Source organism: Triticum urartu, chromosome 6A, assembly GCF_056163025.1.
Source record: "Triticum urartu cultivar PI428250 chromosome 6A, HENAU_Tu73, whole genome shotgun sequence".
Taxonomy (NCBI): Eukaryota; Viridiplantae; Streptophyta; class Magnoliopsida; order Poales; family Poaceae; genus Triticum; species Triticum urartu.
The window spans coordinates 113,357,295-113,429,383 of NC_141878.1; the positions used below are offsets into that span (position 1 = coordinate 113,357,295).

The 72,089-nt window shown below is 45.2% G+C and overlaps 5 protein-coding genes across 5 annotated transcripts; 2 read left to right on the forward strand and 3 right to left on the reverse strand.

The window, feature by feature from the left end:
• Positions 1–10,486: 10,486 nt before the first annotated feature.
• Positions 10,487–11,365, reverse strand: LOC147964359 (uncharacterized). The gene has a single exon (XM_087529939.1). It carries the CDS (start codon positions 11,363–11,365, stop codon positions 10,487–10,489), a length of 879 nt encoding a protein of 292 aa, XP_087386065.1.
• Positions 11,366–23,016: 11,651 nt separating this feature from the next.
• On the forward strand, positions 23,017–23,916 carry LOC125514003 (uncharacterized). Its single transcript, XM_048679242.2, has one exon. It carries the CDS (start codon positions 23,093–23,095, stop codon positions 23,459–23,461), a length of 369 nt encoding a protein of 122 aa, XP_048535199.2. The 5' UTR covers positions 23,017–23,092; the 3' UTR covers positions 23,462–23,916.
• A 907-nt stretch (positions 23,917–24,823) lies between these two features.
• Positions 24,824–25,390, forward strand: LOC147964360 (uncharacterized). Its single transcript, XM_087529940.1, has one exon. It carries the CDS (start codon positions 24,824–24,826, stop codon positions 25,388–25,390), a length of 567 nt encoding a protein of 188 aa, XP_087386066.1.
• A 13,182-nt stretch (positions 25,391–38,572) lies between these two features.
• Positions 38,573–40,147, reverse strand: LOC125515453 (uncharacterized). The gene has a single exon (XM_048680920.2). It carries the CDS (start codon positions 40,082–40,084, stop codon positions 38,846–38,848), a length of 1,239 nt encoding a protein of 412 aa, XP_048536877.2. The 5' UTR covers positions 40,085–40,147; the 3' UTR covers positions 38,573–38,845.
• A 19,523-nt stretch (positions 40,148–59,670) lies between these two features.
• LOC125515967 (uncharacterized) lies at positions 59,671–66,307 on the reverse strand. Its single transcript, XM_048681442.2, has 6 exons — positions 65,845–66,307; positions 64,366–64,511; positions 61,610–61,778; positions 61,379–61,477; positions 60,631–60,713; positions 59,671–60,266 (listed from the first exon to the last, which is right to left on the reverse strand). Exons 1-6 carry the CDS (start codon positions 66,229–66,231, stop codon positions 60,131–60,133), a joined length of 1,020 nt encoding a protein of 339 aa, XP_048537399.1. The 5' UTR covers positions 66,232–66,307; the 3' UTR covers positions 59,671–60,130.
• Positions 66,308–72,089: the final 5,782 nt, after the last annotated feature.

The window sequence follows — 72,089 nt, forward strand, 5'->3', positions numbered from 1 at the left end:
AGTACTAAACACCATTGTGGATGGCTTTCGGCTTACCAAAGTTCTCATGGACGGCGGCAGTGGGCTAAACCTCATTTACGAGGACACACTCGACAAAATGCAGATAGATAGAACACGCATCGAGCAAAGCAATACCACCTTTCAAGGCATCATCCCCAGTCGAGAAGCATGATGTTTGGGGAGAATTAAACTTGATGTAGTATTCGGCACGCCTAAAAATTACAGGTCGGAAGAGTTGCTCTTTCACGTTGTTCTTCAATAGCGGATATCACGCCCTTCTAGGGCAGAACGCTTTCTCACGCTTCCAAGCAATACCCCATTACGGGTACATGAAGCTTAAAATGCCAGGGCCCAATGGAATAATCACAGTTACGAGTGATCCGGATAAGGCACTCCGCGCCGAAAACAAAACCACATCCTTGGCTCTTGAGTCACTATTTGAAGCCTTTGCGGCCGAAAAACTAACCACCCTACGATCCACGATGGACAAGGATGATGTGATTCTCGACAAGAGACCTAAATCCACCTCTTTCAAGCCAACAAATGAAATAGTTAAATTTCAAGTGCACCCGACGGACCCTAATAAAACAGCGTCCATCGGAGCACATCTGGATCCGACAGTAGATGCTGTTGGAAATATGCCCTAGAGGCAATAATAAAATGGTTATTATTGTATTTCCTTGTTCATGATAATTGTCTATTGTTCATGCTATAATTGTATTAACCGGAAACCGTAATACATGCATGAATACATAGACCACAACATGTCCCTAGTAAGCCTCTAGTTGACTAGCTCGTTGATCAATAGATGGTCATGGTTTCCTGACCATGGACATTGGATGTCATTGATAACGGGATCACACTTTTCTAATGTCAAGTATCATTTCCTTAGACCATGAGATTGTGCAACTCCCGGATACCGTAGGAATGCTTTGGGTGTACCAAACGTCACAACGTAACTGGGTGGAGGTGCCGTTCGTTCGGCGCTAGGATCATCGATGATTTGGATCACGACGAGTACGACTCCATCAACCCCGTTCTCTTGAACGCTTCCGCTTAGCGATCTACAAGGGTATGTAGATACACTCCCCTTCCCCTCGTTGCGAGATTACTCCATAGATTGATCTTGGTGATGCATAGAAAATTTTAAATTTCTGCTACGATCCCCAACAGTGGCATCATGAGCTAGGCCTATGCGTAGATTATGTGCACGAGTAGAACACAAAGTAGTTGTGGGCGATGATTTGTTCAATTTGCTTGCCGTTACTAGTCTTATCTTGATTCGGCGGCATTGTAGGATGAAGCGGCCCGGACCGACCTTACACGTACTCTTACGTGAGACAGGTTCCACCGACTGACATGCACTAGTTGCATAAGGTGGCTAGCGGGTGTCTGTCTCTCCCACTTCAGTTGGATCGGATTCGATGAAAAGGGTCCTTATGAAGGGTAAATAGAAATTGGCATATCACCGTTGTGGTTTTGCGTAGGTAAGAAACGTTCTTGCTAGAAACCCATAGCAGCCACATAAAACATGCAACAACAATTAGAGGACGTCTAACTTGTTTTTGCAGGGTATGCTATGTGATGTGATATGGCCAAAAGGATGTGATGAATGATATATGTGATGTATGAGATTGATCATGTTCTTGTAATAGGAATCACGACTTGGATGTCGATGAGTATGACAACCGGCAGGAGCCATAGGAGTTGTCTTAATTTATTTATGACCCGCGTGTCAATAAAAATGCCATGTAATTACTTTACTTTATTGCTAAACGTTAGCCATAGTAGTAGAAGTAATAGTTGGCGAGGCAACTTCATGAAGACACGATGATGGAGATCATGATGATGGAGATCATGGTGTCATGCCGGTGACGATGGTGTTCATACCGCGCCTCGAAGATGGAGATCAAAGGCGCAAGATGATATTGGCCATATCATGTCACTTTATGATTTGCATGTGATGTTTGTCATGTTTACATCTTATTTGCTTAGAATGACGATAACATAAATAAGATGATCCATCGCAATAATTTCAAGAAAGTGTACCCCCTAACTGTGCACCGTTGCTAAGGTCCGTTGTTCCGAAGCACCACGTGATGATCGGGTGTGATAGGTTCTAACGTTCGCATACAACGGGTGTAAACCAGATTTACACACGCAATACACTTAGGTTAACTTGATGAGCCTAGCATGTACAAACATGGCCTCGGAACACGGAAGACCGAAAGGTCGAACATGAGTCGTATAGTGGATACGATCAACATGAAGATGTTCACCGATGATGACTAGTCCGTCTCACGTGATGATCGGACACGGCCTAGTTGACTCGGATCATGTATCACTTAGATGACTAGAGGGATGTTTATCTAAGTGGGAGTTCATTGAATAATTTGATTAGATGAACTTAATTATCATGAACATAGTCAAAAGGTCTTTGCAAATTATGTCTTAGCTCACGCTTTGGTTCTACTGTTTTAGATATGTTCCTAGAGAAAATTTAGTTGAGAGTTGACAGTAGCAATTATGCGGACTGGGTCCGTGAACTGAGGATTGTCCTCATTGCTACTAAGAAGGGCTATGTCCTTAATGCACCGCTCAGTGTGTTGAACCTCGAGCGTTGTCCGTAGATGTTGGGAAACATCTGACATACACGTTTTGATGACTACATGATAGTTCAGTGCGTAATACTAACGGTTTAGAATTGTGGCACCAAAGACGTTTTTGAAACGTCGCAGAACATATGAGATGTTCCAAAGACTGAAATTGGAATTTCAGACTAGTGCCCACGTCAAGAGGTATGAGACCTCTGACAAGTTTCTTAAGCCTGCAAACTAAGGGAGAAAAGCTCAATCGTAGAGCATGTGCTCAGATTGTCTGAGTACTACAATCGCTTGAATCGAGTGGGAGTTAATCTTCCAGATGAGATAGTGATAGTTCTCCATAGTCACTGCCACCAAGCTATTAGAGCTTAGTGATGAACTATAACATATCAGGGATAGACATGATGATCCTTGTGCAACTCGCGATGTTTGACACCGCGAAAGTAGAAATCAAGTAGGAGCATCAATTGTTGATGGTTAAACCACTAGTTTCAAGAAGGGCAAGGGAAAGAAGGGGTACTTCATGAGACGGCAAATCAGTTACTACTCTATTGAAGAAACCTAAGGTTGAACCAAACCCGAGACTAAGTGCTTCTGTAATAAGGGGAACGGTCACTGAAGCAGAACCACCCTAGATACTTGGTAGATGAGAAGGCTGGCAAGGTTGACAGAAGTATGTATTAGACATACATTATATTAAATGTGTACTTTACTAGTACTCCTAGTAGCAGCATGGTATTAAATACCAGTTCGGTTGCTAAGTGTTAGTAACTCGAAATAAAAGGCTACGGAGACTAGCTAAAGGTGAGATGACGATATGTTGGAAGTGTTTCCAAGGTTGATATGATCAAACATCGCACGCTCCCTCTACCATCGAGATTGGTGTTAAACCTAAATAATTGTTATTTGGTGTTTGCGTTGAGCATAGACATGATTGAATTATGTTTATCGCCATACGGTTATTCATTTAAGGAGAATAATGGTTACTCTGTTTACTTGAATAATACCTTCAATGGTCTTGCACCTAAAATGAATGGTTTATTGAATCTCGATCGTAGTGATACACATGTTTATGCCAAAAGATATAAGATAGTAATGATAGTACCACGTACTTGTGGCACTGCCATTTGAGTCATGTTGGTATAAAACGCATGAAGAAGCTCCATGTTGATGGATCTTTGGTATCACTCGTTTTGAAAAGATTGAGACATGCGGACCGTGTCTATTGGTAGATATGCATGAAGAAACTCCATGCAGATGGATCGTTTGGACTCACTTGATTTTGAATCACTTGAGACATGCAAATCATACCACATGGGCAAGATGACTGAAAGGCCTCGTTTTCAGTAAGATGGAACAAGAAAGCAACTTGTTGGAAGTAATACATTTTGATGTGTGCAGTCCAATGAGTGCTGAGGCATGCAGTGGATATCGTTATGTTCTTACTTCACAGATGATTCGAGTAGATGCTGAGTATATTTACTTGATGAAACACAAGTCTGAATTATTGAAAGGTTCAAGTAATTTCAGAGTGAAGTTGAAGATCGTCGTGACAAGAGGATAAAATGTCTATGATATGATGATAGAGATGAATATCTGAGTTACGAGTTTGGCACACAATTAAGACATTATGGAAATTGTTTCACGACTAATACCGCCTGGACCACCATAGTGTGATGGTGTGTCCGAACATCACAACTGCACCCTATTGGATATGGTGCAAACCATGATGTCTCTTATCGAATTACCACTATCGTTTATGGGTTAGGTATTAGAGACAACCGCACTCACTATAAATAGGGCACCACACAATTCCGTTGAGACGACACGTATGAACTATGGTTTAGAGAAACCTAAGCTGTCGTTTCTTAAAAGTTTGGGGCTGCGATGCTTATGTGAAAAGTTTCAGGATGATAAGCTCGAACCCAAAGCGGATAAATGCATCTTCATAGAATACCCAAAAATAGTTGGGTATACCTCCTATTTCAGATCCGGAAGCAAAAGTGATTGTTTCTAGAAATGGGTCATTTCTTGAGGAAAAGTTTCTGTCGAAAGAATTGAGTGGGAGGATGGTGGAGACTTGATGAGGTTATTGAACCGTCACTTCAACTAGTAGCAGGGCACAGGAAGTTGTTCCTGTGGCACCTACACCAATTGAAGTGGAAGCTTATGATAATGATCATGAAACTTCGGATCAAGTCACTACCAAACCTCATAGGTCGACAAGGATGTGTACTACTTCAGAGTGGTACGTAATCCTATCTTGGAAGTCATGTTGCTAGACAACAATGAACCTACGAGCTATGGAGAAGCGATGGTGGGTCCGGATTCCGACGAATGGCTCGAGGCCATAAAATCCGAGAGAGGATCCATGTATAAAACAAACTATAGATTTGAAAGAACTACTTGATGGTCGTAAGGCTATTGGGTGCAGATGGATTTTAAAAGGAAGACGGACAATGATGGTAAGTGTCACCATTAAGAAAGCTCGACTTGTCGTTAAGATATTTCCCGACAAGTTCAAGGAGTTGACTACGATGAGACTTTCTCACTCGTAGCGATGCTAAGAGTCTGTTGGAATTATGTTAGCAGCTACTGTATTATTTATGAATTCTTGCAGATAGGATGTCAAAACATTGTTTCCTCGACGTTTTTCTTGAGGAAAGGTTGTATGTGATACAACCAGAAGGTTTTGTCAATCCTGAAAGATGCTAACAAGTATGCAAAGCTCCAACAATCCTTCTAAGGACTGGAGTAAGCATCTCAGAATTGGAATGTACGCTTTGATGAGTTGATCAAAGATTTTGGGTTTATACAAAGTTTATGAGAAACTTGTATTTCCAAAGAAGTGAGTGGGAGCACTATAGAATTTTTGATGAGTATATGTTGTTAACATATTGTTGATCAGAAATGATGTAGAATTTCTAGAAAGCATGTAGGGTTATTTGAAAAGTGTTTTTCAATGGAAAACCTGGATTAAGCTACTTGAACATTGAGCATCAAGATCTATAAGGATAGATCAAATACGCTTAATAGTACTTTCAAATGAATACGTACCGTGACAAGATTTTGAAGGAGTTCAAAATAGATCAGCAAAGAAGGAGTTCTTGGCTGTGTTACAAGGTGTGAGTATTGCATAAGACTCAAGACCTGACCACGGCCGAAGAGAGAGAAAGGACGAAGGACGTCCCCTATGCTTTAGACGTAGGCTCTATAGTATGCTATGTTGTGTACCGCACCTGAAGTGTGCCTTGCCATGAGTCAGTCAAGGGGTACAAGAGTGATCCAGGAATGGATCACATGACAGCGGTCGAACTTATCCTTAGTAACTAGTGGACTAAGGAGTTTTCTCGATTATGGAGGTGGTAAAAGAGTTCGTCGTAAAGGGTTACGTCGATGCAAACTTTGACACTAATCCGGATGACTCTGAGTAGTAAACCGGATTCGTATAGTAGAACAGTTATTTGGAATAGCTCCAAGTAGCGCGTGGTAGCTGCATCTACAAGATGGCATAGAGATTTGTAAAGCACACATGGATCTGAAAGGTTCAGACTCATTGACTAATAAATCTCTCTCACAAGCAAGATATGAACAAACCCCATGGGTGTTGGATTCATTGAAATCACATAGTGATGTGAACTAGATTATTGACTCTAGTCCAAGTGGGAGACTGTTGGAAATATGCCCTAGAGGCAATAATAAAATGGTTATTATTGTATTTCCTTGTTCATGATAATTGTCTATTGTTCATGCTATAATTGTATTAACCGGAAACCGTAATACATGTGTGAATACATAGACCACAACATGTCCCTAGTAAGCCTCTAGTTGACTAGCTCGTTGATCAATAGATGGTCATGGTTTCCTGACCATGGACATTGGATGTCATTGATAACGGGATCACATCATTCGGAGAATGATGTGATGGACAAGACCCAATCCTAAGCCTAGCACAAGATCGTGTAGTTCGTATGCTAAAGCTTTTCTAATGTCAAGTATCATTTCCTTAGACCATGAGATTGTGCAACTCCCGGATACCGTAGGAATGCTTTGGGTGTACCAAACGTCACAACGTAACTGGGTGGCTATAAAGGTGCGCTGCGGGTATCTCCGAAAGTGTCTGTTGGGTTGGCATGAATCGAGACTGGGATTTGTCACTCCGTGTAACGGAGAGGTATCTCTGGGCCCACTCGGTAGGACATCATCATAATGTGCACAATGTGACCAAGGAGTTGATCACGGGATGATGTGTTATGGAACGAGTAAAGAGACTTGCCGGTAATGAGATTGAACGAGGTATCGGGATACCGACGATCGAATCTCGGGCAAGTATCGTACCGATAGACAAAGGGAATTGTATACGGGATTGACTGAATCCTTGACATCGTGGTTCATCCGATGAGATCATCGTGGAACATGTGGGAGCCAACATGGGTATCTAGATCCCGCTGTTGGTTATTGACCAGAGAGATTTCTTGGTCATGTCTGCATGGTTCCCGAACCCGTAGGGTCTACACACTTAAGGTTCGATGACGCTAGGGTTATTAGGAAGACTTGTATGTGATTACCGAATGTTGTTCGGAGTCCCGGATGAGATCCCGGACGTCACGAGGAGTTCCGGAATGGTCCGGAGGTAAAGATTTATAGATGGAAAGTTATTGTTCGGGTTCCAGGAAAAGTTTGGTTTTTCCGGTATTCTACCGGGAAGCTTCCGGAAGCTTCCGGAGGATTCCGGAGGTCCGGAAAATGTTCCACCATGTCCAATACAGTGGCATGGGCTGTAGGGGGGCTCCCTAGCCTTAATGGTCCAGGGGCACCAGCCCCCCCAAGGCCCATGCACATGGGAGAGGGGAAACCCTAAGGGGGAGGGCCTCCACTTGACTTGGGAGGCACTCCTCCCCCCCTTGGCCGCCGCCCCCAACTCTAGATGGGATCTAGGGGGGGCCGGCCCCCTCTCTCCCCACCTATAAATAGTGGAGGGGTGGGAGGGCGGCCATACTCTTGCACCTGGCGCAGCCCCTCCCCTCCAATACGTCTCGTCCTCCAGGTGAGCTTGGCGAATCCCTGCCGGAGAACTGCCACTCCATCACCACCACGCCGTCATGCTGCTGTTGGACTCTCTTCCTCAACCTCTCCCTCCTCCTTGCTGGATCAAGGCGCGGGAGACGTCTCCGTTCCGTATGTGTGTTGAACGCAGAGGTGCCGTCCGTTCGGCGCTAGGATCATCGGTGATTTGGATCACGACGAGTACGACTCCATCAATCCCGTTCTCTTGAACGCTTCCGCTTAGCGATCTACAAGGGTATGTAGATGCACTCCCCTTCCCCTCGTTGCTAGATTACTCCATAGATTGATCTTGGTGATGCGTAGAAAATTTTAAATTTCTGCTACGATCCCCAACAGACGCCGCCTTACGTGCGTTCCTACGTGAAAATTGGGATATCTTCGCCTGGCACCCTTCGGACATGCCCGGGGTCCCACGCAGACTGGTCGAACATAGCCTCAACATAATCAAAGGGTTCAAACCAGTCAAAGCAAACGTTGCGGTGATTTTTCAAACCCAAAAGACAAGCTATGGGGGAGGAGCTAGCCAAACTACTTGAGACTGGGTTCATTAGAGAAAGCAAACACCCAGATTGGCTAGCCAACTTGGTCATGGTGCCGAAGAAGGATAAATCTTGGCGCCTTTGTGTCGATTTCAAAGACCTTAATAAGGCTTGACCTAAAGACCCTTTCCCGTTGCCCCGCATTAACCAGATCATTGATGCAACCGCGGGACACGAATCATTGTGTTTTCTCGATGCTTACTCCGGATACCATTCAAGGTTGTTAGAATCGCAATTCTATTATACGATTCTCTACGACTTTACGATCCAAACTTACCTATATGATTCTACGATTTTAGATCATAAAATCTACATTTCTACGATCCTGGTAGTGAAGATTCTACGATTTGCGATTCTACTATCACAGCTCCGATCCGATTCAAAATCACGATTCTAACAACCTTGATACCATCAGTTTAAAATGAAGGAGTCTGACCAGGCTGTGACGGTGTTCATCACCCCATACGGGCCTTTCTGTTCCAACACTATGCCTTTTGGTCTTTCATCACCCCATACATAACTCATATAATACTATTCATCAACGAACATTAAGCGTGCGGACCCTACGGGTTTGAGAACTATGTAGACATGACTGAGACGCCTCTCTAGTCAACAACCAATAGCGGAACCTGGATGCCCATATTGGATCCTACATATTCTACGAAGATCTTTATCGGTCGAGCCTTATGACAACATACGTTATTCCCTTTGTCATCGGTATGTTACTTGCCCGAGATTCGATCATCGGTATCTTTATACCTAGTTCAATCTCGTTACCGGCAAGTCTCTTTACTTGTTACGTAATACATCATCCCGCAAATAACTCATTAGTTACATTGCTTGCAAGGCTTCTTATGATGTGTATTACCGAGAGGGCCCAGAGATACCTCTCCGATACTCGGAGTAACAAATCCTAATCTCTATCTATGCCAACCCAACAAATACCTTCGGAGATACCTGTACATCATATTTATAATCATCCAGTTATGTTGTGACATTTGATAGCACACAAGGTATTCCACCGGTATCCGAGAGTTGCATAATCTCATAGTCGAAGGAATATGTATTTGACATGAAGAAAGCAATACCAATAAAACTGAACGATCAATATGCTAAGCCAACGGATGGGTCTTGTCCATCACATCATTCTCCTAATGATGTGATCATGTTCATCAAATGACAGCATATGTCTATGGTTAGGAAACTTAATCATCTTTGATTAACGAGCTAGTCTAGTAGAGGCTTACTAGGGACACGGTGTTTTGTCTATGTATCCACACATGTATTAAGTTTCTGGTTAATACAATTCTAGCATGAATAATAAACATTTATCATGATATAAGGAAATATAAAATAACAAGTTTATTATTGCCTCTAGGGCATATTTCCTTCACTAGGAGGAAGGGTCAGGAAACTGTGTCGAATGCCTTGGCAATGTCTAGCTTGAGCAGGACACGAGGGGTTTTGAGGTTGTGGAGAAGTCTAGCCGTCTGCTGCACAAGCATGAAATTATCGTGCACGCCTCGTCCGGCGAAAAATGCACTTTGAGTAGTGGAGACAAGCATTCCCATCCTCGGGGCGAGCTGCAGAGAGAGGACCTTAGCAAACAGGTTGGCAGTGAGGTGAATTAAGCTGATCGGCCGGTAGTCAGAAAGTGACAAGGTGTCGGGCTTATTGGGGATGAGGGTGATGAGGGCTTGGTTGAGCTTCTGGAAACCACATCCATTCATCGAGAAGAGCTTGCCAAAAGCATCACAAATGTCAGCCTTGACGGTGCCCCAACAAGCACGGAAGAATTCCACCGTGAAGCCATCAGGGCCGGGAGCCTTTCCGGTAGGTATCTTCTTGACATCCTGCCATATCGCCTCCTCGGTGAAGGGCCGGTCAAGCTCCGATAGGTCAAAATGTCGGTCATCCAGGAGCTGCATGTTGAGGGTGAATTCACGCGCAACGGCGGTTCCAATGATGGCAGTAAAGTGGTCAAAGGCGGATCTGGCCATGCCCACCTCGTTCGAGACCAGATCAACACCAACATGAAGCTAGTAGATGTGGTTCTTGTTGCTCCAGTGCTACATGGATCTTGAAGAATGCGACGTTTGTATCCCCCTCCCAGAGCTAAGAGAATCGAGCACGCTCACAGGCAATCGAGCGGTCAAGGGAAGCGAGGCCCAGGTAGGTGCACTTGACCTCCCGTCGAAGCCAAGCTTCCGTAGGCGAGAGCGCCCGAAAGTCCTGGGCGGAGTCGAGGCGTAGGATGAGCTCGCGCGTGGTCATTAGCTACGAGGAGATGTTCCCTAGAGTGCGAGCACTCCAAGCCTGAAGCTTGCACGCCATTTCCTTCATGCGGTGGTAGATGGTGCGGAAGGGGTCGCTATCAGGTGGGATGGAATTCCAGGCCTCGTCAACCAGCTGATGGAAGCCATTGAGTTTGATCAAGTAGCGCTCGAAGTGGAAACGCCGTTTAGCGGTGGCGCGCGGGGAGTAATCCAAAAGCAATGTGAAATGGTCCGAGATGGCCGAAGTGAGGAAACGGAGGGTGTTGCAGGGGAATAGCGCCTCCCAAGATGAAGTCCAAAGGATGCGGTCGTTCTTGACCAGCGTGGGGTTGTTTTGCTTATTAGACCATGTACAGAGACCCCCATGAATGTAGATATCACGCAACACCAAGCCAGAGATTAGCCGGCGGAAGCGGTCCATCATGCGATGGTTGATTCTATTGTTGTTCTTGTCGGCCACTAAAGTGATCATGTTAAAGTCTCCGCCAATGATCCACGGCCCGACAATAGACAAATTGAGGTCATGTAGCTCTCCAAGGAACTCGAGCTTGGCAGTGTCGCCCTGAGGGTCGTAGACGTCGGTAATCCACCATGATTCGCCGCCCAAGACGGGCGCGAAGGTTGCGAAAACATGGAAGGTACCTATGGTGTGGTTTAAAAGCGAGACATTGTCAGCCTGCCATGCAAGGAGAATTCCTCCGCGCATGCCATTAGCGGGCAGCCAGTAGAAGTCACGGAAGGACGCGACAAGCGTTTCAGCAACGATGGCGGGAGATATGCATGAGAGTTTCGTTTCCTGGAGGCGGGCGATAGAAGGCGCAGCGGCGGCGATCACGCTATGAATTGCCGTGCGTTTGACTTGGCTATTGAGCCCATGCATGTTCCAAAAAACAGTTTTAAAGTTGTGATACATGAGAAAGGTTTGGGACGGGGGGGACAGAGATGAAGTGAGCAAGCTATCAGATCTCGACGAGGCGAGTCAGCGGTGGTGTGAAGCTGTCAAGGATCGCGGGAGGGACGTGCCATCTGTAGAAGTCGGCAAAGGCCTGGACCACATCCACAGTCAGGGGCTCCTCAAATAACCTGGTATATCTCTCCAAAATAGCCGGTTAAGTCTCCGCCTATAGCTTTTTTTAGAAAAGGAGGATGACCACCGGCCTCTGCATCTGGGCGATGCATACGGCAACTTTATTAATTATTCTCACAAGACCTTACAAAGCCAAACAACAGCAAGACTAAAGCCACCGTCTAAGCAACAACTGTTGCTACACCTATCCAATTGATGAAGGGGCGCAGATAGTCTGGGCCTAATACCAAACAGACATTGTAGCCAAACCTAAACATCTAAGACCTGAGGTCCCAACCAGGACGCCAGCCTGGTATGTGATACGTCTCCGTCGTATCTATAATTTTTGATTGTTCCATGTCAATATTCTACAACTTCCATATACTTTTTGGCAACTTTTTATACTATTTTTGAGACTAACATATTGATCCAGTGCCCAGTGCCAGTTCCTGTCTGTTGCATGTTTTTGGTTTCGCGGAATATCCATATCAAACGGAGTCCAAACGGGATAAAAACGGACGGAGATACTTTTTGGAATATTTGGAAATTCCGGAAGAAAATCCATGCGAGACGGTGCCCGAGGTGGCCACTGAAGGAAATATGCCCTAGAGGCAATAATAATGGTATTATTTTATTTCCTTATATCATGATAAATGTTTATTATTCATGCTAGAATTGTATTATCCGGAAACATAGTACTTGTGTGAATACATAGACAAACTAAACGTCACTAGTATGCCTCTACTTGACTAGCTCGTTAATCAAAGATGGTTATGTTTCCTAACCATGGACATGTGTTGTCATTTGATTAACGGGATCACATTATTAGGAGAATAATGTGATTGACATGACCCATTCCATTAGCTTAGCACCCGATCGTTTAGTATGTTGTTATTGCTTTCTTCATGACTTATACATGTTCCTATGACTATGAGATTATGCAACTCCCGTTTGCCGGAGGAACACTTTGTGTGCTACCAAACGTCACAACGTAACTGGGTGATTATAAAGGAGCTCTACAGGTGTCTCCAAATGTACATGTTGGGTTGGCGTATTTCGAGATTAGGATTTGTCACTCCGATTGTCGGAGAGGTATCTTTGGGCCCTCTCGGTAAGGCACATCACATAAGCCTTGCAAGCATTGCAACTAATGAGTTAGTTGCGAGATGATGTATTACAAAATGAGTAAAGAGACTTGCCGGTAACGAGATTGAACTAGGTATTGAGATACCGACGATCGAATCTCGGGCAAGTAACATACCGATGACAAAGGGAACAACGTATGTTGTTGTGCGGTCTGACCGATAAAGATCTTCGTAGAATATGTGGGAGCCAATATGAGCATCCAGGTTCCGCTATTGATTATTGACCGGAGATGTGTCTCGGTCATGTCTACATTATTCTCGAACCCGTAGGGTCCGCATGCTTAAGGTTTCGATGACAGTTATATTATGAGTTTATGAGTTTTGATGTACCGAAGTTAGTTCGGAGTCCCGGATGTGATCACGGACATGACGAGGAGTCTCGAAATGGTCGAGACATAAAGATTGATATATGGAAGCCTATGTTTGGACATCGGAAGTGTTCCGGGTGAAATCGGCATTTTACCGGAGTACCGGGAGGTTACCGGAACCCCCCAGTAACCTAATGGGCCTTAATGGGCCTAGTGGAGAAAGAGGAGAGGAGGCCTAGGGGTTGCCGCGCACCCCTCCCCCCCAAGTCCGAATTGGACAAGGAGGGGGCGGCGCCCCCCCTTTTCCTTTCTTCCCTCTCCTCCTTCCCCCCAAGTCCTAATCCAACTAGGGAAAGGAAGGGGAGTCCTACTCCCGGTAGGAGTAGGACTCCTCCTATGCGCCTCCTCCTAGGGCCGGCCGCACCCCCCCTTGGCTCCTTTATATACGGGGGCAGGGGGCACCCCTAGACACACAAGTTGATCTCTAAGATCGTTCTCTTAGCCGTGTGCGGTGCCCCCTTCCACCATAGTCCTCGAAAATATTGTAGTGGTGCTTAGCCGAAGCCCTGCGACAGTTGAACATCAAGATCGTCACCACGCCGTCGTGCTGACGGAACTCTTCCCCGACACTTTGCTGGATCGGAGTCCGGGGATCGTCATCGAGCTGAACATGTGCTAGAACTCGGAGGTGCCGTAGTTTCGGTGCTTGATCGGTCGGGCCGTGAAGACGTACGACTACATCAACCGCGTTGTCATAACGCTTCCGCTGTCGGTCTACAAGGGTACGTAGATCACACTCTCCCCTCTCGTTGCTATGCATCACCATGATCTTGCATGTGCGTAGGAAATTTTTTGAAATTACTACGTTCCCCAACAGCCACGAGGCAGGGGGCGCGCCCCCTACCCTCGTGAGCCACCCGTAAGGCGGTTGACGCTCTTCTTTTGCCGCAAGAAAGCTAATTTTCGGGAAAAAAATCACGGCGAAGGTTTTAGGCCAATCGGAGTTACGGATCTCCATATATATACACGAAACGGTGAAACAGAGACAGAACAGAACGCAGAAACAGAGAGAGACAGAGAGACAGATCCAATCTCGGAGGGGCTCTCGCCCCTCCCTTGCCATGGAGACCATGGAACAGAGGGGAAACCCTTCTCCCATCTAGGGAGGAGGTCAAGGAAGAAGAAGAAGGGGGGGCTCTCTCCCCCTCGCTTCCGGTGGCACCGGAGTGCCACCAGGGGCCATCGTCATCACCGCGATCTACACCAACACCTCCGCCATCTTCACCAACATCTCCATCACCTTCCCCCCTCTATCTACAACGGTCCACTCTCCCGCAACCCGCTGTACCCTCTACTTGAACATGGTGCTTTATGCTTCATATTATTATCCAATGATGTGTTGCCATCCTATGATGTGTGAGTAGATTTTCGTTGTCCTATCGATGGTTGATGAATTGCTATGATTGATTTAATTTGCTTGTGGTTATGTTGTTGTCCTTTGGTGCCCATCATATGATTGCGCGTGTTGATCACACCCTAGGGTTAGTTGTATGATGATAGGACTATGTATTGGAGGGCAAGAGTGACAGAAGCTTCAACCTAGCATAGAAATTGATGCATACGGGATTGAAGGGGGACCAATATATCTTAATGCTATGGTTGGGTTTTACCTTAATGAACATTAGTAGTTGCGGATGCTTGCTAATAGTTCCAATCATAAGTGCATAGAATTCCAAGTCAGGGATGACATGCTAGCAGTGGCCTCTCCCACATAATACTTGCTATCGGTCTAGTAAAGTAGTCAATTGCTTAGGGACAATTTTGCAACTCCTACCACCACTTTTCCACACTCGTTATATTTACTTTATTGTTTCTTTATCTAAACAGCCCCTACTTTTCATTTACGTACACTTTATTATCTTGCAAACCTATCCAACAACACCTACAAAGTATTTCTAGTTTCATACTTGTTCTAGGTAAAGCGAACGTCAAGCGTGCGTAGAGTTGTATCGCTGGTAGATAGAACTTGAGAGGATATTTGTTCTACCTTTAGCTCCTCGTTGGGTTCGACACTCTTACTTATCGAAAACTGTTGCGATCCTCTATAGTTGTGGGTTATGAAGACATTTTTCTGGCGCCGTTGCCGGGGAGCAATAGCGTGGGGTGAATATTCTCGTGTGTGCTTGTTTGCTTTATCACTAAGTAATTTTTATTTGCTGTTCTTAGTTGTCCTTTATCTTTAGTTATGGATATGGAATACGAAATACCAAAAAAATTAGGTGTACTTTCTGCTCATGGAGATGGGAAACCTCCTAAAACCCTCGATGCTGGTTATGTGAAAAATATTATGTACTACTTTAATAATCCTGAGAAAACCCCATTCAATTATGTAATGGGAGTAATGTTGGATCAACGTGAATACTTTAGGGATTACCGCTTGACACAAAAAGGGAAACTAATATGGGATCAAATTCATATATTGAATTGGTATGCTAGGCAACTATGCTTGAGATATGATTATACTTGTTGCTCTAATATGAAGGCTCCACACCTTCCCTTTTTATGCAAATTTAATGATAATAAAACCTTAGCTTCTTATGCTAGAGGTATATGTGATTACTATGATGTGAAACAAATAGAAGAATTTGTTGCTTTTATGGGTGCTTATGAAATTGAATCTATGTTTAAAGAGTTTGAAGATTTTGATGATTCGGTTTATAGACCTGAAAATTTAGCTATCCTTAAATATTGTTATGAGAATTATGAATACAATTACGATATTAATGCACTTATTGAGAAAGTCTCCGCTGTTCAAGAAGAGACTAATATTTTGCAGGAATCTATGGAAGAAGAAGTTGATGAAACTGTGAGCTCATTGGATGAAAAAGATGAGGAGGAGAGCGGAGAACAAAATGAGGAAGAGCGGATTGATCACCCGTGCCCACCTCCTAATGAGAGTAACTCTTCAACTCATATATTGTTTAATTCCCCTTCATGCTTACCGAAGGATGAATATTATGATAATTGATATGATCCCGTCGATTCTTTTGAAATATCCCTTTTTGATGATGCTTGATATGCTTGTAGCCAAGATGCCAATATGAATTATGCTTATGGAGATGAACTTGCTATAGTTCCTTATGTTAAACATAAAATTGTTGCTATTGCACCCACGCATGATAGTCCTATTATCTTTTTGAATTCTCCTGACTACACTATATCGGAGAAGTTTGCACTTATTAAGGATTACATTAATGGGTTGCCTTTTACCATTGCACATGATGATTTTGATGAATATAATATGCATGTGCTTGCTGCTCCTACTTGCAATTATTATGAGAGAGGAACTATATCTCCACCTCTCTATGTTTCCAATATGGTAAAATTGCAAGAAACTGTTTATACTATGCGTTGGCCTTTACTTTGTGTGCATGAATTGTTCTTTTATGACATGCCGATGCATAGGAAGAGAGTTAGACTTCGTCATTACACGATATATGTTACCTTGTGCTCACCACTAAATTACAAATCATTGTTAATTAAAATAGGCTTTGATATACCTTGGGATCCGGGTGGATCCATTACTTGAACACTTTATGCCTAGCTTAATGGCTTTAAAGAAAGCGCTGCCAGGGAGACAACCCGGAAGTTTTAGAGAGTCATTTATTTCTGTTGAGTGCTTTTATATAGTTTAAAAACAACAAAAATAAAGAGGAGAACCCAAAACGTTTTCAAAAAGGAAAGCGAAAGTGAGAAAGACAAGCATTGTTGAAGTGGGAGCTAGCCTTGAACTTTGTTCATGCTCACGGAAACTTTGTGAATCTTGATTACAGAAACTTTTCAATAAAAATAATTATCCCCTTGTACAATTTCATTGTATTACAAAAATAATGTGCCAAGGTTTGCCTTTAGGATGTTTACATTTGCTTGATGGTTTGTGCGGTGCAGGATAAAAACTTTGGCTGTAGTGCGTGATTTTATTTTTAGTTGGAACGTCAAATAGTTCTGATTCTTTTTGCACTGTCTTCCTATAAAAATTGTTTATTTTTCCTAATTTTGGTATAATTTTTCAAGTGTCAGAAGTATGGTGAATGTTCAGATTATTACAGACTGTTCTGTTTTAGACAGATTCTGTTTTTGATGCATAGTTTGCTTATTTTGATGAAACTGTCAATTTATATTAGTGGATTAAGCCATGAAAAGTTATATTACAGTAGACACAATGCAAAAATAAAATATGAATTGGTTTGCAATAGTACTTAAAGTAGTGATTTGCTTTATTATACTAACGGATCTTACCGAGTTTTCTGTTGAAGTTTTGTGTGGATGAAGTGTTCGATGATCGAGAAGGTCTCGATGTGAGAAGAAGGAAGAGAGGCAAGAGCTCAATCTTGGGGATGCCCGAGGCACTCCAAGTAAATATTCATGGAGACTCAACCGTCTAAGCTTGGGGATGCCCCGGAAGGCATCCCCTCTTTCTTCAACAAGTATCGGTATGTTTTCGGATTCGTTTCGTTCATGCGATATGTGCAATCTTGGAGCGTCTTTTGCATTTAGTTTTCATTTTTATTTTATGCACCATGCTGGTATGAGATAGTCCTTGGTTAATTTATAGAATGCTCTATGCACTTCACTTATATCTTTTGACTATGGCTTTATAGAATGCTTCATGTGCTTCACTTATATCATTTGAAGTTTGGATTGCCTGTTTCTCTTTACATAGAAAACCGCCATTTGTAGAATTCTCTTTTGCTTCACTTATATTTGTTAGAGTGTGGGCATATCTTTTGTAGAAAGAATTAAACTCTCTTGCTTCACTTATATTTATTTAGAGAGATGACAGGAACTGGTCATTCACATGGTTAGTCATAAAACCCTACATAAAACTTGTAGATCACTGAATATGATGTGTTTGATTCCTTGCAATAGTTTTGCGATATAAAGATGGTGATATTAGAGTCATGCTAGTGGGTAGTTGTGGATTAGTAGAAATACTTGTGTTGAGGTTTGTGATTCCCGTAGCATGCACGTATGGTGAACCGTTATGTAACGAAGTTGGAGCATGAGGTATTTATTGATTGTCTTCCTTATGAGTGGCGGTCGGGGACGAGCGATGGTTTTTTTCTACCAATCTATCCCCCTAGGAGCATGCGTGTAGTACTTTGTTTCGATGACCAATAGATTTTTGCAATAAGTATGTGAGTTCTTTATGACTAATGTTGAGTCCATGGATTATACGCACTCTCACCCTTCCATCATTGCTAGCCTCTCTAGTGCCGCGCAATTTTCGCCGGTACCATAAACCCACCATATACCTTCCTCAAAACAGCCACCATACCTACCTATTATGGCATTTCCATAGCCATTCCGATATATATTGCCATGCAACTTTCATCATCATCATATACATGACTTGAGCATTCATTGCCATATTGCTTTGCATGATCGTAAGATAGCTAGCATGATGTTTTCATGGCATGTCCGTTTTTTGATGCCATTGCTACACTAGATCATTGCACATCCCGATACACCGCCGAAGGCATTCATATAGAGTCATATCTTTGTTCTAGATATCGAGTTGTAATATTGAGTTGTAAGTAAATAAAAGTGTGATGATCATCATTATTAGAGCATTGTCCCATGTGAGGTCATCAAAATAAAAGTGGCCAAAGAAGCCCAAAAAAAAGAAAAAGAGAGGCCAAAGAAGCCTACAAAAAAGGAGAAAAATAATGAGAGAAAAAGAGAGAAGGTGAAATGTTACTATCCTTTTACCACACTTGTGCTTCAAAGTAGCACCATGTTCTTCATATAGAGAGTCTCTTGAGTTATCACTTTCATATACTAGTGGGAATTTTCATTATAGAACTTGGCTTGTATATTCCAACGATGGGCTTCCTCAAATGCCCTAGGTCTTCATGAGCAAGCAAGTTGGATGCACACCCACTTAGTTTCAGTTAGAGCTTTCATATACTTATAGCTCTAGTGCATCCGTTGCATGGCAATCCCTACTCACTCACATTGATATCTATTGATGGGCATCACCATAGCCCGTTGATACACCTAGTTGATGTGAGACTATCTTCTCCTTCTTGTCTTCTCCACCATCATATTCTATTCCACCTATAGTGCTATGTCCATGGCTCACGCTCATGTATTGCGTGAAAGTTGAAAATGTTTGAGAACGTCAAAAGTATGAAACAATTGCTTGGCTTGTTATCGGGTTTGTGCATGATGTGAGTATTTTGTGTGAAGAAGATGGAGCATAGCCAGACTATATGATTTTATAGGGATAACTTTCTTTGGCCATGTTATTTTAAAAAGACATGATTGCTTTATTAGTAGGCTTGAAGTATTATTGTTTTTATGTCAAATGATAGACTATTGCTTTGAATCACTCGTATCTTAATATTCATGCCATGATTAGATATGTGATCAAGATTATGCTAGGTAGCATTCCACATCAAAAATTATTTTTTTTATCATTTACCTACTCGAGGACGAGTAGGAATTAAGCTTGGGGATGCTGACACGTCTCCGTCATATCTATAATTTTTGATTGTTTCATGTCAATATTCTACAACTTCCATATACTTTTGGTAACTTTTTATACTATTTTTGGGACTAACATATTGATCCAGTGCCTAGTGCCAGTTCCTGTCTGTTGCATGTTTTTGGTTTCGCAGAATATCCATATCAAACGGAGTCCAAACGGGATAAAAACGGACGGAGATACTTTTTGGAATATTTGGAAAATTCTGGAAGAAAAATCCACGCGAGACGGTGCCCGAGGTGGCCACGAGGCAGGGGGGCACGCCTGCCCCCTGGGCGCGCCCCTACCCTCGTGAGCCACCCGTAAGGAGGTTGACGCTCTTCTTTTGTCGCAAGAAAGCTAATTTTCGGAGAAAAAAATCATGGCGAAGGTTTCAGGCCAATCGGAGTTACGGATATCCATATATACACGAAACGGTGAAACAGAGACAGAACAAAACGCAGAAACAGAGAGAGACAGAGAGACAGATCCAATCTCGGAGGGGCTCTCGCCCCTCCCTTGCCATGGAGGCCATGGACCAGAGGGGAAATCCTTCTCTCATCTAGGGAGGAGGTCAAGGAAGAAGAAGAAGGAGGGGGGCTCTCTCCCCCTCGCTTCCGGTGGCACCGGAGTGCCACCGGGGGCCATCATCATCACCGCGATCTACACCAACACCTCCGCCATCTTCACCAACATCTTCATCACCTTCCCCCCTCTATCTACAGCGGTCCACTCTCCCGCAACCCGCTGTACCCTCTACTTGAACATGGTGCTTTATGCTTCATATTATTATCCAATGATGTGTTGCCATCCTATGATGTGTGAGTAGATTTTCGTTGTCCTATCGATGGTTGATGAATTGCTATGATTGATTTAATTTGCTTGTGGTTATGTTGCTGTCCTTTGGTGCCCATCATATGATTGCGCGTGTTGATCACACCCTAGGGTTAGTTGATAGGACTATATATTGGAAGGCAAGAGTGACAGAAGCTTCAACCTAGCATAGAAATTGATGCATACGGGATTGAAGGGGGACCAATATATCTTAATGCTATGGTTGGGTTTTACCCTAATGAACATTAGTAGTTGCGGATGTTTGCTAATAGTTCCAATCATAAGTGCATAGAATTCCAAGTCAGCGATGACATGCTAGCAGTGGCCTCACCCACATAATACTTGCTATCGGTCTAGTACAGTAGTCAATTGCTTACGGACAATTTCGCAACTCCTACCATCACTTTTCCACACTCGCTATATTTACTTTATTGTTTCTTTATCTAAACAGACCCTACTTTTTATTTACGTACTCTTTATTACTCCCTCCATTCCACAATGTAGTGCTTTCTCTATCCACGTGCTTCAACTTTGACCGTAAATTTAACTACCAAGACCGATTACGATGGGAGCAAAAATTATATCAGTGAATTCGTATTCGAAAGAAGTTTTCAATTATATAATTTTTTCTTCCGCCGTAGTTGGTCTCGTTGGTTAAATTTACGGTCAAAGTTGGACCTGGGAAGCGTGGGCGAACTATATTTTGGAATGGAGGGAGTATCTTGCAAACCTATCCAACAACATCTACAAAATACTTCTAGTTTCATACTTGTTCTAGGTAAAGCGAACGTCAAGCGTGCGTAGAGTTGTATCGCTGGTCGATAGAACTTGAGGGAATATTTGTTCTACCTTTAGCTCCTCGTTAGGTTCGACACTCTTACTTATCGAAAACTGTTGCGATCCCCTATACTTGTGGGTTATCAGTATGGGGCACCTACCAGTCCGGCGCACTCCTCAACCAGGACGCCTGCCGGGTATGAGGCCGCCGCAGCCACATGCTATCAATCCATCTTTAGAGTTGTACTGTTGCATGTACCGTGCCAGGTCTCTCTGCCATCGACGCCACCACGACGTCCGACATCGTCGTCCTCCTGCGCAAGTCCATCCTCCCACAGCGAACTCCGAATTTGCATTGCGCCACGCCGTCAAGATCCGTCGCCATCAGTGTGTAGGGTGAATCACTGCTCCATCAAAGAATCCGTGCTCTGGTCACTCGATCACGTGTGTACCCTCCAAGAATGACGCCCCCAAGGGAGGAACGACATCAGAGCGCCGCCGTCATCCGATCATCCGATCTAGGGTTTCCCCTGGAGGTAGCAGAGAGTGGCCTTGAATTTCTCCACGGCGATGCCTTCAAGAAGGGAACGACGCAGATAGCGCTGCCACCGCCGGCCTTAGCAGACGCCGAAGGCAAGTTTTCACCCAGATCAGTTCGAAGGGACCCAACTCTCGTGCACAGGCCGCCGTTACCACCAGCACCACCAGGCAGAACCCTGGAGCACCGGCAGATCAGCAAGCCGCCGACACCACCGCATCCAGATCGCCGGCCACGCCGGGCCACCTCCATCCCCCGCGCCGTCCGGGTCAGAGACGAAGCCGTCGACCACGCACAGAGACCACCGCCGCCTGCACACGCCGGAGCGCCGCCGAGAGTTACTTGTGATTTCCGCATGTTATTTTTTATGATGTTTCTAAAGAGGCAAGTTGCGTTGTGCATGATCTAGCTAAGCTAGCTAGGAGTTCTGTGTGTTCTGGTTGAATGGAAGAACCACCAAATGAGATTATTAGCTCTCTTATAAATGATGCTACTATGATTACCAGGCATAAAGAGTGTTTGAATGTGAAAAAAAAAGGTGCATGGGAGTCTAGTGGGTAAGTCTAGTTTCTTCCGATCAAGTATTAGGCTCGATTGTTCTCTCGAGAACTTTATAGTTAGATATAGAAAAGGGCTTTTGATTTTGAAAGGTAAATCATTTTGAAAGTTGCAACTTTCGAATTGGAAACTTGAGAATAGAATGTAGGGAACCAATTTGTGGTCCTAAACTTGATATTGGTGTTCGCATTTTTCTGGATTTATTTCAACCTTTCAGTTGATGTGTGTTAAATGGGAGGAGACATTCCCGTCGATTACGAAAGCGTCTGTGGCAACTTTTAACAATCTCAAGATGATGTGTCGGCCTATTCTCTCGAAGATACTCATAAAAATAGTGTGTGTGCCCATGCGTTATGTGTATTATGTATATGTGTTCATAAAATAAAATGTATATGCGTATGTATAAGCATCCGCGTCTGTACTATGTTTAAAAAAATAACCAAAAGACCATGACGTGGCTAGGGAGGATGGTGGACCGGCCTCGCGACTTACAGCCAACGGACATAACTTGAACTGACAGCCCCCGGTTTGACCAAGTTAATTAGTAGAGTATTATTTTTCTTTTGCGAATGAGAGAATAAATTAGCTGTAACCACTAATCTACCAATTATTTCACGTTCCTAAAAACAATTTATTTCGATTCTAAAAAACAATTTGTTTCACGTTCAGCATGTGTAGCGGAGAGAACTTTCTTGTACCGCGCCACGTCTTGTCCGCCGCCCCGTTTCATCGGACGCGCCGTCCAAAACAGGCGGCCCGCTCCCTGTTTTCCCTTAGGCCGCTCCTCCCTTTCGCCGCCTGTTTCGCGTCCCCGGTCGCGTATAAAAATGGCAACCCCCGCAGAGATCGCCGATGAGACGACATCCACTTGAGCAAGTAAACCAGGTGCGGCGCAGACGCAGAGAGAAAGAAAGGAAGCAAGGGGAGGAACAGGATCTAGGGGCTGCGATGGCGTCGGCGGCGAGCAGGAAGGCGCCGTCGCTGGTGGTGGCGGCAAGCGTGGGCGCCGTGGAGGCGCTCAAGGACCAGGCGGGCCTGTGCCGCTGGGGCTACCCGCTCCGCTCGCTCTACCGCCACGCCGCCGCCGCGCCCAGGCTCCGCGCCCTGTCCACCTCGCTCTCCGAGGCAGCGGCCGCCGCGGCTCCCCGACCGGCGCCTTTGTCCGCGGAGGACGCGAAGCTGCGCAAGGCGCACCACCTCGTCTGCTGGGGCCCCAACTGAGCTCCTTCTCTCCGCTTCATGTCACCACCGGCACATGAGCATATATAAGTAGCTGATGAATGCCTGTGTCAATGGTGTCGGGATTAGTAACAAAAGGCTTGCTTTGCTGTTTCGCCGGAGAAAGCAGAGCCGTCATTGTGTGCAGCGCCGGTGAACCGCTCCGGCCTCGGAGGAGTAGGACGGTTCATCAACGCTGCACTCAATGGCACCTTTGCGTCTCTTCCTCCTCTTCGTCTTCCCCAGTAGTAGTGTCTGGTTGCATCTGGCTAGCTTAGCTTCCGTAGACGCAAGCAGGAATCATGGCTTTAACTTTTGAGGCCGGGACATCAACCATTTTCTTTTGTAGTAGTATGATGAGGTGTGCGAGGCTATTACGATGGTTGTACTGCGGTGGAGAACTGACCGGCGTTGTTGTACTACAGATCGTACTATGCTTATGTTGTGACTTGTGTCGACTACTGCCCTCCACCTTGATTTGTCATCTGGATCTCAAATCGGTCAGAGATCCATGAGGATTGAGGCCCGTGGGGCTGGCGACGACCTTTGGGGGTGACAGTAGTACATCGCTTGCTAAATTCAACTGCCAGTACAGTAGTACCCAAATCAAATTCAACTTGCTAAACTCAACTGCCAGTAGTACCGAAATCAAACGGACGGACGTAGTACTAGCGAGTAGGAGTAGTACGAACTGTACTACTGCTAATGAACTGAAATCTTCGTCATGCTGTAGTACAAGTCAGACGGCAGTATTTCCTCGCGAAAATGCAAGATGGATCACGTCTAAAAGCACGTCTAAATCCCGTCATGCTGTGTCGGGATTAGTACCGCAGCGGTGACCGCACTGACAGTTCCCATCGGGAACTTGCAGGTTATTATTCCCAGATCCTATATGCTTCTTCTTCTTCTTCTTCTTCGCTTGAGCACGTCTAAAAGCGCCCGGAAGCATTTCATTTTCATGGAGAAGAAAGTGTTATTAGAGCACTCCAACGGCCGATCCAAACGGACGGCGTATTTGTTCGCTTTTTGTTTGTTTGGATCGGCCGCCCACCCAACATCTGCCCTTTTTTGCATTTGGGTCAACAGTGCGTCCGACGCGCCGACTCATTTCATGTCCGCGCTCAATTTAAAAAAAAAGGCCCGCGGCCACAGATCATACCATCGGCCATGTCGTCGCCCTGGGTTTGGCGCTCCAGAGCGCGGGAAAGGATCGCCCGGGCGGGAAAAATCGGCCTAGCGCGCGCTGGTTTTGGCGCGCCGCGTCCGGCGTGCGTTAAGAAGGCGCTCCCTCCACACTCTGTTCGCCGCCCTCTCGCCTCGCCCCCCCTCCCCCCCCTTCACTAGCCTCGCCGTCTCTGCGTCATCATGTCGATGCGCTGCCTGGGCGCTTCGGATTTTCGCAGAGTCCGTGAGCGCCGCTACGGCAGCTTCTCCTCCGAGATCTGGTTTGGCGAGAAACGCCTCAGTCTCGGCACCTTCGACATCGCAGAGGATGCGGCCTGCACGTACGACGCGGCGGCGTGGTGCCTTCGGCGGCCTCGTCGAGAGATGAATTTTCCCGACGTGTCGACAAGCCAGCGGGCGCAGGATCTCGCGCCTCTCCCACGGCTTTTCACCGACGAGGAACGTCGTGGCAACCGGAGGCGGCAATGTCGCCTCGCCATCGCCGAGATAGACGTGAAAGCCATGACGGTGTGGCGTGAACGCTTCCCGCAGGACATCGTCAACGAGCGCCAATTCTACAAGCAAAGAAGGACGGAGAGGGGGGCGAGGAGGACGGAGCGAGCTGCCTATCGGGAGGACAAACGTTCTCAGTTGCACATGAAGCTAGGAGAAGCGTCGTCCTGGAATTCCGAGGACGAGTGGTATGTTGACGTCTACATTCAGACTTCAGAGGAGGACATTACCGAGTCGGAGTCGGAAAATGGCTAGTAGTTGATCTTTTATGTCTATACTAGAACTATCTATGTATCCTTTATCTATCGAAAAAAAATGGCCGGCTACGTCGGTGATGAAGTAGGCGGGCAAGAGTGTGTTGTTCAATAGGAAAAGGTCAATGTGACATCAACCAACGGGTCCGGGAAGAGAAGAGGGCGAGCGCGCGCGTCCGTCTCGTGTCCGCGCCGATGCAAATCCGGCTCAAAAATAGGCCAGGAATGAGTCGGCAGGCGGACGCGAAGCGAATGTTAGGTCAGCGCGTTGGGCCGACTTTTATGTTCGTGCCGACCCAAACGGATGGCAGCGGACGAAATGAGTCGCCCTATTAAAGTTGCTCTTTTGGCGTGGATGACCAATGTTTTACACGATTCAGAATACGAGCAACGCAATGGGAAGCTAAGACATGGAAGGATACACAAACGTGACCGTCCTCGCCAACCGGCCTACGACCGCTACGACATGAAACTCGCCTTAACCAACCTTTAGCCAAGAAGGCCCGACCAAGACACAGGGCACCAGGACCGTCATACTGAACCTTGAGGACAATTTCAACCAACAAAATAAACACAAACAAATACGTCTAGTTGTGTACAAACGAATAAAATTGCATTTGTTACAGATTGGATTTTCCGGTACACAGATGGTCTACAACAGAATATTATGTTAAACTTTGAAATAAAAAAAACTAATGTAACACCCTGAAACAAATCAAGACTTGTTAAAATCAGAAAGCATAGCACGAATCTCAAAGCAACATTGGCCCTGTGCATGGTAACATTCCTCGGTCAAATGTATCTCAAGATCCTACACGGACTATAGAATAGTAGAATTCATGCAGAATAGTTACTAGAGTACAAATCTGCAATATGCCTGCAAACATCCGGCTGCGAAGATACCATGAGATCCGTCGAGGCCATATTTACCACCGACGATTAGACCTTTTTATCCTGGGTGAAGGACTAAAGTTTCGGAACAAAAGGGCCGACGAAACCAACAAGACAAACATCCAGGTTCAGTTTTAAAAAGAAGGCCGACGAAACAACAAAGCACAAAAGCAAAAGCGCAAACCGGCATCCATGCATATACTTACCGTAACAAAAGCTAGAAGGATAGCAACAACCAGAAAGGTTAGTACCGACAGGTTACAGAACAGTTTGTAACTACAACGCTGCTATTACTCAGATCATTGACAGCCTTGGAAGAACATCACCTCATGGTTTAACCAACTCCAGTATGCCTCATCGTCGGGCCCCAGCCTTCGGGTTTGCTGATCTCAGACGTTGCGCTGCCGCTACCGCCTGCCTCGTTTCTGCATGCCACACCAATACAACGAATGAGTTATCCATGTCTGTTGGATCATGCGAGTAAACATGATCAAAAGATGTTGCGTTCCTACTCTTCCTTATATGGAGAACAGATTACAGCACAAAGCCCACAGCTACCAAATTTCTATCTTTACCATGAAAACAAAGGATCCAGCCACTAATCTCAAAGAAACTCATGGGTGTACATAGCCAAACCAGCAACACATTTCACTAAGCCCCCCCAAAAAAGCAGACACGGCACTAGCAGGGAAAAGATGATCCACGGTCTCTGCATTGCCACAAAACATTCATTTAGTATCACAAACACAGCCCTTTTAGCCAAATTGTCTTTGGTTGGGAATATTTTCCTAACAGCAAGCCACAGACGGGTTTTACCTTCAGTGGTGCTTTAACAAACCAAAGGTTCTTATGTGGCCAGCTAACATAACTACTTTTCAGAGGCACAAACATTGACTGAGCTGGAAGAACACCAGTTTTGTTCAGTACCCATCTACCTATATTTTCCTCCTCATAGCGTAAAACAAGAATTATAGGTCAAAAATCAGGGCCAGGGTGCCCAAGGAGCAATAGTTTATTCACCAGTTCAAAGAGCATTTAATACTGTTAATGAAAAGTATCGTGGATAACCAGTGTTGATGTCAGCTGGTATATCAGGTATAAACAATAAAGTACAACTGAACTAATGGCCCGACCATTTAATCTATGTTGTTGTAGTTGCTACTATTTTCCAAAAGATATACTAATCCCAGTTTTATAGAACAAAGCACCTTTTTCAAAACAGAAAAAAGAAGAACGTTAGTTTCAGGAATGGTTGTAGCGACCAGACCTCAAACAGTCTGATCTCTGTGCTCCGGTGTCATCCCTAGATCAGTAATGCTGACACCACACAGTATTCGGAGGATTTATAGCAGAGTAGCAATCACACACTTATTACATCGAGTGTCTCAAAAGAGAACTTATTACAATTAATATGGCTTAAGGCCATCTAATAACGATAACAGCGGAAGGCTTGGAAGATAAGTGAGTCCATCAACTCCAACGGCATCACTGAGTATAGAACCACGACCTAAAAACTACTTAATCATCGTCTGAAAAGTCTGCAACATTAACGTTGCAGCCTGAAAACGGGTCAACACATGGAATATGCTGGCAAGGTAACACATAGAGAGTAATGGAATGAAATAGCTATACTATATGTATATTTGGCTGGTGGAAATCTCTATGATTACAGTTTTGCGTAAAACCAATTTTTCCCTACTTCAAAGAAATAAAATTTAATTACTATCATGGTGGTTGTTAAACATTGAGAATGGTTGACAGCATTCTCAATCCCAATTAAGCATCATCGTTAAACATAACCCAACAAAATTAATTTAGAGTAACATGTTGAGATTCACATGAAAATCCAAGTACTAGATACTCAAAACGTCCATAACTGGGGACACGGCTAACCATGATTAGTTTATTACACTTTGCAGAGGTTTGCGCACTTTTCCCCACAAGACTCGATCGCCTCCGTTTGGTTTCTCGCACTACATGGTGTTTGAGAAGACGGATGACCGAGACATAGTCTTTCAGAAGTGCTAGCACCTTATGATCGGGTAGACCGTACCACCTACATCCCCTACATCTGCTAGTCTACCACTCTAAGAGTTCGCACAACTTAGTCAACTATGCTAGAGCCCATAATAGCTTGTGGCTGCACACGGAAGTTTCTAATATGAATAGTCTCATGATCCCTTTGAGTCTCGGTGGCGGTTCATAAAAAAACAGGCAATCCTGGTCTACCCAGGTGCCTGGACAGGCAATCCTGGAATAACCAGGTATCTCAATCCACCCAGATGTGTGTTTAAGTGGCCACCTTAGATAAACCATTAATTAACAATTTCACATCTGTCATGGATATCACTCACCCAATCCACGTCTACTAGTATAGCATGGCATAAAAAGCAAACGTAGAAGTAACTCCCAAAGGTTTGATAATAAACAGGTAATAGGCACTACCTCATCTACTTCCCATCCCATAATTTAATTAGATCCTAATCATGCAATGTGTGAGGATTGATCTAATGCAATAAAACTGGGTAGTAGAAAAGGTATGATCAAAGTGTTACTTGCCTTGCTGATGATCCGCGAAACCTAACGATTCGAAGTAACAAGCGGCGCACTCCGGGTATTTTATCGCAGACAAACAAACAAGTATACAATAAGTACTCATCTAATGCACGGGTAAAACTCAAATAAGAGATCTAACCAGAAGGTTCAACTTAAGAACTCCGGTTTGCAAAAAGAATCAGATCGAACGAAGCAACGAAAGTCAAACGGCGAAAGAAAACAACTTCGTTCTAGTAATCTGGATCTAGGGCAAATTTTACAGTAGCAAAATCTTGTTTAAGTTGATTAAACGGATAGCGGGTTTTGAGACGAAACTCTAGGCGCTTGAATCGCCTGATTCCAATAAACGAGCGAAAAGTTATACTAAAACTAAAATCGGATCAGAATCGCGATCAGAAAAATCATGGATTTAATCCAAAAAAAATAAAAACGACGAACGCTCAATAGAACGAACGGACGGACGAACGCTCACTATTTAAAGAAACCAGAAAAACCGAATCTAAAAAAATCGACGAAAAACCGACGGTTTTTTCGAAAAAAACGGCGGCACGGAAAACGAGGCGGCGGCGACGGCGTCCGGCGGGCGGCGCGGCGGCGGAGTCGGCGGGGAGGCGGCGGGCAAGGCGGCAGCGCGGCGGCGCGGGCGGCGGTGCGGCGGGGCGGCGGCGGCGGGGGGGGAGGGGGGGGCGAGCGGGGCGGGGCTGGCTAGGGTTTGGCCCGGGGGGGCTGGGCCGGCTTTTATTGCCTAGTCGGGCCAGAGTCCTAGTCGGACACGGCCCGTTAGGTCGGTTCGTTTCTTTATTATTCCGCTCGGAAGAAAAATAAAAAGAAATACTAAACAAACTCCTAAAATTCCGAAACAAATTTTCACGGGCTTCCAAAATCAAGCCGCATAAGATGAACATTTATTTGTGACCTAAATGCAATTTTGAAAAACGCACATTTTTCCTAAATTCAAATAAAACACCGAAAAACTCCGAAATAAAATCTTATTTGATTTTATTATTAAATCCTCAATATTTCTTTATTTTGGGAAAGTCATTTTATTCCCTCTCTCATATTTTTGTAATAGAAATAATTGATGATAAAATAAATAAAATCAAATGATCCTATTTTCAAAATTTGAGAAAACTCAAATATGAAAATAACGAAATCTCCAACTCTCTCCGTGGGTCATTGAGTTGCGTAGAATTTCTAGGATCAACCAAAATGCAAAATAAAATATGATATGCATGGTGATCTAATGTATAACATTCCAAATTGAAAATTTAGGATGTTACAAACCTACCCCCTTAAGATGAATCTCGCCCTCGAGATTCGGGTTGGCTAGAAAATAGGTGAGGGTGGTCCTTGAGCAAATCTTCCTCTCGTTACCAAGTGGTTTCATTCTCTGTGTGGTGGCTCCACTATACTTTGCAAAACTTGATAACCTTGCTGCGGGTGACTCAAGTGGCAAACTCGAGAATCTTAATTGGTTTTTCCTCGTATGTCAAATCGTTATCCAACTGAATAGTTTCTAAGGGCACTGTGTCTCTCAAAGGTATGTCAGCCATCTCCGTGTGACATTTCTTTAACTGAGAAACGTGGAACACATCATGAATTTCTGACAATCCTTCGGGCAATTCCAACTTGTAGGCCACTTCTCCCATACGCTCCAAAACTCGATATGGTCCTACAAATCGTGGTGCTAACTTCCCTTTAACTCCAAAACGCTTTGTTCCCCGAAGTGGAGATACTCGAAGATAAGCTCTATCCCCGACTTCGTAAACTGTCTCCTTACGTTTAGAATCTGCATAACTCTTCTGTCTGGACTGGGCTACCTTGAGCCTATCGCGAATCAACTTCACCTTCTGTTCAGACTCTTTAATCAAGTCAGGTCCAAACAACTAGCGGTCTCCAACTTCGTCCCATGACAACGGTGTCCTGCACCTCCTTCCGTACAAGGCTTCGAAAGGGGCCATCTTTAAAATGGTTTGATAACTGTTGTTGTAAGAGAACTCTGCATATGGCAAATTATCGTCCCAACTAGATCCATAATCTAGCGCACAAGCTTTCAGCATATCCTCCAAAATCTAATTAACTCTCTCGGTCTGTCCATCTGTCTGTGGATGAAAAGCGTACTGAATTCTAGCCTGGTACCCAAAGTTTCGTGCAACTGCTTCCAGAACTTTGAGGTAAACTGGGTTCCTCTATCTGATACGATACTCCTCGGAACTGCATGCAAACATACGATTCTGGTCATGTATATCTTTGCCAACTTAGCACTGGTATAAGTGGTCTTTACTGGGATGAAATGAGCTACTTTCGTCAATCGATCGACTACAACCTAAATCGAGTCATAGCCTGAACGAGTCCTAGGCAATCCCGTGATAAAATCCATGCCTAGCTTATCCCACTTCCATTCGGGTATCGGCAATGGTTGTAGCAATCCTGTTGGCTTCTGATGTTCTGCCTTTACTCTCTGACATACATCACAAACTGCTACATACTCTGCAATATCCTTCTTCATTCCGGTCCACCAGAAAATATCCTTCAAATCCAAATACATCTTGGTATTTCCTGGGTGAATTGAATACGGTGAATCGTGTGCCTCTTACAAAATCAACTTCCTGATCTCTGGGTCATTGGGCACGTAAACACGATCTTCAAACCATAGGGTGTCGTGATCATCCTCACGAAATCCTTTAGCTTTTCCTTTGTTCAGTTTCTCCTTTATAGCGGCAACCTCTTTGTCAGCTTTCTGGGCTTCCCTGATTCTATCCATCAAAGTTGACTGAATCTCCAATGCTGCTACATAGCCTCTCAGAACTATTTCCAAACATAGTTCACGAAGATTTTCTGCTAACTCCCTTGGTATTTTTCCCGTCATTAACGTATTTACATGGCTCTTACGGCTTAATGCGTCAGCTACTACATTAGCCTTTCCGGGGTGATAATGCAATTTCATATCATAATCCTTGATAAGCTCCAACCATCTCCTTTGTCTGAGATTCAACTCCTTCTGTGTGAAAATGTACTTCAAACTCTTATGATCCGTGTACACCTCACAATGATTTCCAATGAGGAAATGTCTCCATGTCTTCAATGCATGCACTACGGCTGCTAACTCCAAATCATGCGTGGCATAATTTAGCTCATGAGGCTTCAGTTGTCTTGAGGCGTATGAAACAACTCTCCCTTCCTGCATAAGCACTGCTCCAAGTCCTCGACGTGAAGCGTCGCAATACACCTCATAATCTTTGGTCTGGTCTGGCAAAATCAACACTGGTGAGGTAACCAAACGTTTCTTCAACTCCTGGAAACTAGCCTCACATTCCTCTGTCCATATGAACTTGGTATCTTTCTTCAAAAACTCCGTCATAGGCTTCGCAATCTTTGAGAAATTCTCAATAAATCTCCGGTAGTATCCTGCGAGTCCAAGAAAACTGCGGATCTCTTCAACTGTGGTTGGGGCTTCCCACTTGGTCACGGTTTCAACTTTAGCGGGATCTACTACTATACCTTCTCCAGATATAACATGTCCGAGGAATCCTACTTCCTTCAACCAAAACTCACATTTGCTGAACTTGGCATATAACTGATGTTCTTTGAGCTTTCCAAGTACCAAACGCAAATGCTCCTTATGCTCCTCTTCATTCTTCGAATAAACCAGGATATCATCAATGAACACTACGACGAACTTATCCAAGAGCTCCATAAACACTTTGTTCATCATGTTCATAAAATAGGCAGGTGCATTAGTCAGACCAAATGACATAACGGTATACTCATACAGCCCATACCTGGTGGTAAAAGCTGTCTTCGGAATATCCTGTTCTCGAATCTTCAACTGGTGGTATCCTGATCGCTGATCGATCTTGGAAAATATCTTAGCTCCTTGCAATCAATCAAATAGATCATTGATCATTGGTAGTGGGTACTTGTTTTTGATCGTTACTTCATTCAATCATCGATAGTCAACAACCATCCTTAACGATCCATCCTTCTTCTCCACTAGTAGTACTGGCGATCCCCAAGGCGAAGAACTTGGGCGAATATATCCTTTATCCAGTAACTCCTTAATCTGCTTCTTAATTTCCATCAAATCCTTTGCTGGCATCCTGTATGGTCTCTTTGATATTGGCCCTGTGCCTGGCAATAGCTCAATCAGGAACTCAATATCTCTATCTGGTGGCATGCCTGGCAACTCTTCCGGAAATACATCGGGAAAATCCCTTACCACCGGTACTTCCTCCTGCACAACTCCTGTTAGGCAAGTTACTTGAGTCCTCTTTGGCACATGCCGAGATACATACTTGATCCTTCTCCCTTCTGGTGTGGTAAGCAAAATTGACTTACTAGCACACTCAATATTCCCTTCATACCTTGATAGCCAATCCATGCCTAATATCACATCCAATCCTTGAGATTCCAATACTATTAGGTCTGAGGGAAAAACATAGTTACCAATCCTTAATGGTAACCGATCACACCATAAACTAGCGACATACTCTGCTCCAGGCGAGGTTACTAACATGGATGACCTAAGGGCTTGGGTTGGTAGGTTATACTTATCCACAAATCCCCTTGATATGTATGAATGCGATGCACCAGTATCAAAAAGAACGAGTGCAGTAAATGACTTAACCAAAAACTTACCTATTACTGCATCGGGCTGAGCTTCAACCTCCTCCACACTAACGTGGTTCACCTGTCCCCTGTTGAAAGGGTTCGACCTCTTTCCATAACTTCCATTGCCATTTTGGCCTTCAGGACATTCATTGGCATAATGTCGTGTCTTCTGACACTTAAAACAAGTGACTTGGCTTAGGTCCTTCTTGGCTGGGGTTGATGGGTTGGTGCGGTTCTGGCCGTTGCTTCCTCCATTGCCATTACCATTCTTGGTGCCATTGTGATTGTGCGAGCTACCTCCTCCATGGGTATGCTGAAATGTCCTCCCGGTCTAGGGGTAAAACGTGGCTTCTGCTGAGCTCCTTAATTGTACTTCCCTTGTCCATACTTCCTCTTGCGATTTTCAATTTGCTGTTGCTTCCCTTCAATCATAAGAGCACGATCTACCAACTCCTAGTAGTTGCTGAAGGTGGCTACCATCAACTACATGCTCAACTCATCATTCAGTCCTTTCAGAAACTTCTCCTGCTTAGCTGCATCCGTAGCGACGTCATCTGGGGCATAACGTGCTAGCTTACTTAATTCCTCCACATACTGGCCAACTGTCCGTCCTCCTTGGCGCAAGTTGCGAAAATCTCGCTTCTTCATGGCCATAGCTCCTGCTGAAACATGGGCAGTACGGAAAGCCTGTTGAAACTGGTCCCATGTGACAGTGTCGACATGGAAAGTGGCTGTGAAATTCTCCCACCATGATGTTGCGGGTCCTTCAAGCTGATGTGCGGCAAACTTCACCTTCTCCGCATCTGTGCATCCTGCTGTGGTCAACTCCCTAGCTGTCTTGCGGAGCCAATCATCTGCTACTATCGGCTCGGTGCTACTGGAAAACACCGACGGATTCAGCCTAAGAAAACGGGCTAAGTGGTCAACAGGTGGTGGTGGTGGTGGTGGGTTGTTGTTGTTGTTCCCCTGATTCTGATTCTGGACTAGCAACTGCATCAATGTGTTCTGCTGCTGGATCAACTGGGTGAGCTCCGATGGAAAGGTAAATCCGGGGTCACGTCTTGGAGGCATCTGAGGGTTTAGAAAAGATGAGATATAAGAATAGAGGGGGTCTAAAGAGAAAACACTACCCATATGCACATGAGGCAAAACAAACAATTCACTTCAATCAATCAAACAAGGGCATACAATCGATCTAACTATCGCAAAAGTGCTCGGACTACTATATTTACATGGTGGACTACTACTACTGATGGGGTGGTCTACTAGAAATATTCTTCGGTTACAGACTCCATGATATCTGCTCCAGCTTTATCAACATAGTCATCATCGTACTATCTAGTTCCGAGTCGGTGCCGTCGATGATGATGTAGTCTTCCGGGCTAATCTCCTGGGGTTCTTCGTCTTCATCTACTGGCGTAGGGCCTCCCATAAATATTCCAATCTTCTTGATCAGGTCGTCATTCTTCTCCACCAATACTTCAATTTCCTCTTCATAATCTTCACGTGTAGCCTTGAGTTCTTCCTCCGGTTCCTTGATTCTAGTCTTAGCCTTCTTCAGATCTATCATGTCGGCGCACATCTAGTTCTCCTATCGTCGAATGTGCTGATTTAACTCCTGGATAAAAGTTGCAATTGATCTATCCTTCCGGGTGCTGATCATCTCCCAGTGCTCATCTCGGCGCCCACAAATCTGGTAAATAGTATCCTTAAGATCCTTGCGGTAGACTTCTCCAATGCGTCCCATGGCGATGTGAGCTGCCATGCTCTTTCCTAGACTCCAAGTAGGTGCATCAAAAGAAAACTCTATGGGCTCGGTGACTGGCATGAACGTCCTTCCTGGAACTTGAACTTGAATCATCCAGCGCTCTTCTTCAGGTAAAGTGGCGTTGTAAGTTCCCGTGAAGCTTGGTACTCCTATGTTCAGGTATCTAGTGACTTCCTTCAAGTGTCGTCCAAAGGATGTATCTTCATCCGGTTGCGTGAACTTGTTCCTTGCATCCGCCATCCTAAAGAGTAGAGAAGATGAGAAGTCAAAAAAGAAGAGAGTGGATAGTGATCTAGGTCTTTAGCTTAATGGTCGTGTCATACAATCAGCATGTGCTCTGATACCATCTCTGTAGCGACCAGACCTCAAACAGTCTGATCTCTGTGCTCCGGTGTCATTCCTGGATCAGTAATGCTGACACCACACAGTACTCGGAGGATTTATAGCAGAGTAGCAATCACACACTTATTACATCGAGTGTCTCAAAAGAGAACTTATTACAATTAATATGGCTTAAGGCCATCTAATAGCGATAACAGCGGAAGGCTTGGAAGATAAGTGAGTCCATCAACTCCAACGGCATCACTGAATATATAACCACGACCTAAAAACTCCTTAATCGTCGTTTGAAAAGTCTGCAACATTAACGTTGCAGCCCGAAAACGGGTCAGCACATGGAATATGCTGGCAAGGTAACACATAGAGAGTAATGGAATAAAATAGCTATACTATATGCATATTTGGCTGGTGGAAAGCTCTATGGTTACAGTTTTGCGTAAAGCCAATTTTTCCCTACTTCAAAGAAATAAAATTTAATTACTATCATGGTGGTTGTTAAACATTGAGAATGGTTGACAGCATTCTCAATCCCAATTAAGCATCATCGTTAAACATAACCCAACAAAATTAATTTAGAGTAACATATTGAGATTCACATGAAAATCCAAGTACTAGATACTCAAAACGTCCATAACCGGGGACACGGCTAACCATGATTAGTTTATTACACTCTGCAGAGGTTTGCGCACTTTTCCCCACAAGACTCGATCGCCTCCGTTTGGTTTCTCGCACTACATGGTGTTTGAGAAGACGGATGACCAAGACATAGTCTTTCAGAAGTGCTAGCACCTTATGATCGGGTAGACCGTAACACCTACATCCCCTACATCTGCTAGTCTACCACTCTAAGAGTTCGCACAACTTAGTCAACTATGCTAGAGCCCATAATAGCTTGTGGCTGCACACGGAAGTTTCTAGTATGAATAGTCTCATGATCCCTTTGAGCCTGGGTGGCGGTCCATAAAAAAACAGGCAATCCTGGTCTACCCAGGTGCCTGGACAGGCAATCCTGCAATAACCAGGTACCTCAATCCACCCAGATGTGTGTTTAAGTGGCCACCTTAGATAAACCATTAATTAACAATCTCACATCTGTCATGGATATCACTCACCCAATCCACGTCTACTAGCATAGCATGGCATAAAAAGCAAACGTAGAAGTAACTCCCAAAGGTTTGATAATAAACAGGTAATAGGCACTACCTCATCTACTTCCCATCCCACAATTTAATTAGATCCTAATCATGCAATGTGTGAGGATTGATCTAATGCAATAAAACTGGGTAGTAGAAAAGGTATGATCAAAGTGTTACTTGCCTTGCTAATGATCCGCGAAACCTAACGATTCGAAGTAACAAGCGGCGCACTCCGGGTATTTTATCGCAGACAAACAAACAAGTATACAATAAGTACTCATCTAATGCACGGGTAAAACTCAAATAAGAGATCTAACCAGAAGGTTCAACTTAACAACTCCGGTTTGCAAAAAGAATCAGATTGAACGAAGCAACGAAAGTCAAACGGCGAAAGAAAACAACTTCGTTCTAGTAATCTGGATCTAGGGCAAATTTTACAGTAGCAAAATCTTGTTTAAGTTGATTGAACGGATAGCGGGTTTCGAGACGAAACTCTAGGCGCTTGAATCGCCTGATTCCGATAAACGAGCGAAAAGTTATACTAAAACTAAAATCGGATCAGGAATCGCGATCAGAAAAATCACGGATTTAATCCAAAAAAAAGAAAAACGACGAACGCTCACTAGAACGAACGAACTGACGAACGCTCACTATTTAAAGAAACCAGAAAAACCGAATCTAAAAAAACCGATGAAAAACCGACGATTTTTTCGAAAAAAACAGCGGCACGGAAAACGAGGCGGCGGCGACGGCGTCCGGCAGGCGGCGCGGCGGCGGAGTCGGCGGGGCGGCGCGGGGCGGCGGTGGCGGCGGGCAGGACGGTGGCGCGATGGGGCGGCGGCGGCTGCGGGGTGAGCGCGGCGGGGCTGGCTAGGGTTTGGCCCGGGGGGGCTGGGCCGGCTTTTATTGCCTAGTCGGGCCAGAGTCCTAGTCGGACACGGCCCGTTAGGTCGGTTCGTTTCTTTATTATTCCGCTCGGAAGAAAAATAAAAAGAAATACTAAACAAACTCCTAAAATTCCGAAACAAATTTTCACGGGCTTCCAAAATCAAGCCGCATAAGATGAACATTTATTTGTGACCTAAATGCAATTTTGAAAAACGCACATTTTTCCTAAATTCAAATAAAACACCGAAAAACTCCGAAATAAAATCTTATTTGATTTTATTATTAAATCCTCAATATTTCTTTATTTTGGGAAAGTCATTTTATTCCCTCTCTCATATTTTTGTAATAGAAATAATTGATGATAAAATAAATAAAATCAAACTATCCTATTCTCAAAATTTGAGAAAACTCAAATATGAAAATAACGAAATCTCCAACTCTCTCCGCGGGTCATTGAGTTGCGTAGAATTTCTAGGATCAACCAAAATGCAAAATAAAATATGATATGCATGGTGATCTAATGTATAAATTACAAATTGAAAATTTGGGATGTTACAATGGTTCACAAAATTCCAAAATGTTTTCCCCCTGAAAAGACTTATCAGTTCACAAAACAAAAAAAAATAGTAAATCCTTTGAACTAATATACTCGATTAAACGACAAAACAACATACACTCGTATAGAGCACATTTTGAATATCATCGAAGCATGCCTAAAAATGATTAAAATGCAAAGTTCTGTATTCCAAGTAGATAGATGGGGGTTTATTTCATATAATAAGGTGAATGAGAGGGAAAGCAAAACAAACAATCGAGTAATTAGCTAGTGAATTGAGACAATCCAAAATAAAATGAGTCCAACTGGCAACAAAACGAAAAATCAAATCAAAATGACAACTGTACCAATTTATTAGTGGAATCTCTGTCTCAAAGATGGTAGTGGAATGTAATACTTGAACAAGTTCAGAAATGCAACCAGTCGTATAGACTATAGAGCTGTAGGGTATTGCCACACATGCGGTACAGGAAAACATAGTCGTTAGTTCTAATGCTGGTCCTTCGGCATGATTGGCAAAAACACCTAATGATCAGTAAAACACAAGCAAGTATTTGACGAAACCTATAAATGTAGATAACCCAGTTTGCATGTGTCTAACACAGTAAGATAATAATGGACTTCTCTTTCTCATCTTCAGAATATCAATACTTGAACAATCCATACAGTGGACGATAGAACGAAACGTTATGATACCTTGCCAGCATATCGTCAAGCACCTTCTCCTTCAAGTAGAGGGCACAACTTATTATTTACCAAAGAGGGAGGCCATGGCATGATGTAGGGCCGGACATGGCTGTCACATCTCTTCTGAAAGAGCATGTCCAGCTTCGCCGTCTCCATGCATAAAGACAGGAACCACGAAGGAACATGAACATTATGGAACGTTTCACCAGTAGAGAAGTACACAAACCCATCAATAGTATCCACAATATGCAGCTCAACATCTTCTAGTGAGCCCCCAGTGGCCTCAACAATCGACTTTAACTCTAACTGAAACTTCTTCTCTAGCATCCATCTCTCGAAGCCGTCCTCATCAGCTCGCCAGAACCAAACATGGATACCAAAGTCAACTGGGCAAACGATACAAAGCCTCCCATCCTTGGCCTCCCCAGGCCACACAAGGTGAATTTTCCCTTCCAAGAATGGTGGCAGATTCATCCGAGAGAAATGTAGCGTTGCGGTGTTCAGCACGAGCAAGCCGGCTTCATTTGCTTGTATCCAATAGATGAACCCATTCACCATCGTGCCAACTTTAAGCCAGTGTTCGTCTTCAGGCAGTGGCTCCACAGCCTCAGACCACGGGAAGATCTGCCACTCCCTGCTATCTGACGAGAAGACGGCGGCGCGCGCCCGCGACTCGTCGTAACAGATAGTGACAAGGCGGAACGGCCCGTCGCCCTCTTCGGAGGCGAGGATGAAGCAATCGAGGTGCGAGGTAAGGCCGTGGCCGTCGTCGAAGAACTCGTCGGGCGTCGGAGGGACAAGATCCAGGGCCCCTGTGAGGGGGTTGTAGGCGGCGAACTGCCCCGTCCTTCCGTTGCAGAGGAGCACGTGGCCTCCCCGGCAGTCGCACACGAACCACCCAGGGGAGGCGTCGTCGTCGTCGGGGAGGCGGGTGAAGAAGAAATCGGCGCCGCGGACGGCGGCTGCGAGGTCAGGGTCGGAGCGGCGGCGGACGGGGGCGAAGGCAGGGATGGCGGGGCCGTCGAGGTCGAAGAAGAAGCCGAGGAGAGGGGGTGGGTGGGCCGCGCGGAAGCTGCGGCGGAAGACGGGGGACGAGCGGACGGCGCTGAGGAAGGTGCGGCAGCTGAGGGCGGCGCGGACGAGGCTCGGGAGGGAGGGGAGGCGGAGGAAGATTTCGCGGAGGAGATCGTCGCCGAGATCGATTACGCTGGTGGGAGCAGGCGGCGGCGGCGATGGAGATGGCGACGATTGCTCGGAGGCCATGGCTTTGCACGGAATTCCGACTTGCACTGCCGCGGAAGGAGAGTGCTCAGGTAGGACCCACTAGTCTGTCTCTCTGGATCCACTGGGTAAAAGAACTGTAGAGTTTCCCTGCAGAAAGGGCGCGGCCGGGGTGTGCACCGCCAAACCAGGCCGAATAGCCGGTCCAGGCGTGGCGGCCCGATAGCCCGCGTGCCCGGCCAGTGGTGGGCCTAGCCCAGCACGTATACAATCGGGTCGTGCCGGCACGTGGCCCGTCTAGAGCCGTGAGACAGGCCCAAAACAGTCTAAAATCAGGCGGGCTGATGAGCTAAACGTATCGGTGGGCTGCTCTGTTTCCTTGTTGTGTCGTGCATGGCCAGAGCACAAATGCAAAGAGCGTAAGAGGTGCTAATCACTAATTAAAAAGCATTCATTTCTTTAAAAAAACTAATTAAAGAGCACTTCTTGCAAAGGTCACTACCACTTTCCAATAATTATTCAGTGTGGCACTTGTCGTAATCTTGAAGTTTTTTTTTTACAAATTTGTTTATTCAAAATGTTTTACCTCTTTTTCTGCAAAAAAAATGTTCTACCTCTTAAACCGTGGCCTATAAGCTAACATGTGGTGCATTGCAGCTTCCTTCACAAACTTTGGATTACTTAATGCACAATGGCAAAACGGGATGAAGAAAGTGCAAATCTGGGGGTTGCATTCTTCTAAAAGTATCATATCTTCTTTTCTTAGGGAGAAAGCAGAAACCAGAAACGAGTGGAGGTTCGATCTCTCACCCAAAGCAACCGGAGCTGGTGGAATCTTCCCCTATAGACTCTGAAAAATCATCGTGTACCTTTTCCCTATAGACTACGAAAAAGGTGGCATTTGACATCTAAAGTTTCACCACCCCTACTACTGCCCAAAATCCTGCCTTGGTGAGCTCTCCCCAAGGTGACACCGAAGGTCTACCTCCTTTCGTGCGCCTCTCGCGTTCCCTTGACCTGATGCATCTGTTTAAAAGTAAATGGTAGGGTCAAATCAGGCAAAGCCATAACAAGAGCAGTGACCAGACAATTCTTCAATGTTGTGAAGGCCTCAACAAATATGCCCCCAATCACGCTGCCTATGTGAACAAATTATAAAACTTTGCATAAGCAGCTTAATTAAGTAGAAAAACCTAATCGATAGCCTACTATTTATACTTGTCTTTATCTTTTTTGCTATGCTATGGAGCTCTTTGATGGTCTATCTTCGCACCTGGCGCTTCTGGCGCTTTTTTCCTTCCACCTTCCTCTTGTACTCGACTCTTCCCCGATCACTCCCCGAAAACGGCAGCAGTGACCATAGTAGCTGCATGAATCAAAGCAGATACTGGAGTGGGACCCTCCATTGCATCGGGTAACCAGAGCTAGCGCAATTGGGATTTAGAGTCCCATGCGTGAAACTAAAGAGGATTTTCAGTCCTATGCTCTACCAGCCAGAACCTAGAAGGACACTTCACACCCGATTTGACACAGCTAGACTGGAGACTACTTGAACAGATGAAATGGAAGGAAGAAATGAAAGTTCGATCTACCAACATAGAGTCCGCCCCTCCCAGGAAGAAGAAATTTGCTACTTTGGCTCATCAATTGGTAAGTCTGTCTATGAAGTTCAGTGCCCAGAGGTATGACCTCGGGAAGAAACAAAGATCGGGCGGGGAAAACGGGGTTCGAACCCGCGACTTCTGGCGTGACAGACCAGCAGCCAAATCTTGAACTCTTTTTACTGTTGAATTCCTCGAGTCGAGCTCTTCTAAATTAGATCTCATGTTGATAGATTTTAATGATTTTTTTTCAAAAAAACAAACGAAAAAATCAAACCGGGACCACGATTTTTTTCCTTCTGAAAGAGGCATAACTGTGCCTCTCACGGAAGCAAATCCGTGCCTCCACGAGAAGTAAACCGATGCCTCTCCCAGAAAGAAAAAAAGTTTTCGAGAGGCACGGCCGTGCCTCTCACGGAAGCAAAATCGTGCCTCTCGTGGTAGGAAAAAAAAACAAAACATATTTTTTCCATTTTCGTGAGGCACGGTTATGCCTCTCGCGAAAGAAAAAGAAAAAAGAAAATTCCTTTTTTGTTCGTTTCCGAGTTCCTCTCGCGGAAGCAAATCCGGACATCTCGCGCAAGGAAAAAGAAAAAAGGAAATGTGCTTTTTCCCGTTTTCGAGAGGCACGGTTGTGCCTCTCGCGGAAGCAAATTCGTGCCTCTCGCGGAAGCAAATCGTCCCTCTCGCGGTAGGAAAAAAAATAAGAACACGTTTTTTTTCGTTTCCAAGAGGCACGGTGCCTCTCTCGGTCGAAAAAAGGAAACACGTTTTTTTGCGCAAAATGTTTTTTTTGAATTTTTTCCTCCACACGTAAGAAAGACCGATGGAAAACCGAAAAGCCAAAAAAACAAAAAAACAACAACTAAAAAGCCAAAAATGTGTGCAGGAAAATGAAAAAAATTCGAAGGGAGCACCCATAGCGTAGCACGTGACGGCTAAGAGCGTGCCAAGTCAGCCCATCCAAATTGACCCTTGGAAGGCTGTTTGGCCCCACATGACAAGAGCTCAATTCTTCGAAAATGCCAAATGAAGGACGAGCTCTATGGAGACTGATTTTTGAAAAATCCTAAATTCATATTTTGCGTTTCATTTTTAAAAAAGGTACACATATACCCCAAGATATGTACGTCAAAGGCGAGCTACACCAAAAAATGTGGCTTTTCACCACAATACCATATTCATTCTCCAAGCCCCTTGAATTTTGTTTCATTTTGTGCAGCTCTCAATTCAATGACGCACCCGAGCTGAAAATAATTTAGAAAAAAAATCCAAAAAGTCTGAAACTTTCTCGGAACAAGTATTGTTAGTGTATTACTCCCACGACAATGCATAGGAGCTCTCAGGGTGTCATGCACCCTATTTGAACAGTAAAATTTTAAAAAAATACTAGAAAAAATATATTAAAAACTGATCTGTTGGAGTATCAAACCTGGTCGTTAATTCTACCGGCATACGAAGTTTGGCGAAGAAATGACATCTGTGGTATTCTTAGTGAAGAAAATATAGTCTGACCTATTTCATTCAAACCTTTTTTATATAATCGAAATTTCTGTCTTTGCTGAGAATACCACAGATGCCATTTCTTCACGAAACTTCACGTGGGAGTAGAATGGTCGATCAAGTTTGATACCCTGAAATCTCATATATATTTTTCCTAGTATCTTCTTTGATTTTACTATTCATATAGGGTGCATGGCACCCCAGAGCTCCTAATCCGTGTCCATTACTCCCATGTATAGTTTTGCGACAAAATGACTTTCATGGTATTCAAAACGAATAAAAACAAAACTAATACTATATTAAGCTTGCTACTATTCGCATAGTTTATACTTGCAATTTTGTCTTTTTTGCCAACAATACCTTTCTTTTGCGAAATGAGGCAAGTGTTATATTTATGTCGAATATATTGTGTACGCAAGGGGTTACGTGGACTTGGAGTTGTAATTGATGTGGTTGGGTATGAGTTGTATAGGAGTCGGACACTTGTATCCTAGGCCTCTTATATACGGAGGGGCACCACACGTTGTAACCCATGACGACTTGATAGCAACAGGTACGCGGGGGAGCCGACGGCTTGTGCCGGCGCCCGGGCGGCCGGTGTTGCGGTATCTTGGGGAGGAGCACCCCTAGTCATGCCCCGGGGATGTAGCCATATCGGTGAACCTCGTTAGCAAATATCGTGCCTCGGTGTGTCGTCTATGATCTTACATTAGCGTTTTATTCTAACAAGTGGTATCATGAGCAAGGTTGCGAGAAGGCTATGCGGAAGATCATCCGGAGGTACGAGGATCATGCTCGACAGGTGCCATGGAACGTCCGATTGGCGCAAGGTGGAGCATGGCGGCGATCGCGGAGGCGGTCGGTGGTGTCGGACACTTCAGGCAGGAGGCCTGGACCATTCGATGGGCTGCGGCCGGTAAGGATCGGCTAGACGTGGCGATCGGACCGGTGTAGTGGCTGTTGAAGACATCGCGGAGGCGACGGATTCGGCTCACGATCAGACCGGCGACCAGACGTGGGGGACGGCCGGATAGATCGGAGTGTGAGAGCATCGAGACGATGCGCTCGGTGTTGTACAAGGGCAACGACGCGGCACTACGGACGGATTGTGTTGGCGACGCAGATGGCCAGGGTACGGCACGGCTCGTGCACAGATGATGCGCGAGGTGGCGTCTGTTTCAGCAGGGTTGGCGTACGGTGTGCGCGCGACAGGGCAAGTTACAGATCGCTGGCGAAGAACCAAGATCAGAGACGGAGCTGTCGTCGTATACGGCGGCGATCTTTTCAGAGGCAAACGGAATCGAGAAGGTCAGGCTTTTGGTTGCGGCGCTGCGTACGCGAGACGGCGCACGGAGCCACGGACGCGTGTGGTAGTCGGTCTCGGAAACAGCGGACGTACAGGCAAAAGGCAAAGGATCAGCGGGTCTACTCGGATAAGGTGTAGCAAAAGAAACGAAATCGTACTGGCGCAGGAGTCCAGGGGATTAACGAGTACGCGGCCAGTCGATACAACGTGTACGTGCGTGTGGATGTTTTGGTCCAGGGACAAGCCTACCGCTGGTTATATTAAAAATAATAAAAAAGGAAGGTGACATGTGCATGCAAACTGGGTCCGTGTGAGACTTGTTTGGTGAGGTCCTAGCAAAATTATGACAGGACTTGGGTTTCCGTGTACGAGAAGAAAAGATAACGCTCGGGTGATCAGCGGTAATAAAAGGCTGGCGACGCGAAGCAGCGAAGGGCACAGTATTCAATCTGCGAGTTTAGAAAAAAAGGTGGAGCAGTCAAGTTTCTGCACAGAGCAAGTTGATCTGCGCGTTTTGGCGACAGGTTCCACAGGAATTTTCTGAAGGGCGGACAGGGACGTTGTGCTGGTTGTATTTCTTGGTAGATCGCGGACTGCGGCGTGGCTTCAGATGAGGAATACGGGATCAGTGATCTTTTTCGTGAGGAAGTCACAGAGGAAAAGGGCGGTAAGACCGGCAGCAGCAGGTCGGTAGATCGCGGCTCGGCATGGCATCGGGATTCACCAGGTTTGATTTGGAGAAATTCGATGGTATGGGTAACTTCGGTCTATGGCAAACAAAAGTCAAGGATATTCTGGCGCAGCAGGGAATCTTGAAGGGTTTGCAGGAGATGAAGCTGGCCAAGGTTGACAACGATGTGTGGGAGGATATGCAAGTGCAGGCGGCCGCTACCATACGGCTTTGTCTTGCGGATCAGGTCATGTATCATGTCATGGACGAAGATTCTTCTAAGGGAATTTAGGACAAGTTGACAAATCGTTATATGTCCAAGTCAGCGACCAATAAGCTGTATTTGAAGCAAAAGTTCTATGGGTTGAAGATACAGGAGGGATCGGATCTTGTAGAGCATGTGAATGCCTTTAATCAGTTGGTCACGGATCTAGCGCGTCTGGATGTGAAGATTGATGCTGAGGATAAGGCGCTACTTCTTCTTGTTTCGTTGCCACCGTCCTATGAGCATTTGGTCATTACATTGACACATGGAAAGACAACCGTCAATAATGAGAAAGTCACTGCAGCGTTGCTTGGGCATGAGTTGAGGAAGCAAAAGAATGCTACAGAGGAGAGTACTCAAGGTTTGGGGTTGGTAGTTAAAGGTTATCAGCTCAGGAAGGGACAAGAGGCAGAGAAGAAAAGGAAAAAAAAGGTGCAGTGCTACAGGTGCAAGGATTGGGGACATATAAAGAGGGAATGCCCAGAACTGAAGGGTGGGGCAAGTGCTAATGCAGCTACTCATGGTGATGGCTTGGACAGTGATAGTGATGTTCTCGTTGTATCAAACAGGCGGTCAACAAAAACTGAAGCGTGGATGTTGGATTCAGCTTGCTCTTTTCATGCGACGCCCAACAGGGAGTGGTTCTCTTCGTACAAGTCTGGTGAGTTTGGTTTAGCCTATGTGGGCGATGACGCATGTTATCGTGTTGCTGGAGTAGGTGACATCAAAATCAAGATGTTTGACGGAGTTGAGTGGATGCTTCGGGGAGTCAAGCATGTGCCAGGGTTAAGGAAGAATCTAATTTCGCTTGGTGTTCTTCATGATGGTGGTATGGAATTCCGTTCTGATCGGGATAAGAGGACCATGAAAATCATGGAAGATGGGGTGATCGTGATGATAGGAGAGAGGACGGCTTCACATCTTTACAAGTTGCAAGGAAGCACTATTACACGTGGAGCCATGGAGAGTGGAGCTGCAGGAGTAGCAGTGAAGTCCCACGGTGGCGGCGGGTCTGGACCGCTAGGTAGCTCTCAGTAAGCTAAAAGGAGACAACTCAAGTCCGGAGTACATGGAGGTTTGAGCATGGATGACTTCTAGATGGTGGAGAATATTCGCCAAGGTGGAGTTTGTTATATTTGTGTCGAATATATTATGTATGCAAGGGGTTACGTGGACTTGGAGTTGTAATTGATGTGGTTGGGTATGAGTTGTGTAGGAGTCGGACACTTGTATCCTAGGCCTCTTATATACGGAGGGGCATCACACGTTGTAACCCATGACGACTTGATAGCAACAGGTACACGGGGAAGCCGACGGCTTGTGCCGGCGCCCTGGCGGCCGGTGTTGCGGTATCTTGGGGAGGAGCGCCCGTAGTCATACCCTGAGGATGTAGTCATATCGGTGAACCTCGTACAAATATCGTGCCTCGGTGTGTCATCTATGATTTTAGATTAGCGTTTTATTCTAACAGCAAGTTCCAAAAATCCCCACTGATCACGTACGTGTATATATATTTTTTAGAATTTTGGCCTCCGCCCTACTCTCAGTTCTCTTATTATTTTGGAAGCACCCGAACAACATAGTAATAAGAGTGTCCTGTTGGATTATGGATGGGCTTAGGCTCATATAAGACACTAATTCCTGGTTAATCTTGAGGCCCATGTATGAGATGGCAGGTGATGGGAAGTTTAGTCCCATCTTGCTAGTTGAGAAGAGTTGAGTGTCACAGCCACGATGCGGCTATATCTCCCACGTGTCGGAGCACGACTTAGAGGCATAACCGCATAGTAGGCACGTCGCAAGAGGGGTAATCTTTACACATCTCGTGTACTGAATAAGAAAGGGATAAAGAGTTGACTTACAATCGTCACTTCACACAATACATAAATATAGCATTACATCATCCAGAATACAACCAAGGTCCGACTATGAAACCAAATAAAGAAAGACAGCCCCTAATGCAAAAGATCCCCGATCGCCCCGACTGGGCTCCACTACTGATCAATAGGAAAACGAAACAACACAACGAACAAGATCTTCATCGAGCTCCCACTTGAGCTCAGCTGCGTCATCTGCACTGGTATCAACGACATCTGCAATTGGTTTGGAAGTATCTGTGAGCCACGAGGACTCAGCAATCCCACACCTGCGAGATCATGACTATTTAAGCTTATGGGTAGGAAAGGATAGTGAGGTGAAGCTGCAGCAAGCACTAAGCATATATGGTGGCTAACATACGCAAATAAGAGCGAGAAGAGAAGCAACGCAACGGTCATGAAGCTACAAGTGATCAAGAAGTGATCCTGAAAACTACTTACGTCCAAACATAACACAAGGAACCGTGTTCACTTCCCGGACTCCGTCGGAAAGAGACCATCATGGCTACACACCCGGTTGATGCATTTTAATTAAGTTAAGTGTCAAGTTCTCTACAACCGAATATTAACAAATTCCCATCTGCCCATAACTGCGGGCACGGCTTTCGAAAGTTCAAACCCTGCAGGGGTGTCCCAACTTAGCCCATCACAAGCTCTCACGGTCAACGAAGGATATTCCTTCTCCCAAGAAGACCCGATCAGTCTCGGAATCCCGGTTATAAGACATTTCGACAATGGTAAAACAAGACCAGCAAAGCCACCCGATGTGCCGACAATCCCAATAGGAGTCACACGTATCTCGTTCTCAGGGAAACACCGGATGAGACAGGCTATGAGTAAAACCAGCCCTCGAGTTTCCCTGAGGTGGCCCCGCATGCAGCTTGGTTCGGACCAATACTTAGAGAAGCACTGGCCCGGGGGGGTTAAAATAAAGATGACCCTTGGGTTGGCCGACCCAAGGGAAGGGTAATAGGTTGTTAGGCAAATGTAAAACCAATGTTGGTCCTTGCTGGAGGAGTTTTATTCAAAGCGAACTGTCAAGGGGTTCCCATAACACCCAACCGTGTAAAGAACGCAAAATCAAGGAACATAACACTGGTATGACGGAAACTAGGACGGCAAGAGTGGAACAAAACACCAGGCATAAGGCTGAGCCTTCCACCCTTTACCAAGTATATAGATGCATTAATTAAAATAATAGATATTGTGATATCCCAACATATCCATGTTCCAAACATGGAACAAACTTCAGCTTCACCTGCAACTAACAACGCTATAAGAGGGGTTGAGCAAAGCGGTAACATAGCCAAACAACGGTTTGCTAGGAAAGATGGGTTAGAGGCTTGACATGCCAATATGGGAGGCATGATATAACAAGTGGTTGGTAGCGCGACATAGCGATAGAACGAACAACTAGCAAGTAAAGATAGAAGTGATTTCGAGGGTATGGTCATTGATACGTCTCCAACGTATCTATAATTTTTGATTGCTCCATGCTATATTATCTACTGTTTCGGATGTTTATGGGCTTTATTATACACTTTTATATCATTTTTGGGACTAACCTATTAACCCAGAGCCCAGTGCCAGTTTTTGTTTTTACCTTATTTTAGGGTTTCGAAGAAAAGGAAAATCAAACGGAGTCCAATTGACCTGAAACTTCACGGAACTCATTTTTGAAAGGAAAGAAGCCAAGAAGACTTGGAGTGCACGCCAGGGGACTTACGAGGAGGCCACGAGGCAGGGGGCGCGCCCACCCCCCTGGGCGCGCCCTCCACCCTCGTGAGCCCCTCGTGGCCCCCCTGACGTACTCTTTCCGCCTATATATCTCCATATACCCTAAAAACACCACAGAGCACAATAGATCGGGAGTTCCGCCGCCAGAAGTCTTCGTAGCCACCGAAAGCCAATCTAGACCCGTTCCGGCACCCTGCCGGAGGGGGAAATCCTTCCCCGGTGGCCATCTTCATCATCCTGGTGCTCTCCATGACGAGGAGGGAGTAGTTCTCCCTCGGGGCTGAGGGTATGTACCAGTAGCTATGTGTTTGATCTCTCTCTCTCTCTCTCTCTCTCGTGTTCTTGAGGTGATACGATCTTGATGTATCGCGAGCTTTGCTATTATATTTGGATCCTATGATGTTTCTTCCCCCCTCTACTCTCTTGTAATGAATTGAGTTTCCCCTTTGAAGTTATCTTATTGGATTGAGTCTTTCAAGATTTGAGAACACTTGATGTATGTCTTGCCATGGATATCTGTGGTGACAATGGGATATCATGTGATTCACTTGATGTATGTTTTGGTGATCAACTTGCGGGTTCCGCCCATGAACCTATGCATAGGGGTTGGCACACGTTTTCGTCGTGATTCTCCGGTAGAAACTTTGGGGCACTCTTTGAGGTCCTTTGTGTTGGTTGAATAGATGAATCTGAGATTGTGTGATGCATATCGTATAATCATACCCACGGATACTTGAGGTGACATTGGAGTATCTAGGTGACATTAGGGTTTTTGGTTGATTTGTGTCTTAAGGTGTTATTCTAGTACGAACTCTAGGGCTGTTTGTGACACTTATAGGAATAGCCCAACAGATTGATTGGAAAGAATAACTTTGAGGTGGTTTCGTACCCTACCATAATCTCTTCGTTCGTTCTCCGCTATTAGTGACTTTGGAGTGACTCTTTGTTGCATGTTGAGGGATAGTTATATGATCCAATCATGTTATTATTGTTGAGAGGACTTACACTAGCGAAAGTATGAACCCTAGGCCTTATTTCCACGCATTGCAATACCGTTTACGCTCACTTTTACCATTAATTACCTTGCTGTTTTTATAATTTCAGATTGCAAATACCTTTATCTACCATCCATATACCACTTGTATCACCATCTCTTCGCCGAACTAGTGCACCTATACAATTTACCATTGTATTGGGTGTGTTGGGGACACAAGAGACTCTTTGTTATTTGGTTGCAGGGTTTCTTGAAAGAGACCATCTTCATCCTACGCCTCCTACGGATTGATAAACCTTAGGTCATCCACTTGAGGAAAATTTGCTACTCTCCTACAAACCTCTGCACTTGGAGGCCCAACAACATCTACAAGAAGAAGGTTGTGTAGTAGACATCAGTCATCTTGCCTGAAATCCCACAAGGAAGAAGAACGAGTCCATGAAGAAGACAAACGAACGTAGTCGAACGAATCCTCACAACTCCCGAACGAAACCGAAGCTAACGAGAGAAGCAACCCGGAAAGAAGCAAGCAACATAGTAAACAACCATCACATAAACATGGCATAATGCGCAAACAAGTATGATGCATGTCCGGTTTAAATATGCATGGCATGGCAAAGTGCACAAACAATACTATAAATTAAGTGGAGCTCAATATGCAACGAGTTGCATATTGACGAAACACCACATACATTTATTTAGTTCTCTCCCGTTAGGTACTCAACAATATTAAATGTTGTTTAAACATGGCAAGAGAGTGAAGCATGAGAAAAAAACACAGTTAGGCATTTTAAATGAGGCCGGAAATATCAAACAACAATTCCGGTAATTCCCCATATGAATTTAGCAATTTGAAGCAAACAACAAATTAAACATTCTTGAAGTTGTTATCATGATGCGGATGACATTGCAAGTTTTAAGCAATTTTATGAAAATGTTGATATGAACATGATATGGAGCATTTTTCGCCATGGCGGAAGGAAAAGGGGCCACGGGAACGAATCCGAAAATGTTGCCACGGCAACATAACAGTTCGGGTAGCTCATGGAGATACTGGTGCAAAGGAAGTGTGGCGGGAGCGTGCAAAAGATGGTGGGGTGATCCCGGTTACCGGGTTCCCACGGGTCGACGACATGGCAAACGGGGACGTGCATGAAACAAATGGGCACGGTGCAAACACAGAGTTCATCTCATACATCACATGCATTCGTTCACGGGCGGTCGTCTCAGGGTTATACCTTCAAAGCGTGCGTTTCCGAACGGTTCAGGTTCGATGTTAGCGGAAGTAGTGGTTCCCGGTTCGGAGGGGGACTTGACGAATCCGAGTCCTTCGGGGTTGTCGTGATACTTGGGGTCTCTGGACTTGCCGGTCTCATTCTTGCGACGGTAGTCATACACGGTTTGGAGAGGAACTTGTCGTTTCGGTATGAAGTCATTCGGGCGTCGGTCTTGCCGGTGGGGTACTTGGCGAACCCACGTAGTCGATCTTGGTGTAACCCATGGTTGTGGAGGTACACCGCCGTAGACGTAGAAGGTCATCGGTAGTCGTTCACGGGTCTTCGGAGATGGTTGTGGTACACGTTCCGTAGATGTTCGGGCGGCGGATGGTACACGTGTCGAGGAGGAACTTGGCGAATCCATTTTCTTCGGGGTCTTCGTGTAGCCGTTCATGTCGTAGTCGGACTTGGCAAAATGCACTCCGATGGTAGTGGAACTTGCGCCGGTCATCGTGGTACTAGGGCCCTGATCTTGGCGTGATCCAAAAAAAGACACGATGTTGGGGAAGACCTGAAGGTGCTCCCGGAGTCAAACGCAGGGTCATGCGCAGCGGTCGAGCTATTGCTGCTCGATGCAGGGGGCTGGCATAGGGGGGGGTCGAGGTCGCCAAAAACAGAGGCTGAGATGCGCCGGAGGTGGTGGTGCTCGTGGGTGTAGTGCCGAGGCTCCTGCTGGGCGCGGAGGACACCGGGTGCGGGCGCGGGTGCTCGAGGAGCTCCTCTCCTCGAGCGCTCGGGCGACGGGGACTTGGCGAGGAGGAGGCGCGCAGGAGGCAGGAGGTGAGGCAAAGCATCAGAGGCAGCTTGCGAGGGGCCATGGCGAGGAGGCGGACGGCAGCGGCCTGCTCGCCGGCCACGGCTGGAGGCGGAGGTCGCCGGTGCAGGCGCATGGAGGCGCGACGGGTTGGTGGCTCGGGCAGAAGGCCATGGAGGGGCACTGCTAGCCAGGAGGGTGCGAGCAGAAGGGAGACTTGGCAGGGAAACGGCGGCGACGTGCTCGTCGGGTCGACGACGGTGAGGTGGATCGGGAGGAGCGGGGCTCTGCTCCTCTCTAGCGGCGCGAGTAGGGGAACGAGAGAGAGGGGGGGTCGAACGAGAGGTGAGGAGGGAATCGGGCTCCTGGCGGCAGAGGGAGGACGAGGGAACGAGCAAGAGCGCGAGCACTAGGGTTAGGTGGTGTTAGATGGGCTTGTTGGCTGGATGGGCCTTGGGCCTTAGGAGGAAAAGAATGGGCCGGCCTGCTCCTCTCTTCCTCCAAATTCTTTTCTTTTTAATTTTTATAGAATAGGAAAAAAACTTAGAAGAAAAGAATGGAAGGGTGGGAGTGGAATTCCCACACGTGACATATTTTTCTCGAGACAGAAAAATATAGAGAAATAATGAAAAAAAGGTGAGAGAGAGTTTAGAATATACAAATTCAAATAAGTTTGAATAACACTCAAACTATTTGAAATTGGAAGCAATTTAAATGGAGACCAAAAGAGATGAGATAAGGACTCTAGAATCTAGAAATGGAAGAGATTTAAAATGCAAGTTTGTTTGGGTTGATTCCATATGAATGGAATATTTATTATAGCTCCCTAATAATAATGAGAGTATACGTTATAAAGAGAATCACCATGTGAATTCCCTCGGTTTAAATGGACCGGAGATCCATGCAAATTATTTAGTTGAGTTTTTAAGAAAAAATGGGTTGCAAGATGACATGATGCAATGATGAATGCAACGAACCAAACAAATCACACGACGAATCTCGCAATCCATGGAGGGCATCTGGAGCGCCGGTCTTGGGGCGTCACACTGAGACCCCTTTATAAGGGCTGCTCTACCACTTGCCATTGGGAGCTTGGGAAGAGGAGTGGTACACGCGCGCTCCTCCTCCGCCGCCCGCCTCGCCTCGCATGTGGGCCACTGTCCAAGACGTTGGACTATGGGCTGACTTCGTCGAATCCCTTGCCGGGAGTGGGTCGACTCGGTCGTGGGCCTTGGAAAGTGAAGTAACCTAGTTCGGTTTACTTGTACTTATGCTAGAAGGTTCGATTCTATGTTCTTACCGAGACGCATTTTATAAGCGTTGGCAGACTAGGACCACCTTGTGGCTCACTGGGTTGGTGGTGTGTCCCTCACAGAAACGATTGCTCCCGAACAGGAGAAGGCGTTTAGGGAGGCAACCACAATCTTTCTAGGAGCAGTTCTGAGTGTGATTGGAGATAAGTTGGTTGACACCTATGATGCACTCCTGAAGTTTGCATTATTGCAAAACTCCCTGCAGAATACTACTCCCTCCGTTCGGAATTACTTGTCTCGGAAATGGATGTATCTAGAACTAAAATACATCTAGATACATCCATTTCTGCGACAAGTAATTCCGAACGGAGGGAGTACCTTTAAGAAGAAGGGTAAGAAGAAAGACAAAAAGAGAGATGGCTGCTTTACTTGTGGTTCAGATGAACATTGGGCAAACAAGTGCCCAAAGAAGTATAAGAAGCCAGCACAAGACTCCAAGTATGTGAATGTCACTCTGAGTAACAATGATACAACATCTGGATATGGTAATCTGTTTACCATACTTTCAGTTTGTCAGTCCACCGATTGGTGGGTTGACATTGGGGCCGATATTCATGTGTGTGCTGATGTGTCTTTGTTTTCTTCCTACCAGGTCGCACGAGATTGTTCCGTCCTGATGGGGAATGGCTCGCATGCTTCTGTTCATGGTGTTGACACGATAGATCTGAAGTTTACTTCGGGAAAGATCATGCAACTGAAGAACGTGCAGCATGTCTCCGCCATAAAGAAGAATCTCGTTAGTGGCTCTCTTCTATGTAAAGAAGGGTTTAAGTTATTATTTGAGTCTAACAAAGCAGTTGTATCTCGGTATGGACTATTTGTTAGAAAAGGATATGATTGTGGTGGTTTGTTCCGCCTTTCCCTGGAGGATTTCTGTAATAAAGTCGTGAACCAAATTCATTCTAATGTGAACGAATCTGAGGTTTGACATTTATGTCTTTGTCACATAAATTTTGGTTGTATGACGCGGCTAGCTAAGATGGATTTAATCGCGAGTTTCACTTTAGCCAAAGGCTCTAAGTGCCATGCGTATGTGCAAGCTAAGCAACCTCGTAAGCCTCACAAGCCTGCGAAGGAGAGACACCTGGCACCTCTAGAGCTCATACATTCGGATCTCTGTGAGATGAATGGTGTGTTGACTAAAGGTGGAAAGAAATACTTCATGACTCTGATTGATGATTCCACTAGATTCTGCTATGTGTATTTGTTAAATACTAAGGATGAGGCTCTACACTACTTTAAAGTCTATAAGGCTGAAGTTGAAAACCAACTTGAGAAGAAAATAAAACGAGTCCGGTCTGATCGTGGTGGAGAGTACTTTTCTAATGAGTTTGATTTATTCTGTGCGGAACATGGTATTATTCATGAGAGGACGCCTCCCTACTCACCTCAGTCAAACGGGGTTGCCGAACAGAAAAACCGTACTCTAACTGATTTGGTTAACGCCATGTTAGATACATCGGGTTTATCCAAGGCATGGTGGGGGGAGGCTGTATTGACATCTTGTCATGTCCTGAATAAAGTTCCCACAAAGGATAATGAGACTACTCCCTATGAGCAATGTAAAAAGAAAAGAACTACACTCTCTTACTTGCGCACTTCGGGCTGTTTGGCGAAAGTCAACGTGCCGATAATCAAAAAGCGCAAGTTGGGACCAAAGACCATGGACTGTGTTTTTCTTGGCTATGCCAAGCATAGCGTTGGCTATAGATTTCTAGTGGTGAAATCTGAGGTACCTGACCAGAAGGTCGGTACAATTATAGAGTCTAGGGATGCTACATTCTTTGAGGGTATTTTCCCCATAAGAGATATGCAAAGTAATTCTAGACTGGAATCTGATGAGACTCCTGAACCTGCTATTCCGATGGAATATTATGAACATAAAAGTGATAAGAATTCCATGGAGGATGACGAGGAAGCTCCTGTTAGAAGCAAGAGACAGAGGACTGCAAAGTCCTTTGGTGATGATTTCCTCGTGTACCTCGTGGATGATGATACTCCCAGCTCCATTTCAGAAGCTTATGCATCTCCGGATGCTGACTACTGAAAGGATGCGGTCCGTAGTGAGATGGATTCCATCTTGGCTAACGGGACATGGGAGATCACTGATCGTCCTTATGGTTGTTGACCATTAGGATGTAAGTGGGTGTTTAAAAGGAATCTTAGGCTCGATGGTACTGTTGAGAAGTACAAGGCTAGGCTTGTGGCCAAGGGTTATACCCAGAAAGAAGAAGAGGATTTCTTTGACACTTATTCACCTGTGGCTAGACTGACAACTATTCGAGTGTTACTCGCTTTGGCCACCTCACATGGTCTTCTCGTTCATCAGATGGACGTTGAGACGGCTTTCCTTAACGGAGAGCTACACGAGGAAATTTACATGCAACAGCCGGATGGCTTTGTAGTAAATGGTCAGGAAAGAAAGGTGTGTAAGCTAGTGAAATCTTTGTATGGCATGAAACAAGCGCCTAAGCAATGGCATGAGAAGTTCAACACTACTCTGACATCTGCTGGCTTTGTTGTGAACGAAGCTGACAAATGTGTATACCATCGCCATGGTGGGGGCGAAGGAGTTATACTGTGTCTGTATGTCGATGACATACTGATATTTGGGACCCACCTCAAGGTCATTGAGGAGGTCAAGTCTTTTCTATCTCACAACTTTGAGATGAAGGACCTGGGTGTGGCTGATGTTATCCTGAACATCAAGCTACTGAGAAATTCTGAGGGTGGAATTATACTTTTGCAATCCCACTATGTTGAGAAGATTTTGATCCGTTTTGGATATTCGGATTGCAAAGCTTCTACAACACCATATGATCCTAGCGTGCGGATTCAAAAGTTCGAAGGCACGGCTGTAGATCAATTGAGATATTCTCAAGTGGTTGGTTCACTGATGTACCTAGCATGTGTTACTCATCCTGACATCTCATTTGTTGTGTGCAAACTGAGCCGGTTTGTTTCCAATCTGGGAGATGTGCATTGGCATGCTGTTGAGCGAGTGATGCGTTATTTGCAAGGTACTGCGAACTATGGAATTCACTATTCTGGGTACCCGACGGTACTTGAGGGGTATAGTGATTAGAATTGGATATCTGATGCTGATGAGATGAAAGCCACAAGTGGACATGTCTTCACACTTGGTGGTGGTGCTATTTCCTGAAAATCTTGCAAGCAGACGATCTTAACCAGATCAATTATGGAAGCAGAACTCACAGCATTAGACACATCATGCGTCGAAGCAGAATGGCTTCGAGAGCTTTTGATGGATTTGCCGGTGGTTGATAAATTAGTGCCGGCTGTCCTTATGAACTGTGACAATCAAACAGTGATTGCCAAGGCTAAGAATTCAAAGGACAACATGAAATCCACAAAGCACATAAGAAGAAGATTGAAATTTGTCAAAAAATCACGAAACTCCGGAGTAATAGCGTTGGATTGTATCCAGACGGCTAAGAATCTGGCAGACCCTTTTACGCAAGGGCTATCACGGATTGTGATAGAAAATGCATCGAGGGAGATGGGTATGAGACCCACGTAAGTTGCCATGGGGTAACCCAACCTATGTGATCGGAGATCCCGTGAATTAGGACCTGGGAAAACAATCCAGCGGTCAACTGAGGAGAGTATCCTTAGTAAACCCACTCTGTTGGAGATGCAGTAATACTTTTAATTCTATAAGGCAGGCTGACTTTTGTCTTAATGTGTTCTAAAGCTTATGTAAGCAATATGCTAACCTACAGAGCATTTTTTGGAGGAACACACATATGTGAGCCCGACAGCTGGTCACAGTCTATGAGATTGGGTAATCTCTAGCAAGCTCATGAGAAGGTATGAAGTATGACTAATAAGCTCCACCCGTGGGGTTTAGCCTACGGCAGCCATGTATCAGCTGACAATAGGCGAAACTTCTGCATGCCAAACTAACAATTCAAGGCATAGTCCATTGTTCAGTTGTGAAGAAGTCTAATCCTGTTACTCTAGGTGGAAGTTCAACTTAACAGTCTCCACTGAAAATTCTGGTATATCAAACATTGTTTGGAACAGTTAACAAACTTATGTGCCTCGAGATCTGGTGAGGGATTGTTGGATTATGGATGGGCTTAGGCCCATATAAGACACTAATCCCTGGTTAATCTTAAGGCCCATGTATGAGATGGCAGGTGGTGGGAAGTTTAGTCCCACCTTGCTAGTTGAGGAGAGTTGAGACCCCTTTATAAGAGATGCTCTACCACTTGCCATTGGGAGCTTGGGAAGAGGAGTGGTACACGCGCGCTCCTCCTCCACCGCCCGCCTCGCCTCGTCACGATGCGCGCGCGCCGCGGGTTGCAGGAATGAGCCGAAGCTTATTTTTGCTGCTCAGGAACGAATTAATTAATCAGGGATTAATTAATGAGTCGCTAACATGTGGGCCACTGTCCAAGACGTTAGACTGTGGGCTAACTTCGTCGACTCCCTTGCCGGGAGTGCGACCCTTGCCGGGAACAACGACTCCCTTGCCGGGAGTGGGTCGACTCGGTCGTGGGCCTCGGCAAGGCCCACGACTTTCTCCTACGGACTATATAAGAAGGCTCTGACCAGTGAGGTAACCTAGTTCGGTTCACTCACTCCCTCTCACGTGACCTAGCCGTCATCTACTATTCCTCGCTCTGTGCTGCCTCCGGGGATCCCATCCAGACGACCGCGTGCACGGCTGGTCGGTAGAGCAGGTGTCTCCGGAACCCTGTCGTTCGAGATCCTGCCCGGGAGAACGGCAATAAGGTTTTTGGGGAGCGTCTCGACGCGACTGCTCCCGATCCGTCCCCAACTCCGTTCGCCTCTGCTTCCACTACTTCCTCTGCATCGACACCATGGCCGACGCTGCCGCCGCTAAGAAGAAGGCCACGGACAACGCCGAGGCTGCTGCTGCCGCCGCCACGTTGGCCTGGCCAACTGGAGGGTATAATATGTTCATCCCTCGTTTACTCGTACTTATACTAGCCGTATATGTGTTGCTCATAGAAGGTTCGATTCTATGTTCTATACATGCTAGTATGCTTAGGTATCGCTATGAGATGCATACCTTCTATGCCATGCTTACTGTTTACTTGTGGATAAATCTAATCGGAAAAGTGCTCATATTTCCAACATGTCCTATGCAGGAGCATCGGGGTTCAAAGAGTTGCTTGTCCGATGACTTACCCTCCAAGTGTAATGCTTCCATTCGGTAGTCTGCTTCCTGATCTTTTTTTAGGTGTTCAAGTGAGGTCGCTTAGAGCATCTCCAACGCAAGACGCTTAAGGAGAAATGACTCAACAAATACGCTAAAATAAAACAATCACCATAGCTGTTCTTTTTTTGACACTCATCACCATAGCTGTTACTACAACGCTGAGAAATTGTCTTCAGAAACACAAATATGGAGGTTTCCTTCTTAAAAGAAACGCTTTGTATCTCTCCTGCGTCTTCAAGAAAAAAAACACACACAAATGTGTAGCCTATACTGGTCACGAAGACCAAAATTATGTATATGGAGTGTGCACTGCCCGGGGAGGTGCACCATTTCCTGTGCCGTTTTGGGCATAATACCCATCCTTTGTACAGGAATATTGAACGCCGACGAGTAGAAGTGGACATCAGATGTGCCGTTTGCTGCAGCTGTTTTGAGGACGGTGGCCATCTGTTCTTCAGGTGCAAGAATGTGGAAGCACTATGGCGTGCAGCGGGGCTAGCAAAACGATTTATATTATATTATGGGACGGAGGGAGTACTTATGGCGATGGTGGTCTGAACGTAACAGGATCAGGCATGGTGACCGCTGTGCAGCACCGGCAGCACTGGCCAGCCAGATCAATGCCCAAGTGACTGAATGGCAAGAGTTTCAGCATGAGCATAATCATTTTTCACCACTGATTGCCTCCCACCACAGCAAGCCATTGCCTCAAGCAATTTCGATCGAGCTCAACCGGGAGTCACATGTTCAGGGGAACAAAGTACCTTCTCCAAATGGGTTTCATAGATCATAAAGTTTGATCGCTGTCCCCGTGGATGTAATGTTCCAGCGCATTGGCTGGCGAGTCATGGTGTTAGGGTGTTGGGTGGGAACCAGACCGTGTGGCTTACGGATCTACCACTGGATGTAACGAGTGATGTGGCCGGCCATGTTGCCGCGGTCACTAGTTAATGGAATGTAAGGTGTTCCATGTAAACAAAAAAGGATCAAAATTATGTATGTACTTCCTCCATTCTAAATATAAGTCTTTTTAGACATTTCAAATGGACTACAACATACGGATGCATGTAGACATATTTTAGAGTTAAGATTCACTCATTTTGCTCCGTATGTAGTCACTTGTTGGAACCTCTAGAAAGACTTATATTATGGAACGGAGGGAGTATATACCTAAACAGAGTATGCCAGTATAATATCACCGGTAGATTTTTTTTCCTTTAGTACACAAATATTGCTGATTACCTGGCGGGCTTCATCCTTGAAAGAAAAAATAATCGAAGGCACACATGATTACCTGACAGGCTTCATTGTTGAAAAAATGAAATCTGTGAGGTATTCGCATGCTAAGTTGATGTAATGTTGATTAACATCTTCATTCTCCAGACTTCCTTTTCAAGGCAAATACTGTACTGGCATGTCAATTCTGAAGAATTCTCCCGATCAAGCTGATGAACGCAATCTCCAGAATTTAATCTTAACTGATCTTCTAAATTGTACTCCCTCCGATCCAAAATAAGTGTCGCAGTTTTGAACTATATCATTTACTCATGGCCAAAATTAACCCATCGCTGCATTCTAGTTATTTCAGAGGCTTCTCATTGTCAGATGATGAAGAGGTTGCCCCTAGCAGAGACGACAGAGATGGACGCAGCAAAAGATACAAGGAGGGTCCAAGCAAAGGCACAACTGCCAGTGGCAGAACCCAACCATTTTTCCTGCAAACGGAATGAGAAAACAAAGAGCAATTATAATATTACGACGTAGGCAAGCTATAAGAGATGCCACATTATATTTTTGCCTAGTTGGAGAAGAGAGAAGATAAGCAGATTGTAGATTTTGAACCAGTTGTAGCACGGACATACAGTAGCGTATAAGTATGACTAACTATTGTATGAGTGGGCTATTAGGTTGGCTATAAGTGACATGACAACTCCATATAGCTGAGTGTTCTTGGCTATACTATTTAACCTTGCTCTAACGGGACATCTGTATATCTTTATGTTTGCATCAAGCAAGGTGAAGTTACTCCCTTTTTGTTTACATTATTAAGGTCATAAGCATTGGGACTAGCACTCTTACCATCGTCTTGATGTCATATCATTGTAGACCCAAAATGGCGAGAAGGTCGAGAGCAAAGTAAAATCAATACACGTGACATGGATCTGACAGATGGCATGAAACAACAGGAAATTAGTTCGGCCATTAAACCTTTCTGCTTTTTAAAACACAGAATGGAAATTAGTTCAGCCCTCAAAACGTTCATGCTTTCTAAAGCAACAGATATGCATATACCATTTCAATATATGGCAACCATATCAAATATGGTTATGACAAAGTACAGCAAACAGGTCATTCAGAAGCTTGGAATGGTGAAAAACAGAGTAAAGGCCTGATTTTCACTTCCTTTTCGCACATGTCCATTTGTGCATTAAACCAGTATTTCATGCAACTTTTTAATGTACCCACACCATTCCATGTGTTATGATTGTTGAATGCACTAACAGAATAATGATTGAAAATTGGTGGCTTTAGGTTCTACAGTGTATACCTGCAACAAGTCTGAAGTTTTTAGGAAGTCAGTTGCAACAATTTTGCAAGTGCCCCCCCCCCCCCCCCCACACACACACACACACACAAAAAAAAAACAATTTTGCAAGTGTCACTTGACAATATTGAGCAAGCATTTAGGCGTAAAAACATGAAAGTTGCCTGTGATTCTCGAGGAAAAAAAAGTTGCATGCGCGCCGGATACAACTTATTATATAATAATATGCCATGGTAAAACTTTGTTCATATTTTGCCAAGGATTGAATAAAGCAAAACTTACAAACTTGCTCTCTCTAAAGTATTGAAAAAATTCCCGCCAATCATCACCGCCAGCTTTGCCTGCAAATATAATCAGTCCAAGGCCCACGGCAAAAATTACCTGCAACATGATTGGAACAGATTCTTCACAATGATTGAAAAGGTTGACCAGGGTTTGAAGATACATTACTGATGTTGCGTGCTACTTAAATCAAGAGTATGAGAATGTAAAGACGCAAAAACTAGCACATACTCCTGCAGTTAGTTTAGATTCGAGAAATTTTAATGGCCATTGTCCAATTTCATCTTCATCAATGGCAGGTGGAGGAGGTTTCCACAGAACAAAGTAAGGAATCAACGCATATGCTCCTCCAATGCATGAAAGCACCAGGAATGGCCAGACTGGAATCTTGCTTTTTGAACTGCAATAACAAATTGCTGTAACATAAATAATACAGTGACTTGATAATAAAAGAAGACAACAATACAGATGGTTAACATCACATCTTTTATGTTTGTTTTGACATGTAGATCAAGAAATGCATTAACAAGAATGCTGCTAGTGCAAAATAATTACTTTTTCAAAAAGGAGGGTATCACCCCTGGCCTCTGCATCAATTGATGGACACAACCATATAATATTGATTATTTCTTGAAGCCAGGCAAAGCGTAACATCAATGTCAAACAAATCGGTTTTAAGAAAAAGGAAAAACCCGGGGCCGGCCAAAATGGATTTGCATCATGACAGGATCTCCACAGTTCTACAACTAACCTATGACAACAGACCAAATTAAACGGGCTACTCCTAGACAAAAGCCTTCAACAAGGGATCGACATACGTGCGCCGATATTGATGAGTTCAACCAAAGGTCAAACAAGGGATTTTTATCTCCTAAGTCTAGCTTTGGGCCAAGACCTTCAACAAGGACACGACGCTCGCACACTGACATTGCATGATCAAGCCGAAAAGGATAGACTGAGAGTTTTCACCGGAGTAAACGCATTCCTGCGACGAATCCATCATTTGCCATCATCCACTCTACCAGCTAACAACGTCTCGCTAGCCAGATCCTGGCGTGAGAGAACCCCAAGCCCACTGAAACTGCCAGAGAAGAAGCCAGATGCAGGTTCCACGTCGTCATATGCTTCTGGTCCCTGCCGCACCTCCTTTGATCCCCATCAAAAGGGATGAAAGGGACGCTTGGACGTAAGCTGGTCTTCCAACCAGGTCGTTGTTGTAGCCACTTCGCAAGTCGTCGTCGTTGCAGCTACCTCGCGAATCCGACTACCACCACCTTGAGGCCTTCACCTTGCCGTCCTCCAACACGACCCCCATCCGCATGGTCAGGCCCCTAGGCAGGGCCACGACGTCCCCTCCAGCACAAGCCCACGCCATCAGAGTCAGATCCGTGCCTCCGCACACTAGATATGGCTATACCCCGCGGGTTGATGGTGCCAGCAACCACGCATGCCTAGAACACCACGAAGCCCTTGGGGACGAACAACCCGGGCATGAGTTCCGGGTTGCGCGGCAGCTTCACGGTTGCCCTGCACACTGGCTCCATAGGTGACAGCCACGAGGTCGCACCACCAATGCATTGTCACGCGCATCCCCTGTTGGCAGCGAGACGTCGCGTCCAACCATGGCTCCCCACAGCGCTTCCTCAGGCAGCGCCGACGGTTGGAGCTGCAGCTACATCCAACGCGTTGTCATGTGCATCCCTTGTCGGTAGCGAGACGTCGCGTGCAACCATATCTCCCGCGGCGTTCACGACACCAATAGACATCATGTGGTATCCTGCAGCACGGCACAATACTACCCGGCCGACGAAATCCTCCTAAATGCGACAGCATGGCCCGGCTATCAACTATCAACAACGCCCTGCTCAAGGCAACGGAGCACCCTCGGTCTCCCAGCGATTGTACGAGGATTAGATAGAGGAGGAATTGGTGCAATGCGGTTTGTGTATTATTTAGAGTCGTGGGCGAGTATATATAGAGGTACAAGACATGGATGGCAAGATGGCTCCTAGAGATAAGATGGAAGCAGTTCCTATCTAATCCTGTGCAATCTCTAACTACCAAATATATTCTAGCACCCCCCGTAGTCGTAGCGGCAGCATTGCGAACAACAGGAGCATCATGGACGGTCAGACTGGAGAGGAACCGAAGGTAGAGACCTACTTTCCTCCTATTGCTTTGCCTTATATAGAGTTTTACGAAGAGTTCGTGCCAAAACGGCCTATTGAACTTGCCCAACACGACACAACCCTGCTAGCCAGGTTTAAACACACAGGAAGGGATCAAATCCTAAACATATATGGCTATCTTCGAGATTACCTTATAACTTGACACCTCGGGTTAAACATTGACGGGAGAACCAACTGTGGTCGGATGGTTATGAGGGCAGTGGTACCCCCAGCCCACCAGGGATCAAACCCCAGGTTTGACGCTTTGGTGCCTCATAAAGGTGGAATGTTCTTTCACTGGGAGGCGACGTTCGCGTCAGTAATGAGGTGTCTGTGGTGACTTCGTCAAGTTCAAGGCCCAATGGCTCAGTCTCTCAAAGGTGCTCATAGGGGTAGGGTGTGTGTACGTGCGTCCATAGGGGTGAGTGTATGTACGTACTCGTTACCATCGCTCATTATCTACCCAGCTCGTTAAGGGCATGCTTTCAGGATAAGCTAGCCTTTTTCCAAGGAACAGGAGCTTCGAGTTTTTGAGTTTTTTTCTAGTCCTATGATTACGTTCAAATCCAAAGAGAAGTGCAAGATGATTACATGAACATATGAGCAGCATGAGTACAGTGGATCTGATAAAATTTTGTAGACAGCCATTTTAATTCAGCAACACAACTTATTTCTATAATTTAAAAACAGCTACGTGAGCTAAACCATATATTAAGAAAAGCTTAAATTAAACTACACATTAAACATGGTATGGTTCTCTGCTGCAACTGTAGAGATAGAAAAGAGGAAGATTGTGACTAAATCTGCTGATCCATTTACCTTCTTCCAGTAGGAAGAAGCAACATGCTGTACACCAGTGGCCAGATTCCCATTATGTACCACAGAGACACAAGAACTCCGTTCATTCGAAAGCCATCATCGGCTTTAAGATTTAAAAGCTTCTCCAAGAAATATGTGTCCCTGTACTGCAACCAAAAGCAATTTAGAATTAGTAAGTGATTGTCAGATGCAGCAATACTATTCACATAAAGTGCCTTGTGTTACTGTAAATCCTGTTACAGATTATGGGTTAGATTAGTTTTACCATCTCTAAGTTGATTGCTAAACTAGACTAGGGGAGCGAGTAATTGTGTCACCCATAATTTGATTGCATGCTTGAATTTATGAAAATTATATCTATAAGATGGCATGCATCCTTAACACTTGCCCTGCCAAGGAGATTTGATCAATTCCCAGTTCTCCGCCATAAATCCTGAACCCTTTAATCTTGATAATTCAAACCCCACCTACAAAAATATGCCCCTTCCAATTATTTTGGAAATTGCCAATTGCTTCCACTTACAAAGCAGCTATGTCTTATGCTTCCCCAAAAATCCCAAGAAGACTACATTTTGGATCAATGCCATCACACCTAAGGACACATAGGGTTCTGGTTTTGAGGTAGTAGCCAAGTCTCATTCAAATGTGTAGGAAGCTCAAAGAGGGGCGAAGTCACCTCAATTTGGATGGCTCATGCACGTGCTCGTGCCATTGGTCCATTTGGTGAGTCATGATGATGTCCATGGGATGCTCCGCATCAATAATGGTTTAGCGTCTAGAGTCACAGACTCGTGATAATAGCCTAGCGGATCAAGGTACCGTTGTTCACTACAAGGACGTCTTCACAGATCAAAAACTTCACCGGTGGTGTGGTAAACTGTGTGGCTCATCTCAGACATGAATCTGTTTTTCTTTCCTTTTAGGGAGTGAGAACTCTGAATCTGTGATCAGCACCAATGGCCCAACCATCTCTGTTATCGATGCTGACCGTTGCCATGATCGGATTACCAAGAAAAATACACGCGTCTCACCAGGTAACAGCCAATCCAACCCAGATGGTTGCGTATTCTATGGGACAACATTGCCAGGGCAAAGACAACATGGATAACAGCATAGTGGTGTCCTAGCTTCTACCTCTTTGTATGGCACTTCTGAATCTTGAAACTTTGCAATATATATAGATGGTTGTGTGAGGCCGGGGATATCTTCCTTTTCAAAAAGAAAACAAAATGATCTTAGCCTGCTATATCAAGATTCAAGACAGGGTTTATTAATCAGGATTCCTTTTTTTCCCCGGATATTAATCAGGATTCTAACAAGTAAGCATGTAGAACTGTCTCCTAGGCCCTAGCATTGCCACTGTACTGAAACAACGACTTAAATTCATCAAAATGCATAGCAATTGCCAATTGGCAGTTCAATGGTTGATAAGTTGCTTTCGAAGAATGAAGGGGTGAGAATATGCAGGACCGTACATACTGGCGTTTGGTTTGGTGCGAGCTGGAGGACGTAGTACATGAGCCCCGCCCATATCCCGAACAGCAGCACCGATGTTATCCAGTCGCTGAGCTGCCCGCCGCCGCCGCCGCCACCGCCAATCTTGGGGACGGTCGCCGTCGCTAAGTCGTTCTTGCTCTCTCTGTCCTGCTCCGCGGCATCGGCGCCCGGCCGGGAGGAATCCCGGCAGATCTGGGCCCAGCCCCGGCGCGGCGCGGCTGCTGCTCCTCCCCGCCCGGGCAGGAAGGTGGAGAGAGAGGCGTTGGTTTGGGTGACGGCGGCGGTTCTATCGAGGGTGAGGCGCCGCGGTTTGCGGAACGCCGGGAGGGGAGCGTGGCCGCAGGTCAGCATGAGGGAGGAGGAGAGCATGGTGGTGAGGTGAGCTCCGACGAGGAGGAGCCGGTGAGAGGAGGAGTTTTTTTTGGCTAGGATATAGCCAAGGTTTGTATTTCTTTGGATTACGTATCGAGCGGTTCAGATGGACGCATGTCGATGGGCTTTCAGAATTTTGGCCCTCCGTCACCAGAAAAATAGTGTATGTGTTATAAGTCAAAGTTAACTTTTTTTTTTACAAAAAAGCCTTCACGACGGCTTCATTACCTCAAATCAAACTTACATCATTTGCTAAAGCATTGAGAATAAAACTAGGAGGTGTATCCGACCGCACCGTCGGCATCGGATTACTCCTCCCATATAGCTAGCTAAATAATGGGCAACCATGTTTGTCTCTCTAAAACAATGTTCAACTGTAACCTTCCCAAAATCTTGTAGTAGACTACAACAATCGTCTAGAATTGTTGTAGCCACCAGTGTGTACCTTTCATTCAACTTCAGAGCATCCGCGACGATCAAACTGTTGGACTGAATCATGATTTTATCACAGGCCTCGTATGAACAATCACATCAGCCACCGCTGACATCACATCAGCCACATGTTTCATTTGCGTTGTTGCTGCCGCAATGAACCTTCCGTCATGGTCGCGCATCACCATCTCACACGCTCCCGTGTGATCTTCCTCGGTGAAAGTTGCGTCAACATTCAGAATTTGCATCCCAGTTCGTGCCCTCTTCCATGTCTTCTGACGATCCACCGGATTGGGTTTACTCGCATCACCAACATAGTTTAGTGACAATGCTCGGATCGCCATTGAAGTGTGAAAAGGGTTCTGGACTTGTTCTCCTTTGGCCATTTCCCTTCTTTGCCATCATAGGTACCAACAAGTAGAAGCGATGACCTCCAATATATCAACAATATCCATATAATTCCGACAAAACTTGTCATCGCACAGGAGAAATTCTATTACATTTGCGCCTTCTCTGTCTGTCGGTGTAGCTTTGTTAATTTCATCAAGGAGGCCTGTAGAGGATTGGTGCAACTCACGATATATTCATCGGGTGCGTATGCACGTATATATAGGTACAAGGGGAGTCTAGACCTCAACTATACAAGGAAGGAGGTAGACTTGTTGTACAAGAAACACACATGCAATATACATCTCAACACCCCCCCCCCCCCCCGCAGTCGAAGCGTCGCTACGGCCGACGCAAAGGCTGGATCAAAACTCCTCAAAATGGGGTCGTAGGCAACCCCTTGGCCATGATGTCCGCAAACTGTTGGGAAGTAGGGATATGGAGAACTCGAACATGACCAAGAGCTCCCTGTTCCCGAACAAAATGAATATCCAGCTCGATGTGTTTGGTGCGACGATGATGAACCGGGTTGGCGGAGAGGTAAACCGCGGAGGCATTGTCGCAGTAGACAATCGTGGCCTTGTCGACAGGACAAGAGAGCTCATGAAGAAGTTGGCGAAACCAGGAGCACTCGGCAACAACGTTAGCCACAACTCGATACTCGACCTCGGCACTAGAGCGAGAAACAGTAGGTTGCCGTTTAGACGACCAAGAGATTAAGGATGGTCCAAGATAAACACAATACCCGAGGTGGAATGTCGCGTGTCGGGGCAGCCGGCCCAGTCAGCATCAGAGTAGGCGGTGATGTCCGTAGCAGTCGAGGCATGAAGAGTCAAGCCGAGATCCATGGTGCCGCGGATGTAACGGAGAACCCGTTTGACCGCGGTCCAGTGAGCATCACGAGGAGCCTGCATGTGTAAGCAGACCTGCTGGACAACATACTGAAGCTCCGGTCGGGTCAGCGTGAGATACTGAAGAGCGCCCACAATAGACCGATAAAACGAAGCATCCGGAGCAAGGGAGCCGTCGGTGGCAGAGAGCTTGGCCTTCGTGTCGACAGGTGTAGGCGCGAGTTTGCAATTAAGCATTCCAGCGTGATCAAGAAGCTCATGAGCATACTTCCGCTGATGAAGACAGAAGCCATCCGCATGGCGAGCAACCTCGATGCCGAGGAAGTAGTGCAGAGGACCCAAGTCCTTAATGGCAAACTCAGCACGAAGACGATCGGTAAGCTGTCGAAGAAGAGCACTAGAGCACGCTGTCATGATGATATCGTCGACATAGAGCAGCAGGTAGGCGGTAGCATCACCGTGTCGGTATATGAACAGCGAAGCATCGGAGCGTGTAGAGCGGAAGTCGAGCTGACAGAGGAACGCTGCGATGCGCTGGTACCAAGCGCGGGGAGCTTGCTTGAGCCCATATAAGGAACGGGAAAGCAGGCAGACATGCTCCGGATGAGTGTCGTCAACGAATCCCGTCGACTGCTGACAATACACCTGCTCCTCGAGATGACCATGAAGGAATGCGTTGGAAACGTCCATCTGGTGCACCGGCCAGGCGTGAGATACTGCGAGCTGAAGTACAATGCGAATCATCCCGGGCTTGACAACCGGGGCGAATGTATCCGTGAAATCAATGCCAGCGCGATGTCAGAAGCCTCGGACCACCCAACGAGCTTTATAGCGATCGAGTGTGCCGTTGGGGTGAAACTTGTGCTTAAACACCCACTTCCCGGTAGTGATGTTGGCGTGCCGGGGACGGGGAACAAGCTGCCAAGTTGCGTTGTGCTGCAATGCCTCAAATTCCTCCTTCATCGCTATGTACCAAAGTGGATCACGAAGAGCCATACGAGCGGAGGTCGGAAGAGGCGACAGAGCCACAGTGGAGGCTGGATGATACGTCCATTTTGCATCATGCTTTTATATCGATATTTATTGCATTATGGACTGTTATTTCACTTTATGTCACAATACTTATGGCTATTCTCTCTTATTTTACAAGGTTTACATAAGGAGGGAGAATGCCGGTAGCTGGAATTCTGGGCTGGAAAAGGAGCAAATATTAGAGACCTATTTTGCGCAACTCCAAAAGTCCTGAAACTCCACGAAACATCTTAAAACAAATAAAGAAAAATCCTCGCCAAAGATGAAGGCCAGGGAGGGCACACCCCGCTCATGAGGGTGGGGGCGCCCCCCCCTAGGACGCGCCCCCTACCTCGTGGGCCCCCTGGTGGCTCTCCGACGTCCATCTTCTCCTATATGAAGTCTTTCGATGAGAAAAAAATAAGAAGGAACTTTTCGGGACGAGACTCCGCCGCCACGAGGCGGAACCTTGGCGGAACCAATCTAGAGCTCCGGAAGAGCTGTTCTGCCGGGGATACTTCCCTACGGGAGGGGGAAATCATCACCATCGTCATCACCAACGCTCCTCTCATCGGGAGAGGGCAATCTCCATCGACATCTTCACTAGCACCATCTCATCTCCAAACCCTAGTTCATCTCTTGTATCCAATTCTTGTCTCAAAGTCTGGGATTGGTGCTAGTAGGTTGCTAGTAGTGTTGATTACTCCTTGTAGTTGATGCTAGTTGGTTTATTTGGTGGAAGATCATATGTTCAGATCCTATATGCATATTATTACCCCTCTGATTATGAACATGAATATGCTTTGTGAGTAATTACGTTTGTTCCTGAGGACAAGGGAGAAGTCTTGCTATGAGTAGTCATGTGAATTTGGTATTCGTTTGATATTTTGATAAGATGTATGTTGTCTAGCCTCTAGTGGTGTTATGTGAACATCGACTACATAACACTTCACCATTATTTGGGCCTAGAGGAAGGCATTGGGAAGTAATAAGTAGATGATGGGTTGCTAGAGTGACAGAAGCTTAAACCCTAGTTTATGTGTTGCTTCGTAAGGGGCTGATTTGGATCCATATGTTTCATGCTATGGTTAGGTTTACCTTAATACTTTTGTTGTAGTTGCGGATGCTTGCAATAGAGGTTAATCATAAGTGGGATGCTTGTTCAAGTAAGGACAGCATCCAAGCACCGGTCCACCCACATATCAAATTATCAAAGTATCGAACGCGAATCATATGAACGTGATGAAAACTAGCTTGACGATATTCTCATGTGTCCTCGGGAGCGCTTTTCCTATTATAAGAGTTTGTTCCGGCTTGTCCTTTGTTACAAAAGGATTGGGCCACCTTGCTGCACTTTATTTACTCTTGTTACTTGTTGCTCGTTACAAGCTATCTTATCACAAAACTATCTATTACCACTTATTTCAGTACTTGCAGAGAATACCTTGCTGAAAACCGCTTATCATTTCCTTCTGCTCCTCGTTGGGTTCGACACTCTTACTTATCGAAAGGACTATGATAGATCCCCTATACTTGTGGGTCATCAAGACTCTTTTCTGGCGTCATTGCCGGGGAGTGTAGCGCCTTTGGTAGGTGGAATTTGGTAAGGAAAAATTTATATAGTGTGCTGAAATTTACTGTCACTTGTTACTATGGAAAGTAATTTTCTGAGGGGCTTGTTCGGGGTATCTTCACCCCGTCCAGTAGAGCAAAGAGTTGCTCCTCAACCTACTGAACCTATTGAAAATGAATCTCCTTTTGAATTTCCTTTGGGTATAATGGAAAAACTGCTAGCTAACCCTTTTACAGGAGATGGAACAAAGCATCCTGATGAGCACTTAATATATGTTGATGAAGTTTGTGGATTATTTAAGCTTGCAGGTATACCCGATGATGTTGCTAAGAAGAAGGTCTTCCCTTTATCTTTGAAGGGAGACGCATTGATATGGTATAGGCTATGTGATGATATGAGATCATGGGACTATAAAAGATTGAAGCTGGAATTTCATCGAAAGTATTACCCTATGCATCTTGTTCATCGTGATCGCAATTATATATATAATTTCTGGCCTCGCGAAGGAGAAAGCATCGCTCAAGCTTGGGGGAGGCTTAAATGAATGTTATATTCATGCCCCAATCATGAGCTCTCAAGAGAAATGATTATTCAAAATCTATATGCACGGCTTTCTGATAACAATCGCACCATGCTCGATACTTCTTGTGCTGGCTCTTTTATGATGAAGACTACTGAATTCAGATGGAATTTATTGGATAGAATTAAACGCAACTCTGAAGATTGGGACCTCGATGAAGGTAAGGAGTCAGGTATGACACCTAAGTTTGATTGTGTTAAATCTTTTATGGATACCGATATTTTCCGTAAGTTTAGCACTAAATATGGACTTGACTCTGAGATAGTAGCTTCTTTCTGTAAATCTTTTGCTACTTATGTTGATCTCCCTAAGGAGAAGTGGTTTAAATATCATCCTCCCATAGAAGTAAAAGTAGATGCACCTATTAAAGTTGAAGAAAAGACTGTCACTTATAATGATCCTATTGTTCCTACTTCTTATATTGAGAAACCACCTTTCCCTGTTAGAATAAAGGATCATGCTAAAGCTTCAACTGTTGTTCGTAAAAGCAATATTAGAACTTATACACCTCCTGAGCAAGTTAAAGTAGAACCTAATATTGCTATTGTTAAAGATCTCTTGTCTAATAATATTGATGAGCATGTTATTCAGTTTGAAGGTGAAACTGCTAGAATTGCTAAACCTTGTGATAAAGATAAACATAGACCTGTGGTAGGCGTGCCTGTTATTTCTGTTAAAATAGGATATCGTTGTTATCATGGCTTATGTGATATGGGTGCTAGTGCTAGTACAATACCTATTGACTTATACAAAGAAATTATGCATGACATTGCACCTATTGAGTTAGAAGATATTGATGTTACTATTAAACTTGCTAATAGAGATACTATTGCACCAATTGGAATTGTTAGAGATGTTGAAGTCTTGTGTGGGAAAACTAAATATCCTGCTGATTTTCTTGTTCTTGGTTCCCCACAAGATAGTTTTTGTCCCATTATATTTGGTAGACCCTTCTTAAATACTGTCAATGCTACCATAGATTGCACAAAGAATGTTGTTACTGTTGGCTTGGATGATATGG

Coding starts and splice junctions, on each gene's coding strand:
- LOC147964359 (XM_087529939.1), bottom strand. CDS start 11,365: ATGCATGGGCTCAATAGCCAAGTCAAACGCACGGCAATTCATAGCGTG.
- LOC125514003 (XM_048679242.2), top strand. CDS start 23,093: ATGAGACGACATCCACTTGAGCAAGTAAACCAGGTGCGGCGCAGACGC.
- LOC147964360 (XM_087529940.1), top strand. CDS start 24,824: ATGTCGATGCGCTGCCTGGGCGCTTCGGATTTTCGCAGAGTCCGTGAG.
- LOC125515453 (XM_048680920.2), bottom strand. CDS start 40,084: ATGGCCTCCGAGCAATCGTCGCCATCTCCATCGCCGCCGCCGCCTGCT.
- LOC125515967 (XM_048681442.2), bottom strand. CDS start 66,231: ATGCTCTCCTCCTCCCTCATGCTGACCTGCGGCCACGCTCCCCTCCCG. Junction 64,512..65,844: donor TCGCACCAAACCAAACGCCA/GTATGTACGGTC, acceptor TTTTGGTTGCAG/TACAGGGACACATATTTCTT. Junction 60,267..60,630: donor GATATGACATCAAGACGATG/GTAAGAGTGCTA, acceptor TTCCGTTTGCAG/GAAAAATGGTTGGGTTCTGC.